This window comes from Coregonus clupeaformis, unplaced genomic scaffold (genome assembly GCF_020615455.1).
Source record: "Coregonus clupeaformis isolate EN_2021a unplaced genomic scaffold, ASM2061545v1 scaf0324, whole genome shotgun sequence".
Lineage (NCBI taxonomy): Eukaryota > Metazoa > Chordata > Actinopteri > Salmoniformes > Salmonidae > Coregonus > Coregonus clupeaformis.
The window spans coordinates 19,081-91,169 of record NW_025533779.1 but is presented as its reverse complement, the minus strand read 5'-3'; the positions used below and the strand labels follow the sequence as shown (position 1 = coordinate 91,169).

Genomic DNA, 72,089 nt, shown 5'->3' with positions numbered 1-72,089 from the left:
GGCTGGACAGCCAGAGGGAGACAGCCCATGAATTGGCTGGACAGGGCCTTTAAAACTAAAGGTTGATTATACTTTGTTCTGTAATTTACTGTGTGTGTGTGTGTGTGTGTGTGTGTGTGTGTGTGTGTGTGTGTGTGTGTGTGTGTGTGTGTGTGTGTGTGTGTGTGTGTGTGTGTGTGTGTGTGTGTGTGTGTGTGTGTGTGTGTGTGTGTGTGTGTGTGTGTGTGTAGGTTTGACGTGGCCAGCATGATGTCGGTGACGTTGAGTTGTGACCATCACGTGGTGGACGGAGCGGTCGGACTCAGTGGCTCGCAGAGTTCAGGAGTTCCTGGAGAAGCCTGTCACCATGCTGCTCTGATTGGATAACACCCTCACCAGGCCACACTGTGGTTGCTAGAGCCGTCGCCAAGCTGATTGGAGAAACCTTTCATCATGTTTCTGTGATTGGCTGGCCCACCACAAGGACACTTCCACTCCCCCTTAAAGGGGTGAGGCAGGACTCACTCCCCTCAGAGTATAAGACACTTGTCGTCCCCCCCCCCCCATACTGTATTTATTGCCGTAGTTACAGTTTACCCCAGAGGCTGTGATGTCACTATAACATGTTGTTTATAAAGGGAACTGTTACAGTTGGGAGAAGATGGAGAATGGCGCTAGCGCACGTTAGCAAAGAGAGAGACCTGAAGACACACACCAGCCCCTCTGATCAGCCTGCTATGTAGAACCAGTATAGACATACACCAGCCCTCTGATCAGCCTGCTATGTTAGAACCAGTATAGACACACACCAACCCCTCTGATCAGCCTGCTATGTAGAACCAGTATAGACACACACCAGCCCCTCTGATCAGCCTGGGCTGTGTAGAACCAGTATAGACACACACCAGCCCTCTGATCAGCCTGCTAAGTGTAGAACCAGTATAGACACACACCAGCCCTCTGAGTCAGCCTGCTATGTAGAACCAGTATAGACACACACCAGCCCTCTGATCAGCCTGCTATGTAGAACCAGTATAGACACACACCAACCCCTCTGATCAGCCTGCTATGTAGAACCAGTATAGACACACACCAGCCCTCTGATCAGCCTGCTATGTAGAACCAGTATAGACACACACCAGCCCTCTGATCAGCCTGCTATGTAGAACCAGTATAGACACACCAGCCCTCTGATCAGCCTGCTATGTAGAACCAGTGGGTGTTGTGTATGTAAATACAATGACAGAGCTCTACAGCTCTGCTGGTTGTCTTCTCTCCATGGTAGGTAATTGATTGATTGATGAATGTCACTGATTGGCCAGAGAGTTCAGTCACCTGTATCAGGTCTGAATCAGTCCCTGATTACAGAGGAAGGATGACAACTAGCCGTGCTGCTGAGAACAGCTGATCTATACGTACCTTCTAATGATCAGCTGATCTACCTTATCATGCTCTATGATCAGCTGATCTACCTTGTGATGCTCTATGATAAGCTGATCTACCTTGTGATGCTCTATGATAAGCTGATCTACCTTGTGATGCTCTGATAAGCTGATCTACCTTGTCATGCTCTATGATCAGCTGATCTACCTTGTGATGCTCTATGATCAGCTGATCTACCTTGTCATGCTCTATGATAAGCTGATCTACCTTGTCATGCTCTATGATCAGCTGATCTACCTTATCATGCTCTATGATAGGGGGTCTCCAACAGGTCAATCTACCACTAGCTACCAGCCAACCTATGAGTAGCTCGCCAAACTATTCTGAAAGTACCGCAAGCTCTCAGCTACTATCTAATCACTGCAACATTGACATTATCCCACCCCTGTTTAGCCACTATTGAATTAAAAAGTATTGATTAAAAAGCCAAACCTAACAGAATATCTGCCAATTAATTTCTAGCAACATTACCCCAGTCCGTCTGTGTGGTGCAGACGTTTGCCTGTCACTCTGTGTGTAGCCAGTTGATGTGATAACCACCCTGTGGGTTGGCAGAAATACTTTCCCCAGAACCTTCTCAATTAAAAGTTAACTGCAGAGTAGTCTTACCTGGCAGAAGTATGTCATGAGGAAGTATATCATTTGTTATTTTCTAACTTTGCCATGAACTGAGCGGCAGCAATCCAGAACCATCACTAGACCAGCACATCAGATGGCCCATTCCTCACTGGCTAGACCGAGCTTAAAGGGCCAGATGCCCAATTAAAGGGCCAGATGCCCAATTAAAGGGCCAGATGCCCAATTAAAGGGCCAGATGCACAATTAAAGGGGAATTACACTATAAAGAAGTTGAAATGTTCGTTTTCTTCCAGACCCCCATAAAATTGATGTGATTTAAGCATTGACATCGACCCAGAACATGTAATTTCGTTGTTTCTCTTTGAATAATTGTAGTATTGAGTGAAACATAATAATAATCTAAAAGCAGGATTTTATAGCCCCTCCCCCTTAGCTGTTTATGAACCATTATTGGACCAGGTTTATTGACAGAACACAGTGCACTACTTTCTCTTGTCCACTAAGGACCTGGGGAAGAGCTGACACATGTGCACTACTTTCTCTTGTCCACTAAGGACCCGGGGAAGAGCTGACAACATAGTGCACTACTTTCTCTTGTCCACTAAGGACCCGGGAAGAGCTGACAACATAGTGCACTACTTTCTCTTGTCCACTAAGGACCCGGGGAAGAGCTGACAACATAGTGCACTACTTTCTCTTGTCCACTAAGGACCCGGGGAAGAGCTGACAACATAGTGCACTACTTTCTCTTGTCCACTAAGGACCCGGGGAAGAGCTGACAACATAGTGCACTACTTTCTCTTGTCCACTAAGGACCCGGGGGCTGACAACATAGTGCACTACTTTCTCTTGTCCACTAAGGACCCGGGAAGAGCTGACAACATGTGCACTACTTTCTCTTGTCCACTAAGGACCCGGGAAGAGCTGACAACATAGTGCACTACTTTCTCTTGTCCACTAAGGACACGGGAGCTGCTGGGGAGATGAGAATGGGCCTATTTGAAAGCTAGCTGAGTAGCTCTCATGCTAGAAGAGGTTGGAGACCCCTGCTCTATGATCAGCTAATCTAGGATGGGTGGAGTCTTGATTTACATAGTGGGAGGGGCTTAATTTATGACATCACCCCTGACTAAGCACTCAGCCAATCCCCTTCTTCCCGGGACATGTTATTATTTTCACACTAAACAGGAAATGTTGTGTATTTACATGACCTCATCTTTAAACAAGTGAAACGCACAAAGAACTGAAGCTGGATGTACCGTTGCCATGGGAATTATTGCTGAATAAATTGAGTCAAAATGAGCTACTATGGTGCTGTTGTGGAGAGTCCTATATTAATATATATTATACACTGAACAAACATTTTAACGCGTTTATACCATGTTTCATGAGCTGAAATAAAAGACCCAGAAATGTTCGATACGCATTAAAAGCTTATTTCTCTAAAATGTTGGTTTCCATCCCTGTTAGTGAGCATTTCTCCTTTGCCCAGATAATCCATCCACCTGACAGGTGTGGCATTTCAAGAAGCTGATTAAACAGCATGATCATTACACAGGTGCACCTTGTGCTGGGGACAAAAGGCCAAATGTGCAGTTTTGTCACAACACAATGCCACAGGTTTTGAGGGAGTGTGCAATTGGCATGCTGACTGCAGGAATGTCCACCAGAGCTGTTGCCAGATAATTTTATGTTCATTTCTCTACCATAAGCCTCTGTCATTTTAGAGAATTTGGCAGTCGTCCAACCTGCCTCACAACCACAGACCACGTGTATGGCGTCGTGTGGGCAAGTGGTTTGCTGATGTCAACGTTGTGAACAGAGTGCCCTATGGGTAATGGTACGGGCAGGCATAAGAAGGGGGAGTACATGGGCCGCCTTCCAAACCTTGGGGATGGTACCAGATATAACCGACAGGTTAAACATATGGTTAATGATTCAGCAATCAGGGGGGCAGAGAGCTGCAGCAACAATGGATCAAGCATATCAGCCCCAGTTGATTTCTTTTTTTACATCAATCTTAAGCAAGACATCTAGTACATCACAGATGGTAAATTGTTGAAATGAAAACAAAGATTGACTAGAAGTTGACGGGTTAACCGTAGAGTCAGCTAGAGGCTAGCAGAGGGAAGAGCAGTCGATTGACTGACCAGGGTCAATTAAATCACCTTTTCTCTCAAATAAAAAGCCTGTCGAGATAAAATGATGATTAAAGCATCACTTATCCCATTCTTCTCAGTTATGATGCTAGAGTCAGATGGAACTTGCTTAGGCAGGGAAGAAGAGGGATTTATACGCTTCCAACATGTAGAAGGATCACCAGCAGAGTCAGAGAGAGAGCTTAAAAGTATCTTGATTTAGCTTTCTGAATGGAGATGGTACATCTGTTTTCTCAATTGTCTGAAAGACTGCCAGTCCACTACTGAGTCAGTTTTCCTTGCTTTGACACAGGCCTGATTTCTCATGAGAATGAGCTCGGAGAGATCTAACTTCTGAGTTATCTTTGACTCTGAATTGTTTAGAAGGGTGTATTTATCTACCAGAGGAAGAAATATGAGGATAACATTTTCTAGAAGCGACGCAGGGTCAAGAATACAGGAGACAGAGGCTAAATCAGAGTAGAATGGCCTCAGTGACTTTCAACGTTGCACCGTCATAGGATGCCACCTTTCCAACAAGTCAGTTCGTCAAATGTCTGCCCTGCTAGAGCTGCCCGAGTCAACTGTGGGGTGCTGTTATTGTGAAGTGGAAACGTCTAGGAGCAACAACAGCTCAGCTGCGAAGTGGTAGGCCACACAGCTCACAGTGCAGGACCGCCGATTGCTGAAGCGCGTAAAGGTTGTCTGTCCTCGGTTGCAACACTCACTACAGAGTTCGAACTGCCTCTGGAAGCAACAGCAGCACAATAACTGTTCGTCAGGAGCTTCCTGAAATGGGTTTCCATGGCCGGAGCAGCCGCACACAAGCCTAAGATCACCATGCACAATGCCAAGCGTCGCCTGGAGTGGTGTAAAGCTCACCGCCATTGGACTCTGGAGCAGTGGAAAAGCGTTCTCGGGGTGTCCACATACTTTTGGTCATGTAGAGTAGCTACCCTACTACTACGAGCATGTGTCCACATATTTTTGGCCATGTAGTGTAGCACCAAATTAGCATCACCATAGCAGCAGGGGGCGGTAATCCCAGCAAGAAATAAATATGTATTCTGGTTTATGGACACATCTACAACCAGGAGCTCAAATTTATTGGAACTGAAATATTTAAATATTGGGATGCCATGAAGTTCGATTTTACATATGGCCACTCCTCCTTTCTGTAATCTGTCACATCTAAATACATTATAATGTTTTTATCAGAGACAGAACCATTTAACCATGTCAGTACATGAGTCCTGTACCCAAATGTCAATTGTGTCCATTTTTTAAATCATACTTGTCACAGTTAGGCGCTTAAGCCCAAGCCCCTACGAGATTTAAAATCGGAGGGGGTATTCAGCTCATTCCCATCAGAGCTGACAGGCATAGGGTCATCTGGAGCTATTTGTTGAGTGAGCTGAGACTTTGCCAAGGTCCCTGGCCAACCACGTGAGAGCAGAGCAGACTGAGCATTTGACAGACCTCCCTCAAGTTGCTGGATGCAGGGGCTGGGCGAGAACTGGGTGAGCAGTGTTGGCAGAGCTCAGTCCCACCTGATGAAGCTCCCTCCGAGGGCGAGAACTGGGAGAGCAGTGTTGGCAGAGCTCAGTCCACCTGATGAAGCTCCCTCCGAAGGGGCGAGAACTGGGAGAGCAGTGTTGGCAGAGCTCAGTCCACCCTGATGAAGCTCCTCCCGAAGGGGCGAGAACTGGGAGCAGTGTTGGCAGAGCTCAGTCCACCCTGATGAAGCTCCCTCCGAAGGGCGAGAACTGGGAGAGCAGTGTTGGCAGAGCTCAGTCCACCCTGATGAAGCTCCCTCCGAAGGGCGAGAACTGGGAGAGCAGTGTTGGCAGAGCTCAGTCCACCCCTGATGAAGCTCCCTCCGAAGGGGCGAGAACTGGGAGAGCAGTGTTGGCAGAGCTCAGTCCACCCTGATGAGCTCCCTCCGAAGGGGCGCAGAACTGGGAGAGCAGTGTTGGCAGAGCTCAGTCCACCACTGATGAAGCTCCCTCCCGAAGGGGGCGGGAAACTGGGAGAGCAGTGTTGGCAGAGCTCAGTCCACCCTGATGAAGCTCCCTCCGAAGGGCGAGAACTGGGAGAGCAGTGTTGGCCTCAGTCCACCCTGATGAAGCTCCCTCCCGAAGGGGCGAGAACTGGGAGAGCAGTGTTGGCAGAGCTCAGTCCACCTGATGAAGCTCCCTCCGAAGGGGCGAGAACTGGGAGAGCAGTGTTGGCAGAGCTCAGTCCACCCTGATGAAGCTCCCGCCAAAGGAGTGGAGCTGCTGCAGGGGAACCAGAGTGGCTGCCAATGCTCCATTCAGGGTGTGCACAGGAGGCCTTGGTGTGGCTCCTGTTGCAGGGATGGGGCTGCCATGGGGGGGCAGGAGTGCCCCAGGCCTGTCCTGGGGATGGGAGTAGGGAGGGTAACCAACATTAGCTTGGGAGGGAGGTGTGGAGGGCAGTGTGGCCGGAGAAGCTCCAAACTCTCAGCATATGATGGCTGATGATGTGAATGATACAGTGGGGAAAAAAGTATTTAGTCAGCCACCAATTGTGCAAGTTCTCCCACTTAAAAGATGAGAGAGGCCTGTAATTTTCATCATAGGTACACGTCAATCTATGACAGACAAAATGAGAAAAAAATCCAGAAAATCACATTGTAGGATTTTTAATGAATTTATTTGCAAATTATGGTGGAAAATAAGTATTTGGTCAATAACAAAAGTTTGTCAATACTTTGTTATATACCCTTTGTTGGCAATGACACAGGTCAAACGTTTTCTGTAAGTCTTTTCAAGGTTTTCACACACTGTTGCTGGTATTTTGGCCCATTCCTCCATGCAGATCTCCTCTAGAGCAGTGATGTTTTGGGGCTGTCGCTGGCAACACGGACTTTCAACTCCCTCCCAAAGATTTTCTATGGGGTTGAGATCTGGAGACTGGCTAGGCCACTCCAGGACCTGAAATGCTTCTTCCGAAGCCACTCCTTCGTTGCCCGGGCGGTGTGTTTGGGATCATTGTCATGCTGAAAGACCCAGCCACGTTTCATCTTCAATGCCCTTGCTGATGGAAGGAGGGTTTTCACTCAAACTCTCACGATACATGGCCCCATTCATTCTTTCCTTTACGGATCGGTTGTCCTGGTCCCTTTGCGAAAAGGAACACCCCAAAGCATGATGTTTCCACCCCATGCTTCACAGTAGGTATGGTGTTCTTTGGATGCAACTCAGCATTCTTTGTCCTCCAAACACGACTGGTTGAGTTTTTACCAAAAAGTTCTATTTTGGTTTCATCTGACCATATGACATTCTCCCAATCCTCTTCTGGATCATCCAAATGCACTCTAGCAAACTTCAGACGGGCCTGGACATATACTGGCTTAAGCAGGGGGACACGTCTGGCACTGCAGGATTTGAGTCCCTGGTGGCGTAGTGTGTTACTGATGGTAGGCTTTGTTACTTTGGTCCCAGCTCTCTGCAGGTCATTCACTAGGTCCCCCCGTGTGGTTCTGGGATTTTTGCTCAGCGTTCTTGTGATCATTTTGACCCCACGGGGTGAGATCTTGCGTGGAGCCCCAGATCGGGGAGATTATCAGTGGTCTTGTATGTCTTCCATTTCCTAATAATTGCTCCCACAATTGATTTCTTCAAACCAAGCTGCTTACCTATTGCAGATTCAGTCTTCCCAGCCTGGTGCAGGTCTACAATTTTGTTTCTGGTGTCCTTTGACAGCTCTTTGGTCTTAGCTATAGTGGAGTTTGGAGTGTGACTGTTTGAGGTTGTGGACAGGTGTCTTTTTATACTGATAAGTTCAAACAGGTGCCATTAATACAGTAATGTAGTGGAGACAGAGGAGCCTCTTAAAGAAGAAGTTACAGGTCTGTGAGAGCCAGAAATCTTGCTTGTTTTGTAGGTGACCAAATACTTATTTTCCACCATAATTTGCAAATAAATTCATTAAAAATCCTACAATGTGATTTTCTGGAAATTATTTTCTCAATTTGTCTGTCATAGTTGACGTGTACCTATGATGAAAATAACAGCCCTCTCTCATCTTTTTAAGTGGGAGAACTTGCACAATTGGTGGCTGACTAAATACTTTTTTTCCCCACTGTACATAGTGTGGACTGCATCATGTGGTGCACTACCCTCAACAGTGTTTTTTCCAGACCCTAGGGTAGTGGTCGGTGCTGTGTAGACTGGGCTGAGTTGAGGTGGGCCAGGTCTGGTTGAGCTGTGCTGTGATGACCAGATCTGGTTGAGCTGTGATGGGCCAGGTCTGGTTGAGCTGTGCTGTGATGGGCCAGGTCTGGTTGAGCTGTGATGGGCCAGGTCTGGTTGAGCTGTGATGGGCCAGGTCTGGTTGAGCTGTGATGGGCCAGGTCTGGTTGAGCTGTTTTGAGAGTGTCTGGTCTGGTAGCATGGGAGGGAGGTTGTAGGGAGAATTGAAGAGGCAGTGTGGCCGGCGATGCTCCGAATTCTGACTGCATACGGCTATCGTCTGTATTCACTCTCTTGTGGTTAGAAGACCTATGTGGTACTCTGCCCTAGTCATTTGAGGTGGCTTTGGGGAACAAGAAAAGCCTATTTGAAATGGAAAAGCTTCTCGGTAGCTTCTCACAAAGAAAGAACATCAAGAGGAAGCAGCTGCTTTGGGCTGCATCCCCAGGGATTTGGGCTGCTTTGGGATGCACTGTTGAGCGTTGCATCCCCAGGGGTTCATGCTGATTGTAAGGAGATTGTGACAGCCGGTTAAATGGCATCCCTTGAGAGGGCAAGAACAAGATGTATGTCGAGATAAGTGCATTATTATCATAAGGAGATGTATAATTGGAATACGGAGGAGGAATAGAGGGGAAATGAGGTCTAAGAGAGAGGGAGGAAGAGGGTGAGCTTGAGTCGGTTAAAAATGGCGGAAAAAAGGGAGAAGATTTGTTAAAGAAGAATGGTGTAAGGGCATTCTTTTTTTTTTGCTGGTTAGAGGAGCAGGCGCTCGCGTTAAACGAATGGGGGCAAGAGATGTGAATTGTTTTGCTCTCAAGAAAAAGGGACGCCAAAATGTAAAAGTTGACCAACTGAAGGGGAAGATTCCGGTGTTTGTGATGCTCGATCGTTTGGTGCGCGCAAACAGGAGTGGCGTGAGTGGTGAAACAGAAGAGTCGTTGTCTGTCCTTTTGAGTTTTGATGTTGAGTCTTTTCCCAACAAAGTGATGTTAGGATATATAAGTTATCACATACAAGCTTTTGTGCCGAATACATTACATTGTTACAGGTGTCAAGCTTATGGGCATGTGGCAGCAGTGTGTGGGAGGGAGGTTCCAAGGTGTGAGAAGTGTGCAGAAGGGCATGAGACAAAGGATGTAACATTGGGGAAAGTAGTGGTATGTGCTAATTGTAGAGGTGGCCATGGGGCTGGGGATCAGACATGTCCGGTGCGAGAGGAAGGATGAGGTTTCCAGGGTTACAGTAGTGAAGGAGTTGTCATATGTTGAGGCAGTGAAAAGTAGAGGAAGATGGGTCAGGGGAGGGATCCTGAGAGGAGTGGTGTGAGCTGTAGAGGAAGATGGGTAAGGGGGAGGATCCTGAGAGGAGTGGTGCGAGTGTAGAGGAAGATGGGTAAGGGGGAGGGTCCTGAGAGGAGTGGTGTGAGCTGTAGAGGAAGATGGGTAAGGGGGAGGATCCTGAGAGGAGTGGTGAGCTGTAGAGGAAGATGGGTAGGGGGAGGATCCTGAGAGGAGTGGTGTGAGTGTAGAGGAAGATGGGTAAGGGGGAGGATCCTGAGAGGAGTGGTGAGAGTGTAGAGGAAGATGGGTAAGGGGAGGGATCCTGAGAGGAGTGGTGAGAGTGTAGAGGAAGATGGGTAAGGGGAGGATCCTGAGAGGAGTGGTGAGAGTGTAGAGGAAGATGGGTAAGGGGGAGGGGTCCTGAGAGGAGTGGTGTGAGCTGTAGAGGAAGATGGGTAAGGGGGAGGGATCCTGAGAGGAGTGGTGTGAGCTGTAGAGGAAGATGGGTAAGGGGGAGGATCCTGAGAGGAGTGGTGGAGTGTAGAGGAAGATGGGTAAGGGGGAGGATCCTGAGAGGAGTGGTGAGGTGTAGAGGAAGATGGGTAAGGGGAGGGATCCTGAGAGGAGTGGTGTGAGCTGTAGAGGAAGATGGGTAAGGGGGGAGGATCCTGAGAGGAGTGGTGAGAGCTGTAGAGGAAGATGGGTAAGGGGGAGGATCCTGAGAGGAGTGGTGTAGCTGTAGAGGAAGATGGGTAAGGGGGGAGGGATCCTGAGAGGAGTGGTGAGAGCTGTAGAGGAAGATGGGTAAGGGGAGGGATCCTGAGAGGAGTGGTGTGAGCTGTAGAGGAAGATGGGTAAGGGGGAGGGGTCCTGAGAGGAGTGGTGTGAGCTGTAGAGGAAGATGGGTAAGGGGGGAGGATCCTGAGAGGAGTGGTGTGAGCTGTAGAGGAAGATGGGTAAGGGGGAGGGATCCTGAGAGGAGTGGTGTGAGCTGTAGAGGAAGATGGGTAAGGGGGAGGATCCTGAGAGGAGTGGTGAGAGTGTAGAGGAAGATGGGTAAGGGGAGGGGTCCTGAGAGGAGTGGTGGAGTGTAGAGGAAGATGGGTAAGGGGGAGGATCCTAGAGAGGAGTGGTGTGAGTGTAGAGGAAGATGGGTAAGGGGAGGGATCCTGAGAGGAGTGGTGTGAGCTGTAGAGGAAGATGGGTAAGGGGAGGGATCCTGAGAGGAGTGGTGAGCTGTAGAGGAAGATGGGTAAGGGGAGGGATCCTGAGAGGGAGTGGTGAGAGTGTAGAGGAAGATGGGTAAGGGGGAGGATCCTGAGAGGAGTTGGTGAGAGTGTAGAGGAAGATGGGTGGGGGGGGGAGGGGTCCTGAGGAGGAGTGGTGTGAGCTGTAGAGGAAGATGGGTAAGGGGAGGGATCCTGAGAGGAGTGGTGGAGCTGTAGAGGAAGATGGGTACGGGGGAGGATCCTGAGAGGAGTGGTGAGAGTGTGGGAGAGGAAGATGGGTAAGGGGGAGGATCCTGAGAGGAGTGGTGAGAGTGTAGAGGAAGATGGTAAGGGGGAGGGGTCCTGAGAGGAGTGGTGTGAGCTGTAGAGGAAGATGGGTAGGGGGAGGATCCTGAGAGGAGTGGTGAGAGAGCTGTAGAGGAAGATGGGTAAGGGGGAGGGATCCTGAGAGGAGTGGTGTGAGCTGTAGAGGAAGATGGGTAAGGGGAGGATCCTGAGAGGAGTGGTGTGAGCTGTAGATCTGTACCAGTACAGACTGATAGGCCAACAAAAAATCAAATCAAATCAGATTGTATTTGTCACATGTGCCGAATCCAACAGGTGTAGACCTTACCGTGAAATGCTTACTTACAAGCCCTTAACCGACAATGCAGTTCAAGAAATAGAGTTAAGAAAATATTTAATAAATAAACTAAAGTAAAAAAAAATATTTTAAAAAAATGTTATAAAATAACTATAATGAGGCTATATACAGGGGGTACCGGTACCGAGTCAATGTGCAGGGGTACAGGTTAGTCGAAGTAATTTGTACAGGGGCGGTGTGTTCAATAGGGCGATATGGGCGACGCACTGCCAAACGGGAAAAGGAAGGGATTTTTTTTCTAATCAATTATATCACGGCAACAGTAGTTATCAGTGTTGTAATCTAGACGTCTGATCTGCCACAGTGCCACTAAATGTCCAATCAGGCTAAAGTCGTGCTTCAAATGCCCCCCCCTTTTGGGGCGATTTCAGTCAGGTTGAAAATCGCCCAGAAGTCTGTCATAGACTCCCATGTAAAATCTATTTTTTTCAAATATCAGAGCTTTCAATACAATCTCAATGGGTTTCTGAGGGCTTGCACTTACCGCCGCTTTCGTCATACGTAACATATAACCATGAACGTAACTAAGAAAAGAGCGGGTAGCAGCGTCAATCAATTCACTACTTCTATCAAAATGGCTAGGCTTCAGTGCAACTCGATTGTGTCTTTGAAAGAAGTTCCTTTTTGTCGGCGAACAAATGAAGATAAATTGGCAACGAAACAATTAGGACCTCCCAGACCAAATTTAATAATTCAACAGGTTTCTACTAAAGGGGGGAAGTCCTACACCCGAGGATTTTCCAAAAATTGGTACGAACGAAAAACCTGGCTAGCAGGCTGCGATGTAGCTAATGCAGTCTTCTGCTACCCCTGCTTACTCTTTCACCCTGAAGGCGGCACGGCAGACAGCACCGCTTGGACAGCGACTGGTGTGTAACGGACATGCACCATCTTTCAGGAAAGATTAAGAAACATGAGCTGTCAAAGACCCACATGGATAGCTGTTTGAGATTGTCTGCTTTGGGGAGAGTGAACATTCCCACTCAACTGGATGAGGGATACAGGCTAGCTGTCCGCCGCCACAACGATGAGGTTAGTGTTGATAATCACAAGTTTACTGGAGAACTGAAACTGACAAGGCTGACAAGATAGGACCCTTTTGTCCATTGTTATTGGATAGGAACAGAACTTATAACCAGCTCCTGACCTAAATAGATCTTAGCACAACATTTTACTCAACATATCATATTCCATATTCACTATAACAAATATATTTACTACGACATTAGCAAGAACCGCCACATCCTCAGCCGGCTAATCCAGTGTGTGAAGTTTTGCGGAGTGTTTGAGTTAGCTTTGCGAGGCAAAGATGAAACTGAGGGCTCCACCAACCCTGGTAAGCCAACACTTTTGAGATCAGTCAATAAATGCTTCTGGTATTGACTTATATGCTGCCCCTGTCTTCATGTTGTTGCTGGACATATCTTTTTAAAATGTGTGTAGGTCACCTAAATCATCAGAAAAATTGCCCCCCATGAGAATTTTTCAGGAGCCGCCACTGAATTTGTACATGTATGTAGGGGTAGTAGCAGTGTAAAAAACAGCGAGTAGCAGCAGTGTAAAAACAAAGGGGAGTGTCAATGTAAATAGTCCGGGGGCCATTTGATTAATTGTTCAGCAGTCTTATGGCTTGGGGGTAGAAGCTGTTAAGGAGCCTTTTGGACCTAGGACTTGGCGCTCCGGTATCGCTTGCTGTGCTGTAGCAGAGAGAACGGTCTATGACTTGGGTGACTGATATATGTTTCAGTAAGATTGGATTTTTAGCACTTATAGCAATGGTTGTCAACTGTACTGCAGGGATGGAACTTAAGTCACAGAAAATGGAGGTGGTGGTGGCAGCTGCAGAGAGGTATTTAGGTGTGTGAGACTTGACGTCAGAATAGTTACAGGCTGTGTTAAGTGGTGGTGTCCCATCCTTTCAGGCTGTTGGCATGAGGTAGGACTAAATAGATTCAAATAGTGGAGTAGGGTTAGATAGTAGAGTATTTGTTTATTTATTATTATTATTATTTTTCAAGCAAACTATAAGGGAGTTATACTCCAGCCTAGTAGGTGGAGGTAATGCAACATTTATTGGATGCCAAACGCCGTTAATCCTCATCGAAGAAGAAGATTTGACGGCCTGCACATGCGCAGTAAGAGTGAGACGACCGTTAAACCCGATGACGTGTTTTACACATGAGCTTAGCTAGCAACTTCGCCATGACATTGCCTACAAGTGTGACCGGGGGATTTCTATTGGAGAAGCTGTTTTAGCCTATCTTCATACTGTACTGTCTTTAGAGGTGTCTTTGGTACGAACTCTGTGATTGTAGCCTCTGGCTTCTCTCTTTTACTTCCGCAAACATCCCGTTTACAGGAAGTGACGCTGTAGTAATACCACCGGAACGGAAGTCCATGGAGCGCGCCAAATTTGTTGTGCAGCTGCGTTGGAGTGAACTTCGCGTTGAAGATTTGAGATAAAATATATATATGCTGATAAGGAAGCAGGACTGCTGAAAGACTCAAGGTAAACAACACAGACTAGTTTGCTCTTGCCTAACAGGAACTGGGGTTAGCTATTAAACTTAACGTCAGTAAAGATTTAGCCAATGTGTGGTTTTGTTAAAGTAACTAAGCTAGCATGTTTGGCAACACGTATTTTAGCTAGCTGACATGTGAATTATAATTATTGTCGATATTGTATAGTTCAATACTTAGGTTAGATATTGAATGACTTGCCGTGTTCACGTACTAGTCGGAACTAGGAAACTCGGACATTTCCGACTGGCTAATTGGTTGTAGTTATACACGTGCCGCGTTCAACCAGTTAGCAAGTCGGAAATGTCCTAGTTCCGACTAGTAGCTGAACGCGGCAACAGTAAATTTAAGATACTGTATAACTGAACCAGAATCTGTGCACAGAGGAGAGTATGAGTGACTGAGGAGAACCTCTTATTCTGGTTCACAGTAACGTTACCTGTCATATAGCCAAGCTGGCTAAATTACTAGCGAACGTTAGTTAACTAAATTGATTATGATATTGCGTCCTATTATAGTTAGTCATGTTAACGTTAGTGTTGGTTTGAGGACTAGTTAGCTAGTAACGTTAGCTTGGTTTAGCTATATGTCTTTAGTTAGCCAGACAGTCAGTAAAAACAGATTCTTTACAGTCACGGCCTTGGATGGATTGGTACAGAGAAACTCAGAGTTGTGTTCGAATACTCATACTTAACCTTACTATTTGTGACGTAAATGGAGTATGTAGTATGCTTATTGGTCGTAGTATGGATATGGTTAGTATGCCAAATTTACTAACGCTTCAACACCCGTTGAATATTAACCGGTGTCAGTAAACGTTGGCAAAAAACGTTATTATATTGTTGCCAGCAGCACAGTTTAGTCACCAACGCTCTGGATAACATGAAAACAGCCTAACCAGCTCTGCTAGCGAGTAAAATGGTCAGAGTGAGGTGTTCTCTCATTTGTGTCTGGAAGTAACTAGCAATGTAGCCAACGTTCGACCAGTTAGCTTTTGGTGCTTGGATCAACTACTCCTTGACCAGTAAGCGACCAGTGTGCGCTCCGAAAGCGAAATGCTCTGAATTTACGAACGACAAGAGCGCACTCTGGCACTCCAGATTGAATTTACGAACACACATGAAATCGTATGACGTATAGCAAGTAATTAGTTATGCTAGCAATAGGGTTGCATGGCAACAGCATCAACTTCCGGTAGACAGGTGAAGCTGAAAGGATAACGTTAGTTTCCGAGTATACTAAAATGTACTAATAGTATTTAGTATACAGTATGTTAGTATGGGTATTCAAACACAGCTCAGGACTAGCTGTCAAACATACTGTTTAACGTGTGTGTGTGTGCACATGCAGCATGGCGGTACCTTTTGTGCAGGACTGGGACCTGATCCAAACGCTGGGAGAAGGAGCATATGGAGAGTGAGTACAAGCAAAAAATTGTATGGATGAGGCAAGGAATGGCATTTAAGTCTGGCTGCACAGCCGATTGAAACGTACTGCAAATTGAGAAATCATGTGACTAAACTGAATAAAAGAAGAAACTACACTATAAATCAAATTATAAATTATATAAAGAATGATAGTAAGAAGCTTTGGAGCACCTTAGATGACATTTTGGGCAAAGGCAAACTCAGCTCAATAATTAATTGAATCAGATGGCTCATTCATCACAAAACCCACTGATATTGTCAATTACTTTAATTATTTTTTTAATTGGCAAGATTAGCAAACTTAGGCATGAGATGCCAGCAACAAACACTGACAGTACACATCCAAGTATATCTGACCAAATTATGAAAGACAAGCATTGGAAGAGGTGCATTTTTTGCTGTTGTCTATCAACAATGACAAGCCACCGAGGGTCTGACAACATGGATGGAAAATTACTGAGGATAATAGCGGGCCGATATTGCCACTCCTATTTGCCATATCTTCAATTTAAGCCTACTAGAAAGTGTGTGCCCCCGTCAGGCCTGGAGGGAAGCAAAAGTCATTCCGCTACCCAAGAACAGTAAAGCCCCCTTTACTGGGCTCAAATAATCGACCAATCAAATCAAAAAAATGTTTACACATACATGTGTTTAGCAGATGTTATTGCGGGTGTAGCGAAATGCTTGTGCTTCTAGCTCCCGACAGTGCAGTAATATCTAACAAGTAATATCTAACAATTTCACAACATATACCCAATGCACACAAATCTAATTAAGGAATGAAATTTAAGAATATATACATATTGGACACGCAATGACAGAGCGGCATGGACTAAGATACAGTAGAATATTATAGAATACAGTATATACATATGAGATGAATAATGCAAGATATGTAAACATGATTAAAGTGACTAGTGTTCCATTTCTTAAAGTGGCCAGTGATTTCAATAGGCAGCAGCAGCCTCTAATGTGCTAGTGATGGCTATTTAACAGTCTGATGGCCTTGAAATAGAAGCTGTTTTTCATTCTCTTGGTCCCAGCTTTGATGCACCTGTACCGACCTCGCCTTCTGGATGATAGCGGGGTGAACAGGCAGTGGCTCGGGTGGTTGATGTCCTTGATGATCTTTTTAGCATTCCTGTGACATTGGGTGCTGTAGGTGTCCTGGAGGGCGGGTAGTTTGCCCCCGGTAATGCGTTCGGCAGACCGCACCACCCTCTGGAGAGCCCTGCGGTTGCGGGCGGTGCAGTTGCAGTACAAGGCGGTGATACAGCCCGACAGGATGCTCTCAATTGTGATTCTGTAAAAGTTTGCTTGAGGGTTTAGGTGCCAAACCAAATTTCTTCAGACTCCTGAGCTTGAAGAGGCTCTGTTGTACCTTCTTCACCACACTGCCTGCGTGGGTGGACCATTTCAATTTGTCAGTGATGTGTACGCCAAGGAACTTGAAGCTTTCCACCTTCTCCACTGCGTCCGTCGATGTGGATAGAGGCGTCACCCTCTGCTGTTTCCAGAAGTCCACGATCATCTCCCCTTTGTTTTGTTGACGTTGAGTGAGAGGTTATTTTCCTGGCACCACACTCCCAGAGCCCTCACCTCCTCCCTGTAGGCGGTCTCGTCATTGTTGGTAATCATGCCTACTACTGTTGTGTCGTCTGCAAACTTGATGATTGAGTTGGAGCGTGCTTGGTCACGCAGTCATGGGTAGAACAGGGAGTACAGGAGGGGGCTGAGCACGCACCCTTATGGGGCCCCAGTGTTGAGAATCAGTGAAGTGGAGATGTTGTTTCCTACCTTCACCACCTGGGGGCGGCCCATCAGGAGTTCCAGGAACCAGTTGCACAGGGCGGGGTTCAGACCAAGTGGGGTCTAGGGTGACAGGTTAGGTAAGAGGTGATATGATCCTTGACTAGTCTCTCAAAACACACCAGCCAGCTATTCTGCATGCTCTGAGGATGCGGTGATGCCTTCTGGCGGCAGCCTTGCGGGGTTGGTCATGCTTAAATGTCTTAATCACCATGTCAGCCATGGAGAAGGAGAGCCCACAGTCCTGGTAGTGGGCCGTACACTGTTATCATTGTCTCAAAGCGGGCAAAGAAGTGTTTCGCCTGTCTGGAAGCGGGGTGTCGGCGACTTGGCTGATTTTTCTTTTGTGGTCCGTGATTGTCTGTAGACCCTGCCACATACGTCTCGTGTCTGAGCCGTTGAATTGCGACTCCACTTTGTCTCTATACTGATGTTTTGGCAGTTTTAATTGCCTTACGGCGTGAGTAGCTACACTGTTTGTATTCTGCCATATTCCCAGTCACCTTGCCATGGTTAAATGCGGTGGTTTTGCTCTTTCAGTTTTGCACGAAGGCTGCCATCTATCCACGGTTTCTGGTTAGGTTTAAATAGTCACAGTGGGCACAACCTCTCCTATACACTTCCTGATAAACTCAGTCACCGTTTCAGTGTATTCGTCAAAGTTATTTTCGTAAGCTACCGGAACATATCCCAGTCCGCGTGATCAAAACAATCTTGAACCGTGGATTCCGGTTGGTCAGACCAGCGTTGAATAGTCCATATCACGGGTACTTCCTGTTTTGAGTTTCTGCCTATAGAAAGGGAGGAGAGCAAAATGGAGTCGTGGTCAGATTTGCCGAAAGGAGGCGGGGGGAGGCCTTATAACATCCCGGAAGTTTGAATAGCAATGGTCGAGGACTTTAGATTTTGGATAGACGCAGCCTAGTCCTCAAATTTGCTTTGTTAAAATCGGCTACAATAAATGTGGCCTCAGGATATGTGGTTTCCAGTCTGCATAAGGTCCAGTGAAGTTCATTGAGGGCCGTCGTGGTATCGGCTTGAGGGGGATATACACGGCCGTGACTATAACCGAAGAAAATTATCTTGGGAGATAATACGTCTCCAAGAGTGGCGCAGTGGTCTAAGGCACTGCATCGCAGTCTGAAAAAATAAAAATAATGTATGTAGTCGCTCTGGATAAGAGCATCTGCTAAATGACTAAAATGTAAAATAATACGGTCGCCATTTGATTGTTGAGATATTTTAGGTCGGGTGAACAGAAGGACTCGAGTTCCTCTATGTTACTACAATTACACCATGAGTTATTAATCATGAAACACACACCTCCGCCCTTCTGCTTCCCGGAGAGAGATTTATTTCTGTCTGCGCAATGAACTGAGAACCCATCTGGCTGGACCGATTTGGACAGAATATCCCCAAAGAGCCTTGTTTCAGTGAAACAGATATGTTACAGGCCCTGATTTCTATCTGGAAGGAAATCCTTGCACGGAGCTCGTTCGACTTTGTTATCCAAAGACTGAACATTAGCTTGTAGTATACTTGGAAGCGGTGGTCTGAGCGCGCCTCCTAAGTCGAACCAGCAGGCCTCTCCAGTGCCTATCTTCCACCAGCGATGTTTTGGTCAGCCGCTGTTTGTTTTTACTCCTGAACTTCCTCAACCTCTCTGATCATTTTCATGATGTCCATCCGGTTTGCTTCTATATGCCATATCTTTGCTTTGCTTTCGTGTTTCTTGGCCCAAGCAGGTCTCTTCTTATTATTGGTGTCCTTTAGTAGTGGTTTCTTTTGCAGCAATTCGACCATGAAGGCCTGACTCACACAGTCCCCTCTGAACAGTTGATGTTGAGATGTCTGTGACTTGAACTCTGTGAAGTATTTATTTGGGCTGCAATTTCTGAGACTGGTAACTCTAATGAACTTATCCTCTGCAGCAGAGGTAACTCTGGGTCTTCCATTCCTGTGGTGGTCCTCATGAGGCCAGTTTCATCATAGTGCTTGATGGTTTTGCGACTGCACTTGAAGAAACTTTTAAAGTTCTTGAAATGTTCCTTATTGACTGACCTTCATGTCTTAAAGTAATGATGGACTGTTGTTTCTCTTTGCCTATTTGAGCCTTTCTTGCCATAATATGGACTTGGTCTTTTTTACCAAATAGGGCTATCTTCTGTATACCCCCCTACCTAGTCCCAACACAACTGATTGGCTCAAACACATTAAGAAGGAAAGAAATTCCACAAATTAACTTTTAAGAAGGCACACCTCTTAATTTAAATGTATTCCAGGTGACTACCTCATGAAGCTGGTTGAGAGAATACAAAGAGTGTGCAAAGCTGTCGTCAAGCAAAGGGTGGCTACTTTGAAGAATCTAAAATATATTTTAAACACTTTTTTGGCTACTACACTGATTCCATATGTGTTATTTCATAGTTTTGATGTCTTCACTATTATTCTACAATGTAGAAAATAGTACAAATATAGAAAAACCCTTTAATGAGTAGGTGTGTCCAAACGTTTGACTGGTTCTTTGTGTGTGTATGTATGTATATGTGTATATATATATTTTTAAAAAATTCAAACACAGGGTGTGTCTATATATGGAAAATACGCCTTTTGAAAACTTGATTGGTCAAATGAAGACTGCTCTCGGTCAACCCAAACGTTACATTTTTTGGTCAGACTGCCCTAGCCAACTCAATGCTAGTTCTCTTTTTGCAGACTATCACGGTAGCCAGCAGGTTGCTGATATGTTCACTATTGAAGGTCTCAGCCAGTAGATTGATTATTTTTGCTTTGGACAGCTCACGTGCTGTGTGACGGCATCGCCTCATGTACTGCTCGAGAAGTACATGACAAGCTATATCAGCTGATGAAATCAATGGAGAGGGATTATGTAGAGAGATGTCGTTTAGTTCTTCTAACCTTCTACCTGTCTATCAGTCTGTCTGCCCCAGGTCCGCAGTGAGTCTGTGTCTGCCCCAGGTAGACAATGCTCACAAATGGTAAAATACATTTGAAATATTGATAAGCGTCAGTTGGGAGGTAGAGTGGGCATCGTCTTAATGCTAATTTTGTCGGAAACACTTACGTCCTCGAGTGATCACTATCGAACACATCAGCAAGTGGCCACTCCATGAAGGGCTCAGGGCCCACGGGTTCAGTTTGAGATGGAGCCTATGATTGCCCCCTAGTGGTCGTACTCAATAGGACCGTATTCTGCACTGTTCTCCATCGTTTTAATGGAACCTGATTTTGTCCGTTTGTCACATCCCTAGTGTGTGTGGTATTCATGGTGTGTGTGTGTGGTATTCATGGTGTGTGTGGGTGTGTGTGTGTGGTATTCATGGTGTGTGTGTGTGTGTGGTATTCATGGTGTGTGTGTGTGTGTGTGTGTATTCATGGTGTGTGTGTGTGTGTGTGGTATTCATGGTGTGTGTGTGTGTGTGTGGTATTCATGGTGTGTGTGTGTGTGTGTGGTATTCATGGTGTGTGTGTGTGTGTGGTATTCATGGTGTGTGTGTGTGTGTGTGTGTATTCATGGTGTGTGTGTGTGTGTGTGTGGTATTCATGGTGTGTGTGTGTGTGTGTGGTATTCATGGTGTGTGTGTGTCTGTGGTATTCATGGTGTGTGTGTGTGTGTGTGTGTGTGGTATTCATGGTGTGTGTGGTATTCATGGTGTGTGTGTGTGTGTGTGGTATTCATGGTGTGTGTGTGTCTCAGGGTGAGGCTGTTAGTGAACCGACAGACAGGAGAGGCTGTGCGGTGAAGGTCATTGATACGTCTCAGGGGAAGGAGTGTTCTGAGAACGTCAAGAAAGAGATCTGCATCAACAAGGTACCTATCTCTGTCTTATGTCTGTCTCCCTGTCTGGTATGCCTGTCTGTCTGTCTGGTCTGTCTGGCCTGTCTGGTATGCCTGTCTACCTGTCTGTCTGCCTGTCTGGTATGCCTGTCTGTCTGTCTGTCTGCCTGTCTGGTATGCCTGTCTGCCTGTCTGGTCTGTCTGGCCTGTCTGGTATGCCTGTCTGCCTGTCTGGTCTGTCTGGCCTGTCTGGTATGCCTGTCTGGCCTGTCTGTCTGTCTGGTCTGTCTGGCCTGTCTGGTATGCCTGTCTGGCCTGTCTGTCTGTCTGGTATACCTGTATGTCTGGTCTGGTCTGGTCTGTCTGTCTGGTCTGTCAGCCTGTCTGGTCTGTCTGCCTGGTAGGTCTGTCTGGTAGGTCTGTCTGGCATATCTGGCATGTCTGTCTGGCATGTCTGTCTGGTAGGTCTGTCTGTCTGTCTGGTATACCTGTCTGGTAGGTCTGTCTGTCTGACCTATGTCTTTGTCCTTTATTTATGATATTTAAAAATTATATATTGGTCATCGATTATTTTTTTTTGCTTTCTCATGGACTTCTGGTTGTGTGTTACAGGTTCTGTCCCACCCCTAACATAGTGCGTTTCTTCGACCACCGGAGGGGCCGACTGTCTATCTGTTCTGGATACTGCAGTGGAGGAGAGCTATTCGACAGGATTGGTGAGACTGACGTGCCAGCAGCCAATCACAACACGGAGAGAGGATTCAATCAGCCAATCACAGGCTGGGGGCCATCTCACACTGGAAACAACTCTACTCTCTCTCTCCCTCTCCCTCTCAGAGCCTGATTTGGGGATGCCAGAGAGAGAAGCTCACAGGTTTTTCCAGCAGTTGATAGCAGCTGTGGTGAGTGACAGTTACCGAGGAGGGTTAGAGGTCGGAGTGAAGGGGTCTACGGAGCGTAGCGCGGAGTTGGTTTGGTGGATATACTAGATTTAATCTCCTTCTCCCTCCCCCCTCTCTCCTTCTCCCTCCCCTTCTCTCCTTCTCCCTCCCCTTCTCTCCTTCTCCCTCCCCTTCTCTCCTTCTCCCTCCCCTTCTCTCCTTCTCCCTCCCCTTCTCTCCTTCTCCCTCCCCCTTCTCTCCTTCTCCCTTCCTTTCTCTCCTTCTCCCTTCTCCCTCTCTCCTTCTCCCTCTCTCCTTCTCCCTCTCTCCTTCTCCCTCCCCCTCTCTCCTTCTCCCTCCCCCTCTCTCCTTCTCCCTCCCCCCTCTCTCCTTCTCCCTCCCCCTTCTCCCCTTCTCTCCTTCTCCCTCCCCTTCTCTCCTTCTCCCTCCTTCTCTCCTTCTCCCTCCCCTTCTCTCCTTCTCCCTTCCCTTCTCTCCCTTCTCCCTTCTCCCTCTCTCCTTCTCCCTCCCCCTCTCCTCGTTCTCCCTCCCCCCTCTCTCCTTCTCCCTCGCCCCTCTCTAGGAGTATCTCCACAGTGTAGGTATCACCCACAGAGACATCAAGCCTGAGAACATTCTACTGGACGATAAAGGTGTGTGTTTGACTGAGTGTGTGCTGGAAGTTGTGTTCATTTTGCTTTGACATAATGGTGTGTTCTGTGTTCTGTGTTCTGTGTTCTGTGCTGTGTGCTGTGTGCTGTGTTCTGTTGTGTGTTCTGTGTTCTGTGTTCTGTTACTTGTGTGTGTAGATAACCTAAAGTTGTCAGACTTCGGTCTCGCTACGATGTTCCGTCACCGTGGGCGAGAGCGGCGTCTGAACAGGCTGTGTGGAACGCTGCCGTACGTCGCGCCTGAGCTGCTCAGCAAATTAGAGTTCAGCGCTCAACCAGCTGACGTCTGGGCCTGTGGCATCGTCCTCACTGCCATGTTGGCTGGCGGTAGGGGTGGTGTGTGTGTGTGTGTGTGTGTGTGTGTGTGTGTGTTGTGACGTTGTCATTGGAAGGTTGTAGAGTTGCTCTGGAACCTCTGTGTGTGTGTGTGACAGAGTTGCTATGGTTACAGAGTTGCCATGGGACCAGCCCAGCGAGAGCTGCCAGGAGTATTCTGATTGGCTGCAGAAGAAGACCTACCTCTCCCCCTGGAAGAAGGTTACACACACCCCCCTCTGTAAGACACACCCCCCCTCAGTAAGACACACCCCCCCCTCAGTAAGACACACCCCCCCCTCAGTAAGACACACCCCCCTCAGTAAGACACACCCCCCTCAGTAAGACACACACCCCTTAGTAAGACACACACCCCTTAGTAAGACACTGTAATACTATAGTCAGTCCAGAACAGTGTCTCAGTCTAAACTCCATGGTTCTATATGTGTGTGTGTGTGTGTGTGTATATGTATGTATATGTGTGTGTGTATGTATATGTGTATATATATATATATATATATATATATATATATATATATATATATATATATATATATATATATATATATATATATATATATATATATATATATATATATATATATATATATATATATATATATATATTTACACACATTCTACTGTTCAAAAGTTTGGGGTCACTTAGAAATGTCCTTGTTTTCCATGTAAACATACATGAAATGAGTTTGAAATGTAGTCATTGACAAGGTTAGAAATAATGATTTTTAATTGAAATAATAATTGTGTCCTTCAAACTTTGCTTTCATCAAATAATCCTGATGGGCACTTCTTACGTACCATACGGTCAAGCTGCTCCCACAACAGCTCAATAGGGTTGAGATCCGGTGACTGTGCTGGCCACTCCATTATAGACAGAATACCAGCTGACTGCTTCTTCCCTAAATAGTTATTGCATAGTTTTGAGCTGTGCTTTGGGTCATTGTCCTGTTGTAGGAGGAAATTGGCTCCAATCAAGCGCCGTCCACAGGGTATGGCATGGCGTTGCAAAATGGAGTGATAGCCTTCCTTCTTCAAGATCCCTTTTACCCTGTACAAATCTCCCACTTTACCACCACCAAAGCACCCCCAGACCATCACATTGCCTCCACCATGCTTGACAGATGGCATCAAGCACTCCTCCAGCATCTTTTCATTTGGTCTGTGTCTCACAAATGTTCTTCTTTGTGATCCGAACACCTCAAACTTCGGTTCGTCTGTCCATAACACTTTTTCCAATCTTCCTCTGTCCAGTGTCTGTGTTGTTTTGCCCATCTTAATCTTTTCTTTTTATTGGCCAGTCTGAGATATGGCTTTTTCTTTTGCAACTCTGCCTAGAAGGTCAGCATCCCGGAGTCGTCTCTTCACTGTTGACGTTGAGACTGGTGTTTTGCGGGTACCTGTTAATGAAGCTGCCAGTTGAGGACCTGTGAGGTGTCCGTTTCTCAAACTAAACTCTCAATGTATTTGTCCTCCTCAGTTGTGGACCGGGCCTCCCACTCCTCTTTCTATTCTGGTTAGAGCCAGTTTGCGCTGTTCTGTGAAGGGAGTAGTACATAGCGTTGTACGAGATCCTCAGTTTCTTGGCAATTTCTCGCATGGAATAGCCTTCATTTCTCAGAACAAGAATAGACTGACGAGTTTCAGAAGAAAGTTATTTGTTTCTGGCCATTTTGAGCCTGTAATCGAACCCACAATTGCTAATGCTCCAGATCCTCAACTAGTCTCAAGAAGGCCAGTTTTATTGCTTCTTTAATCAGCACAACAGTTTTCAGCTGTGCTAACATAATTGCAAAAAGGGTTTTCTAATGATCAAATTAGCCTTTTAAAAATGATAAACTTGGATTAGCAAACACAACGTGCCATTTGGAACACAGGACTGATGGTTGCTGATAATGGGCCTCTGTGCGCCTATGTAGATATTCCATAAAAAACCAGCGTTTCCAGCTACAATAGCCATTTACATCATTAACAATGTCTACACTGTATTTCTGATCAATATGATGTTATTGGATGAAAAAATTGCTTTTCTTTCAAAAACAAGGACATTTCTAAGTGACCCAAACATTTAAACGGTAGTGTGTCAAAAGTTAGACACACCTACTCATTCAAGGGTTTTTCTTTATTTTTACAATTTTTTTACATTGTAGAATAATAGTGAAGAACATCCAAACTATGAAATAACACATATGGAATCATGTAGTAACCAAAAAAGTGTTAAGCAAATAAAAATATATTTGAGATTCTTCAAAGTAGCCACCCTTTGCCTTGATGGCAGCTTTGCACACTCTTGGCATTCTCTCAACCAGCTTCATGAGGTAGTCACCTGGAATGCATTTCAATTAACAGGTGTGCCTTGTTAAAAGTTAATTTGTGGAATTTCTTAATGTGTTTGAGCCAATCAGTTGTGTTGTGACAAGGTATGGTGGGTATACAGAAGATAGCCCTATTTGGTAAAAGACCAAGTCAATATTATTGCAAGAACAGCTCAAATAAGCAAAGAGAAATGACAGTCCATCATTACTTTAAGACATGAAGGTCAGTCAATACAGAACATTTCAAGAACTTTGAAAGTTTCTTCAAGTGCAGTTGCAAAAACCATCAAGCGCTATGATGAAACTGGCTCTCATGATGACCGCCACAGGAATGGAAGACCCAGAGTAACCTCTGCTGCAGAGATAAGTTCATTAGAGTTACCAGCCTCAGAAATTGCAGCCCAAATTAATGCTTCACAGAGTTCATGTAACAGACACATCTCAACATCAACTGTTCAGAGGAGACTGTGTGAATCAGGCCTTCAAGGTCAAATTTCTGCAAAGAAACCACTACTAAAGGACTCCAATAAGAAGGGACCTGCTTGAGCCAAGAAACATGAGCAATGGACATTAGACCGGTGGAGTCCAAATTGGTATTTTCGTGAGACGCGGTGTTGGTGAACGGATGATCTCCGCATGTGTAGTTCCCACCGTGAAGCATGGAGGAGGAGGTGTTATGGTGTGGGGGTGCTTTGCTGGTGACACTGTCTGTGATTTATTTAGAATTCAAGGTACACTTAACCAGCATGGCTACCACAGCATTCTGCAGCGATACGCTATCCCATCTGGTTTGGGCTTAGTGGGACTATCATTTGTTTTTCAACAGGACAATGACCCAACACACCTCCAGGCTGTATAAGGGCTATTTGACCAAGAAGGAGCGTGATGGAGTGCTGCATCAGATGACCTGGCCTCCACAATCCCACAACCTCAACCCAATTGAGATGGTTTGGGATGAGTTGGACTGCAGAGTGAAGGAAAAGCAGCCAACAAGTGCTCGGCATATGTGGGAACTCTTTCAAGACTGTTGGAAAATCGTTCCCAGGTGAAGCTGGTTGAGAGAATGCCAAGAGTGTGCAAAGCTGTCATCAAGGCAAAGAGTGGCTATTTGAAGAATCTCAAATATAACAAATCAAAATATATTTTAAACTCTTTTTTTGGTTACTACATGATTCCATATGTGTTATTTCATAGTTTTGATGTCTTCACTATTATTCTACAATGTAGAGAAATAGTAAAAATAAAGAAAAAACGTTTTGACTGGTACTGAACAGCATGTGTGTGTGTGTGTGTGTGTTATATATATATATATATATATATATACACAGTGAGGGAAAAAAGTATTTAGTCAGCCACCAATTGTGCAAGTTCTCCCACTTAAAAGATGAGAGTCCTATAGGTACATGTCAACTATGACAGACAAATTGAGGAAAAAAAATCCAGAAAATCAGTGAATGACCTGCAGAGAGCTGGGACCAAAGTAACAAAGCCTACCATCAGTAACACACTACGCCGCCAGGGACTCAAATCCTGCAGTGCCAGACGTGTCCCCTGCTTAAGCCAGTACATGTCCAGGCCCGTCTGAAGTTTGCTAGAGTGCATTTGGATGATCCAAAGAGGATTGGGAGAATGTCATATGGTCAGATGAAACCAAAATAGAACCTTTTGGTAAAAACTCAACTCGGATCGTGTTTGGAGGACAAAGAATGCTGAGTTGCATCCAAAGAACACCATACACTACTGTGAAGCATGGGGGTGGAAACATCATGCTTTGGGGCTGTTTTTCTGCAAAGGGACCAGGACAACTGATCCGTGTAAAGGAAAGAATGAATGGGGCCATGTATCGTGAGATTTTGTAGGAAAACCTCCTTCCATCAGCAAGGGCATTGAAGATGAAACGTGGCTGGGTCTTTCAGCATGACAATGATCCCAAACACACCGCCCCGGGCAACGAAGGAGTGGCTTCGTAGAAGCATTTCAAGGTCCTGGAGTGGCCTAGCCAGTCTCCAGATCTCAACCCCATAGAACATCTTTGGAGGGAGTTGAAAGTCTGTGTTGCTCAAAGCGACAGCCCCAAAACATCACTGCTCTAGAGGAGATCTGCATGGAGGAATGGGCCAAAATACCAGCAACAGTGTGTGAAAACCTTGTGAAGACTTACAGAAAACGTGTGACCTGTGTCATTGCCAACAAAGGGTATATAACAAAGTATTGAGAAACTTTTATTTATTGACCAAATACTTATTTTCCACCATAATTTGCAAATAAATTCATAAAATCCTACAATGTGATTTTCTGGATTTTTAAAAAATAATTTTGTCTGTCATAGTTGACGTGTACCTATGATGAAAATTACAGGCCTCTCATCTTTTTAAGTGGGAGAACTTGCACAATTGGTGGCTGACTAAATACTCCCCCCCGCGCCCCCACTTTGTGTGTACATATATATTTTATTTCTTTTTTTGGATGTGTGTCTCTTTAGGTCTGCTATCTAAGCTGCTCCGGGCCTTGCCAGAAGAGAGGCTGTCTATATCTGAACTCAAGACCGATCCATGGTTCAGTCAGACCCTCACATCTTCATCCTCTCACAACAAACTACTGTGCTCCGACACACAACTACACAGGAACAACAGGTGGGTTATGTTACAACTATGTTATGGTGTTTGTCTAATGTTGCTAAGGGCGGCAGGTAACCTAGCGATTACAGTCACTGAACGGTTGCTAGTTCGAATCCCAGATCCGACAATGTACAATAACTACCGATGTGCCCTTGAGCAAGACACTTAACCCTCATTTCTCCAGGGGTGGCAGACCCTGGCCGTGACCCCACTCTCCGAGGGTGTCTCAGGGGGAGTTGGGAGCAGCGGATTAATGGTGTGTGTGTGTGTGTGTGTGTGTGTGTGTGTGTGTGTGTAGTGACAGGGTGCAGTTCTCCAGCTCCCAGCCAGACCCAGCGCTGGGTGTGTGTGTGTGGGAGGGAAGTGTTTGTGTCGGAGGTGCAGACCAGGTCAGCTTCTCTCAGCCGGCCAGACCAGACAACATGCTGCTGGGGAGTCAACTACTGGGCACACCTGGAGCCAGCCAGGTAACACACACACACCTGGAGCCAGCCAGGTAACACACACACACCTGGAGCCAGCCAGGTAACACACACACACCTGGAGCCAGCCAGGTAACACACACACACCTGGAGCCAGCCAGGTAACACACACACACCTGGAGCCAGCCAGGTAACACACACACACCTGGAGCCAGCCAGGTAACACACACACACCTGGAGCCAGCCAGGTAACACACACACCCAACCTGGAGCCAGCCAGGTAACACACACACACCTGGAGCCAGCCAGGTAACACAGCACACACCTGGAGCCAGCCAGGTAACACACACACACCTGGAGCCAGCCAGGTAACACACACACACCTGGAGCCAGCCAGGTAACACACACACACCTGGAGCCAGCCAGGTAACACACACACCTGGAGCCAGCCAGGTAACACACAACACCTGGAGCCAGCCAGGTAACACACACACACACACACACCTGGAGCCAGCCAGGTAACACACACACACCACACACCTGGAGCCAGCCAGGTAACACACACACACACACACACCTGGAGCCAGCCAGGTAACACACACACACACACACCTGGAGCCAGCCAGGTAACACACACACACACACACACCTGGAGCCAGCCAGGTAACACACACACACACACACACCTGGAGCCAGCCAGGTAACACACACACACACACACACCCTGGAGCCAGCCAGGTAACACACACACACACACACCTGGAGCCAGCCAGGTAACACACACACACACACACACCTGGAGCCAGCCAGGTAACACACACACACACACACACCTGGAGCCAGCCAGGTAACACACACACACACACACACACCTGGAGCCAGCCAGGTAACACACACACACACACACACCCTGGAGCCAGCCAGGTAACACACACACACACCACCACACACCTGGAGCCAGCCAGGTAACACACACACACACACACACACCTGGAGCCAGCCAGGTAACACACACACACACACACACCTGGAGCCAGCCAGGTAACACACACACACACACACACCTGGAGCCAGCCAGGTAGCACACACACACACACACACCTGGAGCCAGCCAGGTAACACACACACACACACACACCTGGAGCCAGCCAGGTAACACACACACACACACACACCTGGAGCCAGCCAGGTAACACACACACACACACCTGGAGCCAGCCAGGTAACACACACACACACACACACCTGGAGCCAGCCAGGTAACACACACACACACACACCCTGGAGCCAGCCAGGTAACACACACACACACACACCTGGAGCCAGCCAGGTAACACACACACACACACTTACCTGGAGCCAGCCAGGTAACACACACACACACACACACCTGGAGCCAGCCAGGTAACACACACACACACACACACACACCTGGAGCCAGCCAGGTAACACACACACACACACACACCTGGAGCCAGCCAGGTAACACACACACACACACACACACACCTGGAGCCAGCCAGGTAACACACACACACACACACACACCTGGAGCCCAGCCAGGTAACACACACACACACACACACACCTGGAGCCAGCCAGGTAACACACACACACACACACACACCTGGAGCCAGCCAGGTAACACACACACACACACACACACACCTGGAGCCAGCCAGGTAACACACACACACACACACACACCTGGAGCCAGCCAGGTAACACACACACACACACACACACCTGGAGCCAGCCAGGTAACACACACACACACACACACACCTGGAGCCAGCCAGGTAACACACACACACACACACACACCTGGAGCCAGCCAGGTAACACACACACACACACACACACTGGAGCCAGCCAGGTAACACACACACACACACACACACCTGGAGCCAGCCAGGTAACACACACACACACACACACACCTGGAGCCAGCCAGGTAACACACACACACACACACACACCTGGAGCCAGCCAGGTAACACACACACACACACACACCTGGAGCCAGCCAGGTAACACACACACACACACACCTGGAGCCAGCCAGGTAACACACACACACACACACCCTGGAGCCAGCCAGGTAACACACACACACACACCTGGAGCCAGCCAGGTAACACACACACACACCCTGGAGCCAGCCAGGTAACACACACACACACACACACCTGGAGCCAGCCAGGTAACACACACACACACACACCTGGAGCCAGCCAGGTAACACACACACACACACACCTGGAGCCAGCCAGGTAACACACACACACACACACCTGGAGCCAGCCAGGTAACACACACACACACACACCTGGAGCCAGCCAGGTAACACACACACACACACACACCTGGGAGCCAGCCAGGTAACACACCACACACACACACCTGGAGCCAGCCAGGTAACACACACACACACACACGCCTGGAGCCAGCCAGGTAACACACACACACACACACGCCTGGAGCCAGCCAGGTAACACACACACACACACGCCTGGAGCCAGCCAGGTAACACACACACACACACACCTGGAGCCAGCCAGGTAACACACACACACACACACCTGGAGCCAGCCAGGTAACACACACACACACCTGGAGCCAGCCAGGTAACACACACACACCTGGAGCCAGCCAGGTAACACACACACACCTGGAGCCAGCCAGGTAACACACACACACACACACACACACACACCGAGTCAATGTGCAGGAGGCGATATACAGGAGGGACCGATATACAGGAGGGACCGATATACAGGTGGTACCGGTACCGAGTCAATGTGCGGGAGGCTATATACAGGAGGTACCGGTACCGAGTCAATGTGCAGGAGGCTATATACAGGAGGGACCGGTACCGAGTCAATGTGCGGGAGGCTATATACAGGTGGTACCGGTACCGAGTCAATGTGCAGGAGGCTATATACAGGTGGTACCGGTACCGAGTCAATGTGCAGGAGGCTATATACAGGTGGTACCGGTACCGAGTCAATGTGCGGGAGGCTATATACAGGTGGTACCGGTGCACGAGTCAATGTGCGGGAGGCTATATACAGGTGGTACCGGTACCGAGTCAATGTGCAGGAGGCTATATACAGGTGGTACCGGTACCGAGTCAATGTGCAGGAGGCTATATACAGGTGGTACCGGTACCGAGTCAATGTGCAGGGGTAAAGGTTGGTTGAGGTAACTGTTTGGCCTGGCCGGAGGAACCCCTGAGAGTCTGGGCTGCATCACGTTAGCTTCCCGCTCACGCTGCACAGAATGCATACATGTAATGATATTTAACTCAAAAGATGCCCAACGATTGAACAGAGCAGTAGCTGAGTTAATCTGTCTGGATCAAGTGGCATTCTGGGACTTTGGCTAATACGCTTTTTTTTGCCTTGATATCGTTTTGGTATCGAGGATTGTGATGGTATTAAGTATCGTGATACTAAACCTTGTAACGCTATCGAAGGCAAAATTCTGGTATCGTGACACACACACACACACACACACACACACACACACACACACACACACGTAATAGCTGTATTCATAATGTAGAACTCACATTACAGTAAACTAACCATCTCTACCTACTGAGATACACAGGTCCACATTACAGTAAACTAACCATCTCTACCTACTGAGATACACAGGTCCACATTACAGTAAACTAACCATCTCTACCTACTGAGATACACAGGTCCACATTACAGTAAACTAACCATCTCTACCTACTGAGATACACAGGTCCACATTACAGTAAACTAACCATCTCTACCTACTGAGATACACAGGTCCACATTACAGTAAACTAACCATCTCTACCTACTGAGATACACAGGTCCACATGACAGTAAACTAACCATCTCTACCTACTGAGATACACAGGTCCACATGACAGTAAACTAACCATCTCTACCTACTGAGATACACAGGTCCACATTACAGTAAACTAACCATCTCTACCTACTGAGATACACAGGTCCACATTACAGTAAACTAACCATCTCTACCTACTGAGATACACAGGTCCACATTACAGTAAACTAACCATCTCTACCTACTGAGATACACAGGTCCACATTACAGTAAACTAACCATCTCTACCTACTGAGATACACAGGTCCACATTACAGTAAACTAACCATCTCTACCTACTGAGATACACAGGTCCACATTACAGTAAACTAACCATCTCTATCTACTGAGATACACAGGTCCACATTACAGTAAACTAACCATCTCTACCTACTGAGATACACAGGTCCACATTACAGTAAACTAACCATCTCTACCTACTGAGATACACAGGTCCACATTACAGTAAACTAACCATCTCTACCTACTGAGATACACAGGTCCACATTACAGTAAACTAACCATCTCTACCTACTGAGATACACAGGTCCACATTACAGTAAACTAACCATCTCTACCTACTGAGATACACAGGTCCACATTACAGTAAACTAACCATCTCTACCTACTGAGATACACAGGTCCACATTACAGTAAACTAACCATCTCTACCTACTGAGATACACAGGTCCACATTACAGTAAACTAACCATCTCTATCTACTGAGATACACAGGTCCACATTACAGTAAACTAACCATCTCTATCTACTGAGATACACAGGTCCACATTACAGTAAACTAACCATCTCTACCTACTGAGATACACAGGTCCACATTACAGTAAACTAACCATCTCTACCTACTGAGATACACAGGTCCACATTACAGTAAACTAACCATCTCTATCTACTGAGATACACAGGTCCACATTACAGTAAACTAACCATCTCTATCTACTGAGATACACAGGTCCACATTACAGTAAACTAACCATCTCTACCTACTGAGATACACAGGTCCACATGACAGTAAACTAACCATCTCTACCTACTGAGATACACAGGTCCACATGACAGTAAACTAACCATCTCTACCTACTGAGATACACAGGTCCACATTACAGTAAACTAACCATCTCTACCTACTGAGATACACAGGTCCACATGACAGTAAACTAACCATCTCTATCTACTGAGATACACAGGTCCACATTACAGTAAACTAACCATCTCTACCTACTGAGATACACAGGTCCACATTACAGTAAACTAACCATCTCTACCTACTGAGATACACAGGTCCACATTACAGTAAACTAACCATCTCTACCTACTGAGATACACAGGTCCACATTACAGTAAACTAACCATCTCTACCTACTGAGATACACAGGTCCACATTACAGTAAACTAACCATCTCTACCTACTGAGATACACAGGTCCACATGACAGTAAACTAACCATCTCTATCTACTGAGATACACAGGTCCACATGACAGTAAACTAACCATCTCTACCTACTGAGATACACAGGTCCACATTACAGTAAACTAACCATCTCTACCTACTGAGATACACAGGTCCACATTACAGTAAACTAACCATCTCTACCTACTGAGATACACAGGTCCACATTACAGTAAACTAACCATCTCTACCTACTGAGATACACAGTTCCACATTACAGTAAACTAACCATCTCTACCTACTGAGATACACAGGTCCACATTACAGTAAACTAACCATCTCTACCTACTGAGATACACAGGTCCACATTACAGTAAACTAACCATCTCTACCTACTGAGATACACAGGTCCACATGACAGTAAACTAACCATCTCTACCTACTGAGATACACAGGTCCACATTACAGTAAACTAACCATCTCTACCTACTGAGATACACAGGTCCACATTACAGTAAACTAACCATCTCTACCTACTGAGATACACAGGTCCACATTACAGTAAACTAACCATCTCTACCTACTGAGATACACAGGTCCACATTACAGTAAACTAACCATCTCTACCTACTGAGATACACAGGTCCACATTACAGTAAACTAACCATCTCTACCTACTGAGATACACAGGTCCACATGACAGTAAACTAACCATCTCTACCTACTGAGATACACAGGTCCACATTACAGTAAACTAACCATCTCTACCTACTGAGATACACAGGTCCACATTACAGTAAACTAACCATCTCTACCTACTGAGATACACAGGTCCACATTACAGTAAACTAACCATCTCTACCTACTGAGATACACAGGTCCACATTACAGTAAACTAACCATCTCTACCTACTGAGATACACAGGTCCACATTACAGTAAACTAACCATCTCTACCTACTGAGATACACAGGTCCACATGACAGTAAACTAACCATCTCTACCTACTGAGATACACAGGTCCACATTACAGTAAACTAACCATCTCTACCTACTGAGATACACAGGTCCACATTACAGTAAACTAACCATCTCTACCTACTGAGATACACAGGTCCACATTACAGTAAACTAACCATCTCTACCTACTGAGATACACAGGTCCACATTACAGTAAACTAACCATCTCTACCTACTGAGATACACAGGTCCACATTACAGTAAACTAACCATCTCTACCTACTGAGATACACAGGTCCACATTACAGTAAACTAACCATCTCTACCTACTGAGATACACAGGTCCACATTACAGTAAACTAACCATCTCTACCTACTGAGATACACAGGTCCACATTACAGTAAACTAACCATCTCTACCTACTGAGATACACAGGTCCACATTACAGTAAACTAACCATCTCTACCTACTGAGATACACAGGTCCACATTACAGTAAACTAACCATCTCTATCTACTGAGATACACAGGTCCACACTACAGTAAACTAACCATCTCTACCTACTGAGATACACAGGTCCACATTACAGTAAACTAACCATCTCTACCTACTGAGATACACAGGTCCACATTACAGTAAACTAACCATCTCTACCTACTGAGATACACAGGTCCACATTACAGTAAACTAACCATCTCTACCTACTGAGATACACAAGGTCCACATTACAGTAAACTAACCATCTCTACCTACTGAGATACACAGGTCCACATTACAGTAAACTAACCATCTCTACCTACTGAGATACACAGGTCCACATGACAGTAAACTAACCATCTCTACCTACTGAGATACACAGGTCCACATGACAGTAAACTAACCATCTCTACCTACTGAGATACACAGGTCCACATGACAGTAAACTAACCATCTCTATCTACTGAGATACAGGTCCACACTACAGTAAACTAACCATCTCTACCTACTGAGATACACAGGTCCACATTACAGTAAACTAACCATCTCTACCTACTGAGATACACAGGTCCACATTACAGTAAACTAACCATCTCTACCTACTGAGATACACAGGTCCACATTACAGTAAACTAACCATCTCTACCTACTGAGATACACAGGTCCACATTACAGTAAACTAACCATCTCTACCTACTGAGATACACAGGTCCACATTACAGTAAACTAACCATCTCTACCTACTGAGATACACAGGTCCACATTACAGTAAACAAACCATCTCTACCTACTGAGATACACAGGTCCACACTACAGTAAACTAACCATCTCTACCTACTGAGATACACAGGTCCACATTACAGTAAACTAACCATCTCTACCTACTGAGATACACAGGTCCACATTACAGTAAACTAACCATCTCTACCTACTGAGATACACAGGTCCACATTACAGTAAACTAACCATCTCTACCTACTGAGATACACAGGTCCACATTACAGTAAACTAACCATCTCTATCTACTGAGATACACAGGTCCACATTACAGTAAACTAACCATCTCTATCTACTGAGATACACAGGTCCACATTACAGTAAACTAACCATCTCTACCTACTGAGATACACGGTCCACATTACAGTAAACTAACCATCTCTACCTACTGAGATACACAGGTCCACATTACAGTAAACTAACCATCTCTATCTACTGAGATACACAGGTCCACATTACAGTAAACTAACCATCTCTACCTACTGAGATACACAGGTCCACATTAGATGGAACATGAAAGCATTTGTTTTTAAAGTGTTTTTATGTTCAGGTTTCATTGATGGTTGTGTCCTTGTAGACCCGTGGCAGCGGCTGGTTCGGCCGGATGACAAGGTTCTTTACGACTCTGGACTCTTCAGCTTCCTGCTCCGCTCTGAGAGACACCTGTATCGACCTGGGCCACACCTTCAAACACACCTGCACCAACCAGGTACACACACACCTTCAAACACACCTGCACCAACCAGGTACACACTAAGACTGCTAACACCTGAGAACTGCTAACTTGCTAGCAAGAGCTTCAGGAGCACACCGATGGCCTCCTCCTCCTCTGTTATCAGGGTAGTCCAGGGCTAAGGGTGGTCTCCTCCTCCTCTGTTATCAGGGTAGTCCAGGGCTAAGGGTGCGTCTCCTCCTCCTCTGTTATCAGGGTAGTCCGGGGCTAAGGGTGGTCTCCTCCTCCTCCTCCTCTGTTATCAGGGTAGTCCAGGGATAAGGGTGGTCTCCTCCTCCTCTGTTATCAGGGTAGTCCGGGGCTAAGGGTGGTCTCCTCCTCCTCTGTTATCAGGTAGTCCGGGCTAAGGGTGGTCTCCTCCTCCTCTGTTATCAGGGTAGTCCAGGGCTAAGGGTGGTCTCCTCCTCCTCTGTTATCAGGGTAGTCCGGGGCTAAGGGTGGTCTCCTCCTCCTCTGTTATCAGGGTAGTCCAGGGCTAAGGGTGGTCTCCTCCTCCTCTGTTATCAGGGTAGTCCGGGGCTAAGGGTGGTCTCCTCCTCCTCCTCCTCTGTTATCAGGGTAGTCCAGGGATAAGGGTGGTCTCCTCCTCCTCCTCTGTTATCAGGGTAGTCCGGGGCTAAGGGTGGTCTCCTCCTCCTCTGTTATCAGGGTAGTCCGGGGCTAAGGGGGTGGTCTCCTCCTCCTCCTCCTCTGTTATCAGGGTAGTCCAGGGATAAGGGTGGTCTCCTCCTCCTCCTCTGTTATCAGGGTAGTCCGGGGCTAAGGGTGGTCTCCTCCTCCTCTGTTATCAGGGTAGTCCGGGGCTAAGGGTGGTCTCCTCCTCCTCTGTTATCAGGGTAGTCCGGGGCTAAGGGTGGTCTCCTCCTCCTCTGTTATCAGGGTAGTCCAGGGCTAAGGGTGGTCTCCTCCTCCTCTGTTATCAGGGTAGTCCGGGGCTAAGGGTGGTCTCCTCCTCTGTTATCAGGGTAGTCCAGGTCTAAGGGTGGTCTCCTCCTCCTCTGTTATCAGGGTAGTCCGGGGCTAAGGGTGGTCTCCTCCTCCTCTGTTATCAGGGTAGTCCAGGGCTAAGGGTGGTCTCCTCCTCCTCTGTTATCAGGGTAGTCCAGGGCTAAGGGTGGTCTCCTCCTCCTCTGTTATCAGGGTAGTCCGGGGCTAAGGGTGGTCTAGTGGTTTTCCCTGTAGTAATGGTCTCCTCCTCCTCTGTTATCAGGGTAGTCCGGGGCTAAGGGTGGTCTCCTCCTCCTCTGTTATCAGGGGTAGTCCAGGGCTAAGGGTGGCCTCCTCCTCCTCCTCTGTTATCAGGGTAGTCCGGGGCTAAGGGTGGTCTCCTCCTCCTCTGTTATCAGGGTAGTCCGGGGCTAAGGGTGGTCTAGTGGTTTTCCCTGTAGTAATGGTCTCCTCCTCCTCTGTTATCAGGGTAGTCCGGGGCTAAGGGTGGTCTAGTGGTTTTCCCTGTAGTAATGGTCTCCTCCTCCTCTGTTATCAGGGTAGTCCAGGGATAAGGGTGGCCTCCTCCTCCTCCTCTGTTATCAGGGTAGTCCAGGGCTAAGGGTGGTCTCCTCCTCCTCTGTTATCAGGGTAGTCCAGGGATAAGGGTGGTCTCCTCCTCCTCCTCTGTTATCAGGGTAGTCCAGGGCTAAGGGTGGTCTCCTCCTCCTCTGTTATCAGGGTAGTCCGGGGCTAAGGGTGGTCTAGTGGTTTTCCCTGTAGTAATGGTCTCCTCCTCCTCTGTTATCAGGGTAGTCCAGGGCTAAGGGTGGTCTCCTCCTCCTCTGTTATCAGGGTAGTCCAGGGCTAAGGGTGGTCTCCTCCTCCTCTGTTATCAGTGTAGTCCGGGGCTAAGGGTGGTCTCCTCCTCCTCTGTTATCAGGGTAGTCCAGGGCTAAGGGTGGTCTCCTCCTCCTCTGTTATCAGGGTAGTCCAGGGCTAAGGGTGGCCTCCTCCTCCTCTGTTATCAGGGTAGTCCAGGGCTAAGGGTGGTCTCCTCCTCCTCTGTTATCAGGGTAGTCCAGGGCTAAGGGTGGTCTCCTCCTCCTCTGTTATCAGGGTAGTCCAGGGCTAAGGGTGGCCTCCTCCTCCTCCTCTGTTATCAGGGTAGTCCGGGGCTAAGGGTGGTCTCCTCCTCCTCTGTTATCAGGGTAGTCCAGGGCTAAGGGTGGTCTCCTCCTCCTCTGTTATCAGGGTAGTCCAGGGCTAAGGGTGGTCTCCTCCTCCTCCTCTGTTATCAGGGTAGTCCGGGGCTAAGGGTGGTCTCCTCCTCCTCTGTTATCAGGGTAGTCCGGGGCTAAGGGTGGTCTCCTCCTCCTCTGTTATCAGGGTAGTCCGGGGCTAAGGGTGGTCTCCTCCTCCTCTGTTATCAGGGTAGTCCAGGGCTAAGGGTGGTCTCCTCCTCCTCTGTTATCAGGGTAGTCCAGGGATAAGGGTGGTCTCCTCCTCCTCTGTTATCAGGGTAGTCCGGGGCTAAGGGTGGTCTCCTCCTCCTCTGTTATCAGGGTAGTCCAGGGATAAGGGTGGTCTCCTCCTCCTCCTCTGTTATCAGGGTAGTCCAGGGCTAAGGGTGGTCTCCTCCTCCTCTGTTATCAGGGTAGTCCGGGGCTAAGGGTGGTCTAGTGGTTTTCCCTGTAGTAATGATGCCACCACCATGGTCACAAATCTGCGCATGCTTTTTTCTCTTGGGCAATCAAACAGTGGTACAGTGAAGCCTAATCAATATCTGACCTATTTAATTTTTGTATTCGTTTTTTAAATTATTATTAATAATATGTTTTTAGGCCCACTGGTGCTCCCAAATTAAAATTCCAAGTCGCAAAGCAAATTAGTTTGAAAAATATGCGACCATTTTGGTCTGTAGCTTTTTGTTTGCCCTGAAATGTGCCTGGGAGGCATCGCAAGCTCCAAATAGGGTTTATGAATCAGCAAACTACCCCTTGTGGCGAAAGTAAGAACTGCCATTGAACATGTATTTTCAATCGAATCAATCAAATGTATTCATGAAGCCCTTTTTACATCAAGCAGATTTCACAAAGTGCTTATACAGAAACCCAACCTAAAACTCCAAACAACAAGCAATGCAGATGTAGAAGCACGATGGCAAAGAAAAACGCTCTAGAAAAATCTAATTTTATGTCACATGCGCCAAATACAACCGGTGTAGACCTTACCGTGAAATTCTTACTTACAAGCCCTTAACCAACAACGCAGTTCAAGAAATATAGTTAAGATATTTACTAAATAAACTAAAGTAAAAAATAAAATGTAACAAAAGTAAAAAGTAACACAATAAAATAACAATAATGAGGCTATATACAGGAGGGACCGGTACTGAGTTAGTCGAGGTAATTTGTACAAGTAGGTAGGGGTAAAGTGACAACAGCGAGTAGCAGTTGTCAATGTAAATAGTCCAGGTGGCCATTTGATTAATTGTTTAGAAGTCTTATGGCTTGGGGGTGAAGCTGTTAAGGAGCCTTTTGGACCTAGACTTGGCGCTCCGGTACCGCTTGCCGTGCGGCAGCAGAGAGAACAGTCTATGACTAGGGTGGCTGGAGTCTTTGACAATTTTTTGGGCCTTCCTCTGACACCGCCTGGTATAGAGGTCCTGGATGGCAGGAAGCTTGGCCCCGGTGATGTACTGGGCCGTACGCACTACCCTCTGTAGTGCCTTGCGGTCGGAGGCCGAGCAGTTGCCATACCAGGCGGTGATGCAACCGGTCAGGATGCTCTCGATGGTGCAGCTGTAGAACCTTTTGAGGATCTGAGGGCCCATGCCAAATCTTTTCAGTCTCCTGAGGGGGGAAAGGTGTTGTTGTGCCCTCTTCACGACTGTCTTGGTGTGTTTGGACCATGATAGTTTGTTGGTGATGTGGACACCAAGGACCTTGAAACTCTCGACCCGCTCCACTACAGCCCCGTCGATGAGAATGGGGGCGTGTTCGGCCCTCCTTTTCCTGTAGTCCACAATCATCTCCTTTGTCTTGCTCACGTTGAGGGAGAGGTTGTTTTCCTTGCACCACACTGCCAGGTCTCTGACCTCCTCCCTATAGGCTGTCTCATCGTTGTCGGTGATCAGGCCTACCACTGTTGTGTTGTCAGCAAACTTAATGGTGTTGGAGTCGTGCCTGGCCATGCAGTACTGAGTGAACAGGGAGTACATGAGGGGACTGAGCACGCATCCCTGAGGAGCCCCCGTGTTGAGGATCAGCGTGGCAGATGTGTTGTTACCTACCCTTACCACCTGGGGGCGGTTCGTCTGGAAGTCCAGGATCCAGTTGCAGAGGGAGGTGTTTACTCCCAGGGTCCTTAGCTTAGTGATGAGCTTAGTGGGCACTATGGTGTTGAACGCTGAGCTGTAGTCAATGAACAGCATTCTCACACAGGTGTTCCTCTTGTCCAGGTGGGAAAGGGCAGTGTGGAGTGCGATTTGAGATTGCGTCATCTGTGGATCTGTTGGGGCGGTATGCGAATTGGAGTGGGTCCAGGGTTTCTGGGATGATGGTGTTAATGTGAGCCATGACCAGCCTTTCAAAGCACTTCATGGCTACCGATGTGAGTGCTACGGGGCGGTAGTCATTTCCGCAGGTTACCTTCGCTTTCTTGGGCCCAAGGACTATGGTGGTCTGCTTGAAACATGTAGGTATTACAGACTCGGTCAGGGAGAGGTTGAAAATGTCAGTGAAGACTTGCAGGTTTGTCCGCGCATGCTCTTGAGTACACGTCCTGGTAATCCGTCTGGCCCTGCGGCCTTGTGAATGTTGACCTGTTTAAAGGTCTTGCTCACATCGGCTACGGAGAGCGTGATCACACAGTCGTCCGGAACAGCTGTTGCTCTCATGCATGCTTCAGTGTTGCTTGCCTCGACGCGATCATAAAAGGCATTTAGCTTGTCTGGGGCAGTTCGTGTCTGGGTTTACTTTTGTAGTCTAATAGTTTTCAAGCCCTGCCACATCCCACGAGCGTCAGAGCTGGTGTAGTACGATTCAATCTTAGTCCTGTATTGACGCTTTGCCTGTTTGATGGTTCGTCTGAGTGTCCCGCTTCTTGAAAGCGGCAGCTCTAGCCTTTAGCTCGGTGCGGATGTTGCCTGTAATCCATGGCTTCTGGTTGGGATATGTACGTACGGTCACTGTGGGGACGACGTAGTCGATGCACTTATTGATGAAGCCAGTGACTGATGTGGTGTACTCCTCAATACCATTGGATGAATCCCGGAACATATTCCAGTCTGTGCTAGCAAAACAGTCCTGTAGCTGAGCATCTGCGTCATCTGACCACTTCCGTATTGAGCGAGGCACTGGTACTTCCTGCTTTAGTTTTTGCTTGTAAACAGGAATCAGGAGGATAGATTTATGGTCAGTTTTGCCAAATGGAGGGCGAGGGAGAGCTTTGTAGCGTCTCTGTGTGTGGAGTAAAGGTGGTCTAGAGTTTTTTTCCTCTGGTTGCACAGATTTAACATGCTGGTAGAAATGAGGTAAAACTGACTTAAGTTTGCCTGCATTAAAGTCCCCGGCCACTAGGAGTGCCGCTTCTGGATGAACATTTTCTTGTTTGCTTATAGCCTTATACAGCTTGTTGAGTGCGGTCTTAGTGCCAGCATCGGTTTGTGGGGGTAAATAGACGGCTATGAAGAATATAGATGAAAACTCTCTTGGTAAATAGTGTGGTCTACAGCTTATCATGAGATACTCTACCTCAGGCGAGCAAAACCTAGAGACTTCCTTAATATTAGACATTGCGCACCAGCTGTTATTGACAAATCAACCTCCTGAAGAAGCTATCCCTTTTCCATTCTTTCTGTGCCCGGGTTACAACTTTTCAACAGTTTTTTTTTTCTCTTGGGCAATTAAACAGTGGTAGAGTGAAGCCTAATCAATATCAGACTGATTTCTTTCCTAGGCCCACTGATGCTCCCAAATTAAAATTCCAAGTCGCACAGCAAAATATTTAAACACATGGTGGCTAGGAAAAACTCTCTAGGAAGGCTGGAACCCAGGAAGAAACCTAAGGAGGAACCGGGCTCTGAGGGGTGGAGGAAGAAACCTAGAGAGGAACCAGGCTCTGAGGGGTGGCCAGTCCTCTACTGGCTGTACTGGGTAGAGAGGAACCAGGCTCTGAGGGGTGACCAGTCCTCTACTGGCTGTACTGGGTAGACCAGAGGAACCAGGCTCTGAGGGGTGGCCAGTCCTCTACTGGCTGTACTGGGTAGAGAGGAACCAGGCTCTGAGGGGTGACCAGTCCTCTACTGGCTGTACTGGGTAGAGAGGAACCAGGCTCTGAGGGGTGGCCAGTCCTCTAGTGGCTGTACTGGGTAGACCAGAGGAACCAGGCTCTGAGGGGTGGCCAGTCCTCTACTGGCTGTACTGGGTAGACCAGAGGAACCAGGCTCTGAGGGGTGGCCAGTCCTCTACTGGCTGTACTGGGTAGACCAGAGGAACCAGGCTCTGAGGGGTGACCAGTCCTCTACTGGCTGTACTGGGTAGAGAGGAACCAGGCTCTGAGGGGTGACCAGTCCTCTACTGGCTGTACTGGGTAGAGAGGAACCAGGCTCTGAGGGGTGACCAGTCCTCTACTGGCTGTTCTGGGTAGAGAGGAACCAGGCTCTGAGGGGTGGCCAGTCCTCTACTGGCTGTACTGGGTAGAGAGGAACCAGGCTCTGAGGGGTGACCAGTCCTCTACTGGCTGTACTGGGTAGAGAGGAACCAGGCTCTGAGGGGTGGCCAGTCCTCTACTGGCTGTACTGGGTAGACCAGAGGAACCAGGCTCTGAGGGGTGACCAGTCCTCTACTGGCTGTACTGGGTAGACCAGAGGAACCAGGCTCTGAGGGGTGACCAGTCCTCTACTGGCTGTACTGGGTAGAGAGGAACCAGGCTCTGAGGGGTGACCAGTCCTCTACTGGCTGTACTGGGTAGAGAGGAACCAGGCTCTGAGGGGTGACCAGTCCTCTACTGGCTGTACTGGGTAGAGAGGAACCAGGCTCTGAGGGTGACCAGTCCTCTACTGGCTGTACTGGGTAGAGAGGAACCAGGCTCTGAGGGGTGACCAGTCCTCTACTGGCTGTACTGGGTAGAGAGGAACCAGGCTCTGAGGGGTGACCAGTCCTCTACTGGCTGTACTGGGTAGAGAGGAACCAGGCTCTGAGGGGTGACCAGTTCTCTACTGGCTGTACTGGGTAGAGAGGAACCAGGCTCTGAGGGGTGGCCAGTCCTCTACTGGCTGTACTGGGTAGACCAGAGGAACCAGGCTCTGAGGGGTGACCAGTCCTCTACTGGCTGTACTGGGTAGACCAGAGGAACCAGGCTCTGAGGGGTGGCCAGTCCTCTTCTGGCTGTACTGGGTAGAGAGAACCAGGCTCTGAGGGGTGGCCAGTCCTCTACTGGCTGTGCTGGGTAGAGAGGAACCAGGCTCTGAGGGGTGGCCAGTCCTCTACTGGCTGTACTGGGTAGACCAGAGGAACCAGGCTCTGAGGGGTGGCCAGTCCTCTACTGGCTGTACTGGGTAGAGAGGAACCAGGCTCTGAGGGGTGGCCAGTCCTCTACTGGCTGTACTGGGTAGACCAGAGGAACCAGGCTCTGAGGGGTGACCAGTCCTCTACTGGCTGTACTGGGTAGACCAGAGGAACCAGGCTCTGAGGGGTGGCCAGTCCTCACCAGGCTCTGAGGGGTGGCCAGTCCTCTTCTGGCTGTACTGGGTAGAGATTATATGAGTACATGGCCATTTAACGCCAGATCGTTCTTCAAGATGTTCATAGATGACCAGCAGGGTGAAATAATAATCACAGTGGTTGTAGAGGGTGCAACAGGTCAGCACCACAGGAGTAAATGTCAGTTGGCTTTTCATAGCCGAGCATTCAGAGGTTGAGACAGCAGGTGCGGTAGAGAGAGGGAGGGAGAGAGGGTCAAAACAGCCGATCCGGGGCAAGGTAGCACGTCTGGTGAACAGGTCAGGGTTCCATAGCCACAGGCAGAACAGTTGAAACTGGAGCAGCAGCACGACCAGGTGGACTGGGGACGGGGACAGCCAGGAGTCATCAGGTGGACTGGGGACAGCCAGGAGTCATCAGGTGGACTGGGGACAGGGACAGCCAGGAGTCATCAGGTGGACTGGGGACGGGGACAGCCAGGAGTCATCAGGTGGACTGGGGACGGGGACAGCCAGGAGTCATCAGGTGGACTGGGGACAGGGGACAGCCAGGAGTCATCAGGTGGACTGGGGACGGGGACAGCCAGGAGTCATCAGGTGGACTGGGGACGGGGACAGCCAGGAGTCATCAGGTGGACTGGGGACGGGGACAGCCAGGAGTCATCAGGTGGACTGGGGACGGGGACAGCCAGGAGTCATCAGGTGGACTGGGGACAGCCAGAGTCATCAGGTGGACTGGGGACAGCCAGGAGTCATCAGGTGGACTGGGGACGGGGACAGCCAGGAGTCATCAGGTGGACTGGGGACGGGGACAGCCAGGAGTCATCAGGTGGACTGGGGACAGCCAGGAGTCATCAGGTGGACTGGGGACAGCCAGGAGTCATCAGGTGGACTGGGGACAGCCAGGAGTCATCAGGTGGACTGGGGACGGGGACAGCCAGGAGTCATCAGGTGGACTGGGGACAGCCAGGAGTCATCAGGTGGACTGGGGACAGCCAGGAGTCATCAGGTGGACTGGGGACGGGGACAGCCAGGAGTCATCAGGTGGACTGGGGACGGGGACAGCCAGGAGTCATCAGGTGGACTGGGGACGGGGACAGCCAGGAGTCATCAGGTGGACTGGGGACGGGGACAGCCAGGAGTCATCAGGTGGACTGGGGACAGCCAGGAGTCATCAGGTGGACTGGGGACAGGGACAGCCAGGAGTCATCAGGTGGACTGGGGACAGGGACAGCCAGGAGTCATCAGGTGGACTGGGGACAGCCAGGAGTCATCAGGTGGACTGGGGACGGGGACAGCCAGGAGTCATCAGGTGGACTGGGGACGGGGACAGCCAGGAGTCATCAGGTGGACTGGGGACGGAGACAGCAAGGAGTCATCAGGTGGGACGGGGACAGCCAGGAGTCATCAGGTGGACTGGGGACGGGGACAGCCAGGAGTCATCAGGTGGACTGGGGACGGGGACAGCCAGGAGTCATCAGGTGGACTGGGGACAGGGACAGCCAGGAGTCATCAGGTGGACTGGGGACAGCCAGGAGTCATCAGGTAGACTGGGGACAGCCAGGAGTCATCAGGTGGACTGGGGACAGGGACAGCCAGGAGTCATCAGGTGGACTGGGGACAGGGACAGCCAGGAGTCATCAGGTAGACTGGGGACAGCCAGGAGTCATCAGGTGGACTGGGGACAGGGACAGCCAGGAGTCATCAGGTAGACTGGGGACAGCCAGGAGTCATCAGGTGGACTGGGGACAGGGACAGCCAGGAGTCATCAGGTAGACTGGGGACAGCCAGGAGTCATCAGGTGGACTGGGGACAGGGACAGCCAGGAGTCATCAGGTGGACTGGGGACGGGGACAGCCAGGAGTCATCAGGTAGACTGGGGACAGCCAGGAGTCATCAGGTGGACTGGGGACAGGGACAGCCAGGAGTCATCAGGTGGACTGGGGACAGGGACAGCCAGGAGTCATCAGGTGGACTGGGGACAGCCAGGAGTCATCAGGTGGACTGGGGACGGGGACAGCCAGGAGTCATCAGGTGGACTGGGGACAGGGACAGCCAGGAGTCATCAGGTGGACTGGGGACAGGGACAGCCAGGAGTCATCAGGTGGACTGGGGACGGGGACAGCCAGGAGTCATCAGGTGGACTGGGGACAGCCAGGAGTCATCAGGTGGACTGGGGACGGGGACAGCCAGGAGTCATCAGGTGGACTGGGGACGGGGACAGCCAGGAGTCATCAGGTGGACTGGGGACAGCAAGGAGTCATCAGGTGGACTGGGGACAGCCAGGAGTCATCAGGTGGACTGGGGACAGCCAGGAGTCATCAGGTGGACTGGGGACAGCCAGGAGTCATCAGGTGGACTGGGGACAGCCAGGAGTCATCAGGTGGACTGGGGACAGCCAGGAGTCATCAGGTGGACTGGGGACGGGGACAGCCAGGAGTCATCAGGCCAGGTAGTCCGGAGGCATGGTCCTAGGGCTCCAGGTCCTCCAGGAGAGGGAGCATACTTAAGTTCACACAGGGTACCAGATAAGACAGGAGAATTACACCAGAGAGGACAGACTGACCCAAACCCCCCGGCACAGACTAATACAGCATAGATACTGGAGGCTGAGCCTGAAGTTTATTTCTTTCTCAGAGTAGCCGGAGAGTAGAGCATTGCGGTAGTCTAATCTAGAAGTGATTGAATGAGGACAAACCGTAAAGCCCTAGTTCATATCTCACCAGTTATATGACATGTTGGCCATATGGCCCCGCCCTAGTTCATATCCCACCAGTTATATGACATGTTGGTCATATGGCCCCGCCCTAGTTCATATCCCACCAGTTAAATGACATGTTGGTCATATGGCCCCGCCCTAGTTCATATCCCACCAGTTATATGACATATTGGTCATATGGCCCCGCCCTAGTTCATATCCCACCAGTTAAATGACATGTTGGTCATATGGCCCCGCCCTAGTTCATATCCCACCAGTTAAATGACATGTTGGTCATATGGCCCCGCCCTAGTTCATATCCCACCAGTTATATGACATATTGGCCATATGGCCCCGCCCTAGTTCATATCCCACCAGTTATATGACATGTTGGCCATATGGCCCCGCCCTAGTTCATATCCCACCAGTTATATGACATGTTGGTCATATGGCCCCGCCCTAGTTCATATCCCACCAGTTATATGACATGTTGGCCATATGGCCCCGCCCTAGTTCATATCCCACCAGTTATATGACATATTGGTCATATGGCCCCGCCCTAGTTCATATCCCACCAGTTATATGACATATTGGTCATATGGCCCCGCCCTAGTTCATATCCCACCAGTTATATGACATGTTGGCCATATGGCCCCGCCCTAGTTCATATCCCACCAGTTATATGACATATTGGTCATATGGCCCCGCCCTAGTTCATATCCCACCAGTTATGACATGATGGCCATATGGCCCCGCCCCGAGTTCATATCCCACCAGTTATATGACATATTGGCCATATGGCCCCGCCCTAGTTCATATCCCACCAGTTATATGACATATTGGTCATATGGCCCCGCCCTAGTTCATATCCCACCAGTTATATGACATATTGGTCATATGGCCCCGCCCTAGTTCATATCCCACCAGTTATATGACATGTTGGTCATATGGCCCGCCCTAGTTCATATCCCACCAGTTATATGACATATTGGTCATATGGCCCCGCCCCTAGTTCATATCCCACCAGTTATATGACATGATGGCCATATGGCCCCGCCCTAGTTCATATCCCACCAGTTATATGACATATTGGTCATATGGCCCCGCCCTAGTTCATATCCCACCAGTTATATGACATGATGGCCATATGGCCCCGCCCTAGTTCATATCCCACCAGTTATATGACATATTGGTCATATGGCCCCGCCCTAGTTCATATCCCACCAGTTATATGACATATTGGTCATATGGCCCCGCCCTAGTTCATATCCCACCAGTTATATGACATGTTGGTCATATGGCCCCGCCCTAGTTCATATCTCACCAGTTATATGACATGATGGCCATATGGCCCCGCCCTAGTTCATATCCCACCAGTTATATGACATGTTGGCCATATGGCCCCGCCCTAGTTCATATCCCACCAGTTAAATGACATGTTGGCCATATGGCCCCGCCCTAGTTCATATCCCATCTTATCTAACCAGCTGCACACTCCTCTGACCCCTGTTGTGTGTGTTTGTTTCCCAGGTAACGGTCAGTACTCTGGATAGACGGAACAATAAGTTGATATTTAAGGTTCATCTGATGGAGCTGGACCAGAGAGTTTTACTGGACTTCAGACTATCCAAGGTAGGGATGTGGACGTGTGTGTGTAATACAACTGGGACTGCTCAGTTGACTCTGACCATCTTTGCAGTATCCTGCATCACCTTTCATGGATACTGATAGCGGATGTGTTACAGGGCGATGGTCTGGAGTTTAAGCGTCTCTTCCTGAAGATCAAACAGAAGCTAAGTGACATCATCAGCACCCAGAAAATACCACTTCCTGTCACATGATCAGATGCCATCTACGCCACGGAACGCACACACCAGATGACATCAGACTGTGTGTGTGTGTGTGTGTCTGTGTGTGTGTCTGTGTGTGTGTCTGTGTCTGTGTCTGTGTCTGTGTGTGTGTGTGTGTGTGTGTGTGTGTGTGTGTGTGACTATCCTCATGGGAACCTGAAATCCCCAAAAGTCCCCACAAGGACAGTAAAACAAGAAAAATCCTCCCTCGTGGGGACATTTCCCAGGTCCCCAGGAAGACAGACCATTTTAAGTTTAGGGAAAATAGGATTTTGAATGGAAATCCATTTTAGGTCCCCACAAGGATAGTAACACATGTGTTGTGTAGACGTAGTAGCAACTATAGCTGGGACCATCAACCGGAGATGATCCACACCGACCTTACCGATCACTTATCACAGGCATTCTGCTGATATGATTCATTATGATACGTAGCCTATACTAGAGAAATTAAATAAGTGTGATAATATGGGTGATTGTCAATGGGACAATTGATGACTACAACCATCACACTAGTAGTAGTCGTTTAAAGGATCATTTTTTAAATGGTGGTGCACAATGTTATAAACTTATCCATACTTTATCATTATCTCATCAATTCAAGGCAATTTATCTGGATATAGATGTCTGATTGTCTGTCTGTCTCTCTGATTGTCTGTCTGTCTGTGTGTGTCTCTCTCTCGTGTTAGTGTGTGTTGTTTTGTGTGTTGGTGTGTAACTCTTATTGTGTATCAAATAAAATAAGTTGTGATAACAGCTGTACTTTATTTCAACCTGGAAACCAGAACAGACAGAGGGAGCCTAGGATGCGTTCACACCATCTCCTAAATTCGTAAATACCAGCATATGACTTGGAAAAATACATTTGCACGCCCTTCCAACTGGTAATTACTAGTGGGAAACTCATCTCAACTGGTAATTACTAGTGGGAAACTCGTCTCAACTGGTAATTACTAGTGGGAAACTCGTCTCAACTGGTAATTACTAGTGGGAAACTCGTCTCAACTGGTAATTACTAGTGGGAAACTCGTCTCAACTGGTAATTACTAGTGGGAAACTTGTCTGTCATCTCTGAGCTTCGACTTCTCCCACATGCTGAACTGACATCACATACTAAGGAAATTACCTTGATAACAGCATTTTCTGAAGTTAAATGCAACAGTAAAACATTATTTATGAAAAACGATCTATTGGTATAGTATTTGAACGCTATAATTTGTTTTTGAGCATGATAGCTGTACTTTTAATACAAATTGTATTTTCAGAGTTAGGGTTATGAATGCAGCATTATCCAGTATGTATGGATGGGTGTGTTCTTCATCCTGTTGCCATGACGGTGATGGTGACGTTGACAGGTTCGTTGTCCTCAGTGGGGAGAGGAGGGGAGACAGGGGAGGCAGCCCTAGGAGAGGACATGGACGGACCTAGAGAAGAGATTAATTTATAATAATAATAATAATAATAATATGCCACTTAGCAGACGCTTTTATCCAAAGCGACTTACAGTCATGCGTGCATACATTTTTGTGTATGGGTGGTCCCGGGGATCGAACCCACTACCTTGGCGTTACAAGCGCCGTGCTCTACCAGCTGAGCTACAGAGGACCAAAAAAGTGACGTGACCAAAAATTTATCATCATAGAACTGATTGGATGTGTTAACATGTTAAAGATCCAGTATGTAACTTTTTGGGTGACGTGACCAAAATCCACATAGAAATATGAGTTCTAGATCTATCGTCCTCACTGTAAGCAAGTCTAAGAAGCAGTAGATCTGTTCTATATGCTTCCTTTTCTTAAATTTGGTTTTGTACGTCAGCTTCAAACACAATATTGTTTTTGTTAATTGAAAATATATTTCACAGCGGTTTGGATATACAATGATATGCTCTGGATAAAAGCATCTGCTAAATGACTACAATGTAAATATTCCACACTTGTTTTGTCACAATCTGAAATTAGACAAACATTATAGAATTGTGGCAACCAATCACGGAGCGATTGCTACATATTACTCCTTTAATGACATGGGCCTGAGGGGAGGTTATGTCTCATTATGTTAATGAGATATTAGCGTACCTGGGCTAGGGGAGGGGAAATGTTCTGTGGCTCCTCCCTCTCCCTCAACTCCTCCCATCACCTCATCATCAGGGAAGTTGATGTTCTCCCTGGACCGGCTGTGCTGCCTACAAACACACATTATATACATATTATACACACAGAGTGTATGTGTGTATATATATATATATATATATATATATATATATATAGTACCAGTCAAAAGTTTGGACACCTACTCATTCAAGGGTTTTTCTTTGTTTTTACATCGTAGAATAATAGTGAAGACATCAAAACGATGAAGTCGGAAGTTTACATACACCTTAGCCAAATACATTTAAACTCAGTTTTTCACAATTCCTGACATTTAATCCTAGTAAAAATTCCCTGTTTTAGGTCAGTTAGGATCACCACTTTATTTTAAGAATGTGAAATGTCAGAATAATAGTAGAGAGAAGGATTTATTTCAGCTTTTATTTCCTTCATCACATTCCCAGTGGGTCAGAAGTTTACATACACTCAATTAGTATTTGGTAGCATTGCCTTTAAATTGTTTAACTTGGGTCAAACGTTTTGGGTAGCCTTCCACAAGTTTCCCACAATAAGTTGGGTGAATTTTGGCCCATTCCTCCTGACAGAGCTGGTGTAACTGAGTCAGGTTTGTAGGCCTCCTTGCTCGCACACGCCTTTTCAGTTCTGCCCACACATTTTCTCTAGGATTGAGGTCAGGGCTTTGTGATGGCCACTCCAATACCTTGACTTTGTTGTCCTTAAGCCATTTTGCCACAACTTTGGAAGTATGCTTGGGGTCATTGTCCATTTGGAAGACCCATTTGCGACCAAGCTTTAAATTCCTGACTGATGTCTTGAGATGTTGCTTCAATATATCCACATACTTTTCCTTCTTCATGATGCCATCTATTTTGTGAAGTGCACCAGTCCCTCCTGCAGCAAAGCACCCCCACAGCATGATACTGCCACCCCCGTGCTTCACGGTTGGGATGGTGTTCTTCGGCTTGCAAGCCTTCCCCTTTTTCCTCCAAACATAACGATGGTCATTATGGCCAAACAGTTATATTTTTGTTTCATCAGACCAGAGGACATTTCTTCAAAAAGTACAATCTTTGTCCCCATGTGCAGTTGCAAACCGTAGTCTGGCTTTTTTATGGAGGTTTTGGAGCAGTGGCTTCTTCCTTGCTGAGTGGCCTTTCAGGTTATGTCAATATAGGACTTGTTTTACTGTGGATATAGATACTTTTGAACCTGTTTCCTCCAGCATCTTCACAAGGTCCTTTGCTGTTGTTCTGGGATTTATTTGCACTTTTCGCACCAAAGTACGTTAATCTCAAGGAGACAGAAAGCGTCTCCTTCCTGAGCGGTATGACGGCTGTGTGGTCCCATGGTGTTTATACTTGCATACTATTGTTTGTACAGATGAACGTGGTACCTTCAGGCATTTGGAAATTGCTCCCAAGGATGAACCAGACTTGTGGAGGTCTACAATCTTCTTTCTGGGGTCTTGGCTCATTTCTTTTGATTTTCCCATGATGTCAAGCAAAGAGTTTGAAGGTAGGCCTTGAAATACATCCACAGGTACACCTCCAATTGACTCAAATGATGTCAATTAGCCTATCAGAAGCTTCTAAAGCCATGACATCATTTTCTGGCATTTTCCAAGCTGTTTAAAGGCACAGTCAACTTAGTGTATGTAAACTTCTGACCCACTGGAATTGTGATACAGTGAAATAATCTGTCTGTAAACAATTGTTGGAAAAATGTCTTGTGTCATGCACAAAGTAGATGTCCTAACCGACTTGCCAAAACTATAGTTTGTTAACAAGACATTTGTGGTGTGGTTGAAAATCAAGTTTTAATGACTCCAACCTAAGTGTATGTAAACTTCCGACTTCAACTGTATGGAATCATGTAGTAACCAGAAAAGTGTTAAACAAATCAAAATACATTTTATATTTGAGATTCTTCAGGGAGTGTGCAAAGCTGTCATCAAGGCAAAGGATGGCTATTTGAAGAATCTCAAATATAAAATACATTTTGATTTGTTTAACACTTTTTTGGTTACTACATGATTCCATATGTGTTATCTCATAGTTTTGATGTCTTCACTATTATTCTGGTACTGTGTATACACACACACAGTGCATTCGGGAAGTATTCAGACCCCTTGACTTTTTCCACATTTTGTTACGTTACAGCCTTATTCTAAAATTGATTAAATTATTTTTTCTCCTCATAAATCAACACACAATACCCCATAATGACAAAACATCCCCCCAGCATGATGCTGCCACCACCATGCTTCACCGTAGGGATGGTGCCAGGTTTCCTCCAGACGTGATGCTTGGCATTCAGGTCAAAGAGTTCAATCTTGGTTTCATCAGATCAGAGAATCTTGTTTCTCATGGTCTGAGAGTCTTTAGGTGCCTTTTGGCAAACTCCAAGTGGGCTGTCATGTGCCTTTTACTGAGGAATGGCTTCCGTCTGGCCACTCTACCATAAAGGCCTGATTGGTGGAGTGCTGCCGAGATGGTTGTCCTTCTGGAAGTTTCTCCCAGATCTGTGCCTCGACACAATCCTGTCTCGTAGCTCTACGGACAATTTCTTCGACCTCATAGTTTGGTTTTTGCTCTGACATGCGCTGTCAACTGTGGGACCTTATATAGACAGGTGTGTGCCTTTCCAAATCATGTCCAATTAATTGAATTTAACACAAGTGGACTACAATCAAGTTGTAGAAACATCTCAAGGATGATCAATGGAAACAGGATGCACCTGAGCTCAATTTCGAGTCTCATGGCAAAGGGTCAAAATGTGGAAAAAGGGAAAGGGTCTGAATGCACTGTATACACACATGTATACACACATGTTTTATATGCAAATGATATATACTCACATTCCAAACAGCATGTCATGGAGTCCTATGTAGAGACAGGAGAGTTAAGGTCAGATATTAAACTGTTCAGCATGCTGGTTAGGGTCAGGGTCAGCATGCTAGTTAGGGTCAGGGTCAGCATGCTAGTTAGGGTCAGGGTCAGCATGCTAGTTAGGGTCAGGGTCAGCATGCTAGTTAGGGTCAGGGTCAGCATGCTAGTTAGGGTCAGGGTCAGCATGCTAGTTAGGGTCAGGGTCAGCATGCTAGTTAGGGTCATCATGCTAGTTAGGGTCAGGGTCAGCATGCTAGTTAGGGTCAGGGTCAGCATGCTGGTTAGGGTCAGGGTCAGCATGCTGGTTAGGGTCAGGGTCATCATGCTAGTTAGGGTCAGGGTCATCATGCTAGTTAGGGTCACGGTCAGCATGCTAGTTAGGGTCACGGTCATCATGCTAGTTAGGGTCAGGGTCAGCATGCTAGTTAGGGTCACGGTCATCATGCTAGTTAGGGTCACGGTCATCATGCTAGTTAGGGTCACGGTCATCATGCTAGTTAGGGTCAGGGTCATCATGCTAGTTAGGGCCAGGGTCAGCATGCTAGTTAGGGCCAGGGTCAGCATGCTAGTTAGGGTCACGGTCAGCATGCTAGTTAGGGTCAGGGTCATCATGCTAGTTAGGGTCAAGGTCAGCATGCTAGTTAGGGTCACGGTCAGCATGCTAGTTAGGGTCACGGACATCATGCTAGTTAGTGTCAGGGTCATCATGCTAGTTAGGGTCAGGGTCAGCATGCTAGTTAGGGTCATCATGTTAGTTAGGATCATCATGTTAGTCAGGGTCATCATGCTAGTCAGGGTCATCATGTTAGTCAGGGTCATCATGTTAGTCAGGGTCATCATGCTAGTTAGGGTCAGGGTCATCATGCTAGTTAGGGTCATCATGTTAGTTAGGATCATCATGTTAGTCAGGGTCATCATGCTAGTCAGGGTCATCATGTTAGTCAGGGTCATCATGCTAGTTAGGGTCAGGGTCATCATGTTAGTCAGGGTCATCATGCTAGTTAGTGTCATCATGCTAGTTAGAGTTTACATTAACTGGATGGTTAGGGTTAGAGTTGACATTAACTGGATGGTTAGGGTTAGAGTTGACATTAAATGGATGGTGAGGGTTAGAGTTGACATTAACTGGATGGTTAGGGTTAGAGTTGACATTAACTGGATGGTTAGGGTTAGAGTTGACATTAACTGGATGGTTAGGGTTAGAGTTGACATTAACTGGATGGTTAGGGTTAGAGTTGACATTAACTGGATAGTTAGGGTTAGAGTTGACATTAACTGGATAGTTAGGGTTAGAGTTGACATCAACTGGATGGTTAGGGTTAGAGTTTGCATTAACTGGATGGTGAGGGTTAGAGTTGACATTAACTGGATGGTTAGGGTTAGAGTTGACATTAACTGGATGGTTAGGGTTAGAGTTGACATTAACTGGATGGTTAGGGTTAGAGTTTCCTGGGGTCCTGCATCATTAAGGCAGTTATATACAATAACGTGTACGTGTGTGTATAGTGCGTATATTATTGTGTGTGTGTCTGTGTGTGTGTCTCTTCACAGTCCCAGCTGTTCCATAAGGTGTATTATTATCTGTTTTTTAAATCTGATTTTACTGCTTGCATCAGTTACCTGATGTGGAATAGAGTTCCATGTAGTCATGGCTCTATGTAGTACTGTGCACCTCCCATAGTCTGTTCTGGACTTGGATAGTGCGTATATTATTGTGTGTGTCCCCGCTGTTCCATAAGGTGTATTTGTGGAACAGAGTTCCATGTAGTCATGGCTCTATGTAGTACTGTAAAGTACAATGCTTGTCTTTCCTAATTTGGTCAGATGTACTTGGATGTGTAGTGTCAGCGTTTGTTGCTGGCATGTCAATCCTAAATTTGCTAATCTTGCCTATGAAAAAATCATTAAAGTACTTTGCAATATCAGTGGGTTTTATGATGAATGAGCCATCTGATTCAATGAATGATGGTGCTGAGTTTGTGTATAGTGTTTGTGTGTGTAGGTGTGTGTATGTAGTTTGTAGTGTGTGTGTGTGTGTAGGTGTGTGTGTAGGTGTGTGTACGTACGGGGGTTGTTGTTGCGGTTGCGGATGATGTACATGAACAGCAGAACGGTTGCTATGGCAGCGATGAGCATCCCTCCAATGGCTGCTCCAATCACAGCAGGGTACGCACTGAAGGGGAGGGTCCGCTGCAAAATACACACATTTTACACACACACACACACACACACATACACACATACACACACACACACACACACACACACACACACACACACACACACACACACACACACACACACACACACACACACACACACACACACATACACACACACACACACACACACACACACACACACACACACACACACACACACACACACACACACACACACACACACACACACACACACACACACACACACACATACACACACACACACACACACACACACACACACACACACACACACACACACACAGTCAGAATTGTATTCCCTCTCCCATTTACAGAGAGCTTGACATTTACAGGTCATTTCCGATTGAGCCGACATTGCAACTTTTACGTTAATGGATCTCTGCAAACATTGTGGAAAATGCCCTTAAAATGTGCATTGTTAGCTGCATAGTGACCTACACAATAGCACAGCTTGGATTGGATCCCGGCCTTTGCTAGCTAGCTATGTTTTGTGACAAAATGTGGGATATATCGTTAACATTGGGTTGTGGTGCACGATGTCCATACAGAACATACAAACTACCTGGCTAATGTCGGCTAGCACGTTAGTGAATCAGTGATGCTTTGATAACATGAACATTCAGAACTAATCTCTAACAGAATAGACAGAGCTAACGGGTTCAGAACTAATATCTAACAGAATAGACAGAGCTAACGGGTTCAGAACTAATATCTAACAGAATAGACATAGCTAACGTGTTCAGAACTCATCTCTAACAGAAGTTTAATTTTTGTCTTTATAAAGACAAAAATTATACTTATCACTCCTTGAGATATCAGGAGTCCTCTAGCTGTAGAATGCAGCTCTGTCTATTCTGTTAGATATTAGTTCTGAACCCGTTAGCTATGTATATTCTGTTAGATATTAGTTCTGAACCCGTTAGCTATGTCTATTCTGTTAGATATTAGTTCTGAACCCGTTAGCTTTGTCTATTCTGTTAGATATTAGTTCTGAACCCGTTAGCTATGTCTATTCTGTTAGATATTAGTTCTGAACCCGTTAGCTATGTCTATTCCGTTAGATATTAGTTCTGAACCCGTTAGCTATGTCTATTCTGTTAGATATTAGTTCTGAACCCGTTAGCTATGTCTATTCTGTTAGATATTAGTTCTGAACCCGTTAGCTATGTCTATTCTGTGGTCCTCTGTAGCTCAGCTGGTAGAGCACGGCGCTTGTAACGCCAAGGTAGTGGGTTCGATCCCCGGGACCACCCATACACAAAAAAATGTATGCACGCATGACTGTAAGTCGCTTTGGATAAAAGCGTCTGCTAAATGGCATATTATTATTATTATTATTATTATTATTATTATTATTATTATTATTATTCTGTTAGATATTAGTTCTGAACCCGTTAGCTATGTCTATTCTGTTAGATATTAGTTCTGAACCCGTTAGCTATGTCTATTCTGTTAGATATTAGTTCTGAACCCGTTAGCTATGTCTATTCTGTTAGATATTAGTTCTGAACCCGTTAGCTATGTCTATTCTGTTAGATATTAGTTCTGAACCCGTTATCTATATCTATTCTGTCAGATTAGTTCTAAACCTGTTAACTTTATCTAGTCCTGTCTTTTTCCTATCTAGGGCCATCTACTTGAAGTGCTGCCTGTCTTCCCAGTAACCTACTTAGCTGCTATTAACTTGCAGATGATTGTTGACACATCAACCAGGATGAAGTGGCATGGCAATTTGTGACTTGTTGTTATTTTGGTAATCAGTTTCTGTATTGGAGGGGGAATGGTTTCTCCTCTCCTAGGCAATTAGTACTGGGAGGTGTGTCCTTCTCCTCTCCTCTCCTATTAGTACTGGGAGGTGTGTCCTTCTCCTCTCCTATTAGTACTGGGAGGTGTGTCCTTCTCCTCTCCTATTAGTACTGGGAGGTGTGTCCTTCTCCTCTCCTATTAGTACTGGGAGGTGTGTCCTTCTCCTCTCCTATTAGTACTGGGAGGTGTGTCCTTCTCCTCTCCTCTCCCATTAGTACTGGGAGGTGTGTCCTTCTCCTCTCCTATTAGTACTGGGAGGTGTGTCCTTCTCCTCTCCTATTAGTACTGGGAGGTGTGTCCTTCTCCTCTCCTATTAGTACTGGGAGGTGTGTCCTTCTCCTCTCCTATTAGTACTGGGAGGTGTGTCCTTCTCCTCTCCTATTAGTACTGGGAGGTGTGTCCTTCTCCTCTCCTCTCCTATTAGTACTGGGAGGTGTGTCCTTCTCCTCCTCTCCTATTAGTACTGGGAGGTGTGTCCTTCTCCTCTCCTATTAGTACTGGGAGGTGTGTCCTTCTCCTCTCCTATTAGTACTGGGAGGTGTGTCCTTCTCCTCTCCTATTAGTACTGGGAGGTGTGTCCTTCTCCTCTCCTATTAGTACTGGGAGGTGTGTCCTTCTCCTCTCCTATTAGTACTGGGAGGTGTGTCCTTCTCCTCTCCTATTAGTACTGGGAGGTGTGTCCTTCTCCTCTCCTATTAGTACTGGGAGGTGTGTCCTTCTCCTCTCCTATTAGTACTGGGAGGTGTGTCCTTCTCCTCTCCTCTCCTATTAGTACTGGGAGGTGTGTCCTTCTCCTCTCCTATTAGTACTGGGAGGTGTGTCCTTCTCCTCTCCTATTAGTACTGGGAGGTGTGTCCTTCTCCTCTCCTATTAGTACTGGGAGGTGTGTCCTTCTCCTCTCCTATTAGTACTGGGAGGTGTGTCCTTCTCCTCTCCTATTAGTACTGGGAGGTGTGTCCTTCTCCTCTCCTATTAGTACTGGGAGGTGTGTCCTTCTCCTCTCCCATTAGTACTGGGAGGTGTGTCCTTCTCCTCTCCTATTAGTACTGGGAGGTGTGTCCTTCTCCTCTCCTCTCCTATTAGTACTGGGAGGTGTGTCCTTCTCCTCTCCTATTAGTACTGGGAGGTGTGTCCTTCTCCTCTCCTATTAGTACTGGGAGGTGTGTCCTTCTCCTCTCCTATTAGTACTGGGAGGTGTGTCCTTCTCCTCTCCCATTAGTACTGGGAGGTGTGTCCTTCTCCTCTCCTATTAGTACTGGGAGGTGTGTCCTTCTCCTCTCCTCTCCTATTAGTACTGGGAGGTGTGTCCTTCTCCTCTCCTATTAGTACTGGGAGGTGTGTCCTTCTCCTCTCCTCTCCTATTAGTACTGGGAGGTGTGTCCTTCTCCTCTCCTCTCCTATTAGTACTGGGAGGTGTGTCCTTCTCCTCTCCTCTCCTATTAGTACTGGGAGGTGTGTCCTTCTCCTCTCCTATTAGTACTGGGAGGTGTGTCCTTCTCCTCTCCTCTCCTATTAGTACTGGGAGGTGTGTCCTTCTCCTCTCCTATTAGTACTGGGAGGTGTGTCCTTCTCCTCTCCTCTCCTATTAGTACTGGGAGGTGTGTCCTTCTCCTCTCCTATTAGTACTGGGAGGTGTGTCCTTCTCCTCTCCTCTCCTATTAGTACTGGGAGGTGTGTCCTTCTCCTCTCCTCTCCTATTAGTACTGGGAGGTGTGTCCTTCTCCTTCTCCTCTCCCATTAGTACTGGGAGGTGTGTCCTTCTCCTCTCCTATTAGTACTGGGAGGTGTGTCCTTCTCCTTCTCCTCTCCTATTAGTACTGGGAGGTGTGTCCTTCTCCTCTCCTATTAGTACTGGGAGGTGTGTCCTTCTCCTCTCCTCTCCTATTAGTACTGGGAGGTGTGTCCTTCTCCTCTCCTCTCCTATTAGTACTGGGAGGTGTGTCCTTCTCCTCTCCTATTAGTACTGGGAGGTGTGTCCTTCTCCTCTCCTATTAGTACTGGGAGGTGTGTCCTTCTCCTCTCCTATTAGTACTGGGAGGTGTGTCCTTCTCCTCTCCTATTAGTACTGGGAGGTGTGTCCTTCTCCTTCCTCCTATTAGTACTGGGAGGTGTGTCCTTCTCCTCTCCTATTAGTACTGGGAGGTGTGTCCTTCTCCTCTCCCTATTAGTACTGGGAGGTGTGTCCTTCTCCTTCTCCTCTCCTATTAGTACTGGGAGGTGTGTCCTTCTCCTCTCCTATTAGTACTGGGAGGTGTGTCCTTCTCCTCTCCCATTAGTACTGGGAGGTGTGTCCTTCTCCTCTCCTATTAGTACTGGGAGGTGTGTCCTTCTCCTCTCCCATTAGTACTGGGAGGTGTGTCCTTCTCCTTCTCCTCTCCTATTAGTACTGGGAGGTGTGTCCTTCTCCTCTCCTCTCCTATTAGTACTGGGAGGTGTGTCCTTCTCCTCTCCTATTAGTACTGGGAGGTGTGTCCTTCTCCTCTCCAATTAGTACTGGGAGGTGTGTCCTTCTCCTCTCCTATTAGTCCTGGGAGGTGTGTCCTTCTCCTCTCCTATTAGTACTGGGAGGTGTGTCCTTCTCCTCTCTCTATTAGTACTGGGAGGTGTGTCCTTCTCCTCTCCTATTAGTACTGGGAGGTGTGTCCTTCTCCTCTCCTATTAGTACTGGGAGGTGTGTCCTTCTCCTCTCCTCTCCTATTAGTACTGGGAGGTGTGTCCTTCTCCTCTCCTATTAGTACTGGGAGGTGTGTCCTTCTCCTCCTCTCCTATTAGTACTGGGAGGTGTGTCCTTCTCCTCTCCTATTAGTACTGGGAGGTGTGTCCTTCTCCTCTCCTCTCCTATTAGTACTGGGAGGTGTGTCCTTCTCCTCTCCTCTCCTATTAGTACTGGGAGGTGTGTCCTTCTCCTCTCCTATTAGTACTGGGAGGTGTGTCCTTCTCCTCTCCTTCTATTAGTACTGGGAGGTGTGTCCTTCTCCTCTCCTCTCCTATTAGTACTGGGAGGTGTGTCCTTCTCCTCTCCTATTAGTACTGGGAGGTGTGTCCTTCTCCTCTCCTCCATTAGTACTGGGAGGTGTGTCCTTCTCCTCTCCTCTCCTATTAGTACTGGGAGGTGTGTCCTTCTCCTCTCCTATTAGTACTGGGAGGTGTGTCCTTCTCCTCTCCTATTAGTACTGGGAGGTGTGTCCTTCTCCTCTCCTCTCCTATTAGTACTGGGAGGTGTGTCCTTCTCCTCTCCTCTCCTATTAGTACTGGGAGGTGTGTCCTTCTCCTCTCCTCTCCTATTAGTACTGGGAGGTGTGTCCTTCTCCTCTCCTATTAGTACTGGGAGGTGTGTCCTTCTCCTCTCCTCTCCTATTAGTACTGGGAGGTGTGTCCTTCTCCTCTCCTCTCCTATTAGTACTGGGAGGTGTGTCCTTCTCCTCTCCTCTCCTATTAGTACTGGGAGGTGTGTCCTTCTCCTCTCCTATTAGTACTGGGAGGTGTGTCCTTCTCCTCTCCTCCTCCTATTAGTACTGGGAGGTGTGTCCTTCTCCTCTCCTTATTAGTACTGGGAGGTGTGTCCTTCTCCTCTCCTCTCCTATTAGTACTGGGAGGTGTGTCCTTCTCCTCTCCTCTCCTATTAGTACTGGGAGTTGTGTCCTTCTCCTCTCCTATTAGTACTGGGAGGTGTGTCCTTCTCCTCTCCTCTCCTATTAGTACTGGGAGGTGTGTCCTTCTCCTCTCCTATTAGTACTGGGAGGTGTGTCCTTCTCCTCTCCTATTAGTACTGGGAGGTGTGTCCTTCTCCTCTCCTATTAGTACTGGGAGGTGTGTCCTTCTCCTCTCCTATTAGTACTGGGAGGTGTGTCCTTCTCCTCTCCTATTAGTACTGGGAGGTGTGTCCTTCTCCTCTCCTCTCCTATTAGTACTGGGAGGTGTGTCCTTCTCCTCTCCTATTAGTACTGGGAGGTGTGTCCTTCTCCTCTCCTATTAGTACTGGGAGGTGTGTCCTTCTCCTCTCCTCTCCTATTAGTACTGGGAGGTGTGTCCTTCTCCTCTCCTATTAGTACTGGGAGGTGTGTCCTTCTCCTCCTCTCCTATTAGTACTGGGAGGTGTGTCCTTCTCCTCTCCTATTAGTACTGGGAGGTGTGTCCTTCTCCTCTCCTCTCCTATTAGTACTGGGAGGTGTGTCCTTCTCCTCTCCTATTAGTACTGGGAGGTGTGTCCTTCTCCTCTCCTATTAGTACTGGGAGGTGTGTCCTTCTCCTCTCCTCTATTAGTACTGGGAGGTGTGTCCTTCTCCCTCTCCTCTCCTATTAGTACTGGGAGGTGTGTCCTTCTCCTCTCCTCTCCTATTAGTACTGGGAGGTGTGTCCTTCTCCTCTCCTATTAGTACTGGGAGGTGTGTCCTTCTCCTCTCCTCTCCTATTAGTACTGGGAGGTGTGTCCTTCTCCTCTCCTATTAGTACTGGGAGGTGTGTCCTTCTCCTCTCCTCTCCTATTAGTACTGGGAGGTGTGTCCTTCTCCTCTCCTCTCCTATTAGTACTGGGAGGTGTGTCCTTCTCCTCTCCTATTAGTACTGGGAGGTGTGTCCTTCTCCTCTCCTCTCCTATTAGTACTGGGAGGTGTGTCCTTCTCCTCTCCTATTAGTACTGGGAGGTGTGTCCTTCTCCTCTCCTATTAGTACTGGGAGGTGTGTCCTTCTCCTCTCCTATTAGTACTGGGAGGTGTGTCCTTCTCCTCTCCTATTAGTACTGGGAGGTGTGTCCTTCTCCTCTCCTATTAGTACTGGGAGGTGTGTCCTTCTCCTCTCCTATTAGTACTGGGAGGTGTGTCCTTCTCCTCTCCTATTAGTACTGGGAGGTGTGTCCTTCTCCTCTCCTATTAGTACTGGGAGGTGTGTCCTTCTCCTCTCCTATTAGTACTGGGAGGTGTGTCCTTCTCCTCTCCTATTAGTACTGGGAGGTACTAATTCACCCTTCACCTTTGCAAGGCAATTAGCAATTGTTATTAGTACTTCAGTCTCCCCTGTTTTCTCTGCGGCAGCTGTAAGCGACGGTTTTGTCGCAAAACTAAGACCGTTGCCAAAACGGTTCTGCCAAGTTGTTCTGCAGAGTTCTTCGAAGAAGGAAAGAGAAGAAGGCTCCACCCCACTCTCTCACTTGAATATCTTACCTAGTTATTTTCTGATTATCTCATTTTTACTCTTTTGTTGCTTTGGCAACTACATTATCTGTTTGTTTTCCATCCTAGTTCACACCCCTTGGCTGCTCCTCTCCCTGTAGGCTTTACAGACGCTCCCCACCCCTTGGCTGCTCCTCTCCCTGTAGGCTTTATAGACGCTCCCCACCCCTTGGCTGCTCCTCTCCCTGTATGCTTTACAGACGCTCCCCCACCCCTTGGCTGCTCCTCTCCCTGTAGGCTTTACAGATGCTCCCCACCCCTTGGCTGCTCCTCTCCCTGTAGGCTTTACAGACGCTCCCCCACCCCTTGGCTGCTCCTCTCCCTGTAGGCTTTACAGACGCTCCCCACCCGGCTCCCCACCCCTTGGCTGCTCCCCACCCCTTGGCTGCTCCCCCCCACCCCTTCTCTCCTCTCCCTGTAGGCTTACAGACGCTCCCCATCCTCTTAGGCTACACCTCCCCACCCCTTGGCTGCTCCTCTCCCTGTAGGCTTTACAGATGCTCCCCACCCCTTGGCTGCTCCTCTCCCTGTAGGCTTTACAGACGCTCCCCACCCCTTGGCTGCTCCTCTCCCTGTAGGCTTTACAGACGCTCCCCACCCCTTGGCTGCTCCTCTCCCTGTAGGCTTTACAGATGCTCCCCACCCCTTGGCTGCTCCTCTCCCTGTAGGCTTTACAGACGCTCCCCATCCCTTGGCTGCTCCTCTCCCTGTAGGCTTTACAGACGCTCCCCACCCCTTGGCTGCTCCTCTCCCTGTAGGCTTTACAGACGCTCCCCACCCCTTGGCTGCTCCTCTCCCTGTAGGCTTTACAGACGCTCCCCCCCCCTTGGCTGCTCCTCTCCCTGTAGGCTTTACAGACGCTCCCCACCCCTTGGCTGCTCCTCTTCCTGTAGGCTTTACAGATGCTGCGCACCCCTTGGCTGCTCCTCTCCCTGTAGGCTTTACAGACGCTCCCCACCCCTTGGCTGCTCCTCTCCCTGTAGGCTTTACAGACGCTCCCCACCCCTTGGCTGCTCCTCTCCCTGTAGGCTTTACAGATGCTCCCCACCCCTTGGCTGCTCCCCACCCCTTGGCTGCTCCCCACCCCTTGGCTGCTCCTCTCCATTTAGGCTTTACAGATGCTCCCCACCCCTTGGCTGCTCCTCTTCCTGTAGGCTTTACAGATGCTCCCCACCCCTTGGCTGCTCCTCTTCCTGTAGGCTTTACAGACGCTCCCCACCCCTTGGCTGCTCCTCTCCCTGTAGGCTTTACAGATGCTCCCCACCCCTTGGCTGCTCCCCACCCCTTGGCTGCTCCCCACCCCCTTGGCTGCTCCCCACCCCTTGGCTGCTCCCCCACCCCTTGGCTGCTCCCCACCCCTTGGCCGCTCCCCACCCCTTGGCTGCTCCTCTCCATTTAGGCTTTACAGACGCTCCTCACCCCTTGACTGCAACCCTTCTAATTTAGTGTACCCTGCACACACAACCCATGTGGAATTCCTGGTCTCTGGCAGCGCTTGGAACTGCCGATCTGCGGTCAGGAACGCAGAGTTCATCTCAGCCTATGCTGCCCTTCAGTCCCTTGACCTTTTGGCCCTGACGGAGACATGGATCACCCCAGAGAACACTGTTCTTCCAGCTGCTCTTTCTTCATCTGACTACGATTTGTCTCATAGTCCAAGAGCATCTGGTCATCACGGTGGTGGTACAGGTCTACTCATTTCTCCTAAGTGGAGATTTTCTCTTTTCTCACTCTCTCACCTGTCCATCTCATTTATCATCATCACCTGTCCATCTCATTTTAATTCCATGCTGTCACTGACACTTGTCCACTCAAGCTTAACATTATTGTCATCTATCGTGCACCAGGTGCCCTTGGAGAGTTCCTCAATGAACTTGACATCTTGATAAGCTCATTTCCTGATGATGGCTCACCGCTCTTCATACTTGGTGACTTCAACCTCCCGACGTTTGCCTTCGATTAATTTCTTTCCAACTCTATCTTTCCCCTCCTTGTCTCTTTTGACCTCACCCTTTCCCAGTCCCCTCCCACTCACAAGACAGGCAATACACTTGACCTCATCTTTACTAGAGGCTGTTGCCTCCTAATCTCACTGCAACCCCCCCTCCAGGTCTCTGATCACTACTTTGTTTCCTTTTCTGTCTCCCTTTCCTCCAACCCTAACCACTCAGCCCCTCCCAGATGGTCATGAGGCATCACAATCTTTGCTCTCTCTCTCTCCCACTACTCTCTCCTCTTCTATCCTATCATCTCTCCCTTCTGCTAAATCCTTCTCCCTCCTGTCTCCTGATTCTGCCTCTTCGATCCTTCTCCCTCCTGTCTCCTGATTCTGCCTCTTCGATCCTACTCTCTTCCCTTTACACATCCTATGACTCACACTGTCCCCTTTCCTCCCGGCTGACTCGGCCCTCCACTTCTGCTCTGTGGCTGAGTGACTCACTGCAATCTCACAGAACAGGGCTGAGCAAAAATGGAGGAAAACTTAACTTCCGGAGGACCTATCATCCTTCCACTCCCTCCTCTCTAACTTATCTTCCTCTGTATCTGCTGCTAAAGCCACTTTCTATCATTCTGCATGTCAAGCTTCTGCTTCTAAACCTAGGAAACTTTCCACCTTCTCCTCCCTCCTTAATCCTGCACCCACTCCCTCCTCCCTCTCTTGGACGACTTTGTCAACCACTTTGAAAAGAAAGTTGACGACATCTGCTGCTCATTCACTCAGCCTATTGAGTCCACTGGTCTCACTTACACAGAACTACCGTACGCCTTGACCTCTTTCTCCCCTCTCTCTCCAGATGACATCCTGCGACTAGTGAGGTCTGGCCGCCTGACAACCTGCCCGCTCGAAACCTCCCCTCATCACTTCAGACCATCTCTGGAGACCTTCTCACTTCCCTCATCCACTTGCTGCGTCCCCTCTGACTTCAAAATGGCCCGAGTCGCTCCCCTCCTCAAGAAACCAACACTTGACCAATTTGACGTCAAAAACTACAGACCTGTATCCCTTCTTTCTTTTCCTTCCAAAACACTTGAGCATGCTGTCTCTGATTAACTCTCTCATTATCTCTCTCAGAACGATCTCCTTGACCCTAACCAGTCAGGCTTCAAGACGGGTCACTCAACCGAGACTGCTCTTCTCTGTGTCAGAAAAACACATGTCAAAAATGTTATGAATTGATTTGCATTTTAATGAGGGAAATAAGTATTTGACCCCTCTGCAAGTCATTAAGGTTTCGAGGATGACGTTTGGCAACTCGAACCTTCAGCTCCCTCCACAGATTTTCTATGGGATTAAGGTCTGGAGACTGGCTAGGCCACTCCAGGAGCTTAATGTGCTTCTTCTTGAGCCACTCCTTTGTTGCCTTGGCCATGTGTTTTGGGTCATTGTCATGCTGGAATACCCTTCCACGACCCATTTTCAATGCCCTGGCTAAGGGAAGGAGGTTCTCACCCAAGATTTGACGGTACATGGCCCCGTCCATCGTCCCTTTCATGCGGTGAAGTTGTCCTGTCCCTTTAGCAGAAAAACACCCCCAAAGCATAATGTTTCCACCTCCATGTTTGACGGTGGGGATGGTGTTCTTGGGGTCATAGGCAGCATTCCTCCTCCTCCAAACATGGTGAGTTGAGTTGATGCCAAAGAGCTCCATTTTGGTCTCATCTGACCACAACACTTTCACCCAGTTCTCCTCTGAATCATTCAGATGTTCATTGGCAAACTTCAGACGGGCATGTATATGTGCTTTCTTGAGCAGGGGGACCTTGCGGGCACTGCAGGATTTCAGTCCGTCACGGCGTAGTGTGTTACCAATTGTTTTCTTGGTGACTATGGTCCCAGCTGCCTTGAGATCATTGACAAGATCCTCCCGTGTAGTTCTGGGCTGATTCCTCACCGTTCTCATGATCATTGCAACTCCACGAGGTGAGATCTTGCATGGAGCCCCAGGCCGAGGGAGATTGACAGATAATTTGTGTTTCTTCCATTTGAGAATAATCGCACCAACTGTTGTCACCTTCTCACCAAGCTGCTTGGCGATGGTCTTGTAGCCCATTCCAGCCTTGTGTAGGTCTACAATCTTGTCCCTGACATCCTTGGAGAGCTCTTTGGTCTTGGCCATGGTGGAGAGTTTGGAATCTGATTGATTGATTGCTTCTGTGGACAGGTGTCTTTTATACAGGTAACAAACTGATATTAGGAGCACTCCCTTTAAGAGTGTGCTCCTAATCTCAGCTTGGTACCTGTATAAAAGACACCTGGGACCCAGAAATCTTTCTGATTGAGAGGGGGCAAATACTTATTTCCCTTATTAAAATGCAAATCAATTTATAACATTTTTGACATGCGTTTTTCTGGATTTTGTTGTTGTTATTCTGTCAAAATTATAGACTGATCATTTCTTTGTCAGTGAGCAAACGTACAAAATCAGCAGCGGATCAAATACTTTTTTCCCTCACTGTAAATACTGAAGAAATGTAACTGGTATTAACGTATTAATTGATAGCAAGCCAGGTTTCTTTGTGGAGTTTCTCTCCTCCTCTCCTCTCCTGCTCATATTTCCTCTCATCTTGTATATCTCTCCTCTCTTCTCCCCTTGTCATTCTCTCTGTTACACACTAGAGAATAATGAGAAACACCAATCAGAGTTTTTTATTTGCTGCAGGAGAGATCTTATAGGTCAGCCATCACAATTGAGAAATTTGGTTAGCTATTCAGGACAAAACAGTTTCTATACAGACGGACAACTGAGAGGGAGGGAAGGACAAAGCGGGAGAGGAGGAGAGAGGAAGAGATGGAGAGACGAAGGAGGGGTAGGGTTATTGGAAGGTGGTTGTGGGAGAGGAGGAGAGAGGAAGGGATGGAGAGACGAAGGAGGGGTAGGGTTATTGGAAGGTGGTTGCGGGAGAGGAGGAGAGAGGAAGGGATGGAGAGACGAAGGAGGGGTAGGGTTATTGGAAGGTGGTTGTGTTATTGTGTGTGTGTGTGTGTGTGTGTGTGTGTGTGTGTGTTTCACCTGAGAGAAAAAAACAAAAAGAGAAGAAGGGTTAGTGTTAGTCTCGTCAACAAACTGCATCATGGGTTAGGATTAGTCTCGTATCAGTCTGTCAACAAACTGCATCATGGGTTAGGGTTAGGATTAGTCTCGTATCAGTCTGTCAACAAACTGCATCATGGGTTAGGATTAGTCTCGTATCAGTCTGTCAACAAACTGCATCATGGGTTAGGGTTAGGATTAGTCTCGTATCAGTCTGTCAACAAACTGCATCATGGGTTAGGATTAGTCTCGTATCAGTCTGTCAACAAACTGCATCATGGGTTAGGATTAGTCTCGTATCAGTTTGTCAACAAACTGCATCATGGGTTAGGGTTAGGATTAGTCTCGTATCAGTCTGTCAACAAACTGCATCATGGGTTAGGGTTAGGATTAGTCTCGTATTAGTGTGTCAACAAACTGCATCATGGGTTAGGGTTAGGATTAGTCTCGTATCAGTCTGTCAACAAGCTGCATCATGGGTTAGGATTAGTCTCGTATCAGTCTGTCAACAAACTGCATCATGGGTTAGGATTAGTCTCGTATCAGTCTGTCAACAAACTGCATCATGGGTTAGGATTAGTCTCGTATCAGTCTGTCAACAAACTGCATCATGGGTTAGGATTAGTCTCGTATCAGTCTGTCAACAAACTGCATCATGGGTTAGGGTTAGGATTAGTCTCGTATCAGTCTGTCAACAAGCTGCATCATGGGTTAGGATTAGTCTCGTATCAGTCTGTCAACAAACTGCATCATGGGTTAGGGTTAGGATTAGTCTCGTATTAGTGTGTCAATAAACTGCATCATGGGTTAGGGTTAGGATTAGTCTCGTATTAGTGTGTCAACAAACTGCATCATGGGTTAGGATTAGTCTCGTATCAGTCTGTCAACAAACTGCATCATGGGTTAGGATTAGTCTCGTATTAGTGTGTCAACAAACTGCATCATGGGTTAGGGTTAGGATTAGTCTCGTATCAGTCTGTCAACAAACTGCATCATGGGTTAGGATTAGTCTCGTATCAGTATGTCAATAAACTGCATCATGGGTTAGGATTAGTCTCGTATCAGTATGTCAGTGGTCCTCTGTAGCTCAGCTGGTAGAGCACGGCGCTTGTAACGCCAAGGTAGTGGGTTCGATCCCCGGGACCACCCATACACAAAAATGTATGCACGCACGACTGTAAGTCGCTTTGGATAAAAGCGTCTGCTAAATGGCATATTATATTTTTTATTATATTATTATTATATATATTATTCAATAAACTGCATCATGGGTTAGGGTTAGGATTAGTCTCGTATCAGTCTGTCAACAAACTGCATCATGGGTTAGGGTTAGGATTAGTCTCGTATCAGTCTGTCAACAAACTGCATCATGGGTTAGGATTAGTCTCGTATCAGTATGTCAATAAACTGCATCATGGGTTAGGGTTAGGATTAGTCTCGTATAAGTCTGTCAACAAACTGCATCATGGGTTAGGATTAGTCTCGTATCAGTCTGTCAACAAGCTGCATCATGGGTTAGGATTAGTCTCGTATCAGTCTGTCAACAAACTGCATCATGGGTTAGGATTAGTCTCGTATCAGTCTGTCAACAAACTGCATCATGGGTTAGGGTTAGGATTAGTCTCGTATCAGTCTGTCAATAAACTGCATCATGGGTTAGGGTTAGGATTAGTCTCGTATAAGTCTGTCAACAAACTGCATCATGGGTTAGGATTAGTCTCGTATCAGTCTGTCAACAAGCTGCATCATGGGTTAGGATTAGTCTCGTATCAGTCTGTCAACAAACTGCATCATGGGTTAGGATTAGTCTCGTATCAGTCTGTCAACAAACTGCATCATGGGTTAGGATTAGTCTCGTATCAGTCTGTCAACAAGCTGCATCATGGGTTAGGATTAGTCTCGTATCAGTCTGTCAACAAGCTGCATCATGGGTTAGGGTTAGTCTCCTATCCTATGTACACTGAGGATATTTTTGCAGAATTCTGCATGCAGAGTCTCAAGTTGGTGTTTTTCCCATTTTGTGAGTTCTTGGTTGGTGAGCGGACCCCAGACCTCACAACCATAAAGGGCAATGGGTTCTATAACTGATTCAAGTAATTTTAGACATATCCTAATTCGTTCACAGCTTTGTGGAAGTTACCTGTGGCGCTGATGTGTAGCCGAGGTATGTATCGTTTTTTGTGTGCTCTAGGGCAACGGTGTCTAGATGGAATTTGTATTTGTTGTCCTGGCAACTGGAACTTTTTTGGAACACTATTATTTTTGTCTTACTGAGATTTACTGTCAGGGCCCAGGTCTGACAGAATCTGTGCAGAAGATCTAGGTGCTGCTGTAGGCCCTCCTTGGTTGGGGACAGAAGCACCAGATCATCAGCAAACAGTAGACATTTGACTTCAGATTCTAGTAGGGTGAGGCTGGGTGCTGCAGACTGTTCTAGTGCCCTCGCCAATTCATTGATATATATGTTGAAGAGGGTGGAGCTCAAGCTTCATCCCTGTCTCACCCCACGGCCCCGTGGAAAGAAATGTGTGTTTTTTACCAATTTTATCTGCACACTTGTTGTTTGTGTACATGGATTTTATAATGTTGTATGTTTTTCCCCCAACACCGCTTTCCATCATTTGTATAGCAACCCTCATGCCAAATTGAGTCAAAAGCTTTTTTGAAATAATATAATAATAATATAATAATAATAAAGTATCAACAAAGCATGACTTTGCCTTTGTTTTGTTTGTTTGTCAATTAGGGTGTGCAGGGTGAATACGTGGTCTGTCGTACGGTAATTTGGTAAAAAGCCAATTTGACATTTGCTCAGTACATTGTTTTCACTCAGGAAATATACAAGTCTGGGTCTAAACACCTTCCTCTGCAACTGGATCCTGGACTTCCCGACGGGCCGCCCCCAGGTGTTAAGGGTAGGTAACAACACATCTGCCACACTGATCCTCAACACGGGGGCCCCTAAGGGGTGCGTGCTTAGTTCCCTTCTGTACTCCCTGTTCACCCATGACTGCGTTGCCAAGCACGACTCCAACACCATCATTAAGTCTGCTGACGACACAACTCTGGTAGGCCTGCTCACCGACAACGATGAGACAGCCTATAGGGAGGAGGTCAGAGACCTGGCAGTGTGGTGCCAGGACAACAACCTCTCCCTCAATGTGAGCAAGACAAAGGAGATGATCGTGGACTACAGGAAAAGGAGGGCTGAACATGCCCCCATTAACATCGACGGGGCTGTAGTGGAGCGTGTCGAGAGTTTGAAGTTCCTTGGTGTCCACATCACCAACAAACTATCATGGTCCAAACACACCAAGACAGTCATGAAGAGGGCACGACAACACCTTTTCCCCCTCAGGAGACTGAAAGGATTTGGCATGTGTCCCCAGATCCTCAAAAAGTTCTACAGTTGCACCATCGAGAGCATCCTGACCGGTTGCATCACCGCCTGGTATGGCAACTGCTCGGCATCCGACCGTAAGGCGCTACAGTGGGTAGTGCGTATGGCCCAGTACATCACTGGGGCCAAGCTTCCTGCTATCCAGGACCTCTATACCAGGCGGTGTCAGAGGAAGGCCCAAAAAATTGTCAAAGACCCTAGTCATAGACTGTTCTCTCTGCTACCGCACGGCAATCAGTACCGGAGCACCAAGTCTAGGTCCAAAAGGCTCCTTAACAGCTTCTACCCCCAAGCCATAAGACTGCTGAACAATTAATCAAATGGCCACCCGGACTATTTACATTGACCCCCCCCCCCTTTTGTTTTTACACTGCTGCTACTCGCTGTTTATTATCTATGCATAGTCACTTTACCCCTACCTACATGTACAAACTACCTCGACTAACCTGTACCCCCACACATTGACTCGGTACCGGTACCTCCTGTATATAGCCTTGTTATTACCTGGACTAACCTGTACCCCCGCACATTGACTCGGTACCGGTACCTCCTGTATATAGCCTCGTTATTACCTGGACTAACCTGTACCCCCGCACATTGACTCGGTACCGGTACCCCCAGTATATAGCCTCTCTACTGTATATAGCCTCATCATTGTTTGTGTAACCTTTTCTTTTCTTTTTTACTTTAGTTTATTTAGTAAATATTTTCTTAACTCTATTTCTTGAACTGCATTGTTTGTTAAGGGCTTGAAAGTAAGCATTTCACGG

The 72,089-nt window shown here is 47.4% G+C and overlaps 2 protein-coding genes and 1 long non-coding RNA gene across 3 annotated transcripts; 2 read left to right on the top strand and 1 right to left on the bottom strand.

Annotated features, from left to right (window-relative positions):
- Positions 1–13,935: 13,935 nt before the first annotated feature.
- LOC123484462 lies at positions 13,936–21,024 on the top strand. The gene is made up of 3 exons (XR_006658540.1): positions 13,936–14,020; positions 15,382–15,447; positions 20,986–21,024. It is a non-coding gene; the product is annotated as an uncharacterized LOC123484462 (long non-coding RNA).
- Positions 21,025–21,754: 730 nt separating this feature from the next.
- On the top strand, positions 21,755–48,818 carry LOC123484461 (serine/threonine-protein kinase Chk1-like). Its single transcript, XM_045214844.1, is given in 12 exon segments — positions 21,755–21,782; positions 21,904–21,968; positions 22,531–22,600; positions 22,757–22,945; positions 23,070–23,174; positions 27,749–27,899; positions 28,183–28,351; position 31,545; positions 36,373–36,395; positions 36,397–36,504; positions 48,390–48,491; positions 48,605–48,818. Coding segments are annotated over 11 exon segments (1,065 nt in total). The 5' UTR covers positions 21,755–21,782; positions 21,904–21,917; the 3' UTR covers positions 48,701–48,818.
- An 881-nt stretch (positions 48,819–49,699) lies between these two features.
- On the bottom strand, positions 49,700–55,876 carry LOC121557948. Its single transcript, XM_041871397.2, has 4 exons — positions 55,775–55,876; positions 53,678–53,702; positions 50,788–50,894; positions 49,700–50,133 (listed from the first exon to the last, which is right to left on the bottom strand). Exons 1-4 carry the CDS (start codon positions 55,842–55,844, stop codon positions 50,027–50,029), a joined length of 309 nt encoding a protein of 102 aa, XP_041727331.1. The 5' UTR covers positions 55,845–55,876; the 3' UTR covers positions 49,700–50,026.
- Positions 55,877–72,089: the final 16,213 nt, after the last annotated feature.

Excerpts from the sequence above, each read along its gene's own strand:
- LOC121557948 (XM_041871397.2), bottom strand. The coding sequence starts at position 55,844 with ATGCTCATCGCTGCCATAGCAACCGTTCTGCTGTTCATGTACATCATC. Across the intron at positions 53,703-55,774 it reads CAACCGCAACAACAACCCCC|GACTCCATGACATGCTGTTT; the intron begins GTACGTACACAC and ends GTCTCTACATAG. Across the intron at positions 50,134-50,787 it reads TTTCCCCTCCCCTAGCCCAG|GTCCGTCCATGTCCTCTCCT; the intron begins GTACGCTAATAT and ends TCTCTTCTCTAG.